The sequence below is a fragment of the Pezoporus flaviventris genome, unplaced genomic scaffold (assembly GCF_033815535.1).
Source record: "Pezoporus flaviventris isolate CSIRO_AGI_PZ_B2104156 unplaced genomic scaffold, CSIRO_AGI_Pfla_v1 ptg000008l, whole genome shotgun sequence".
NCBI classification, from domain to species: domain Eukaryota; kingdom Metazoa; phylum Chordata; class Aves; order Psittaciformes; family Psittacidae; genus Pezoporus; species Pezoporus flaviventris.
The window spans coordinates 3934600-3995897 of NW_026892556.1; the positions used below are offsets into that span (position 1 = coordinate 3934600).

A 61298-nucleotide genomic window follows, 5' to 3' on the forward strand; every position below is an offset into this window, starting at 1 on the left:
TAATGGATGCGTTTTGGAAGGCACACCAAAATGATGATGAACTTAAACCAGGAGGGAAACAGGCTGGGTTGAGGGGTAATATCCTGTTCTACCTATCTTGAGAGGAGGTGTCAATCCCTGCAAGAGGATGCCTTCTTGCCCCGATCCTTTCCAGCAACACATGCTGGAAGGGTGCTGGTGAGGAAACGGGAACAGCTCCCAGGTCCCACCTCTGGAACATGATTTGAGCTCTTCTGTATGGCTGAATCCTTTCATAGGGTAAATAAATCCCAATATAATGAAAGCCAAACAACACTAATGAGGAGAGGGGAAAACAAACAGGAGAATAGACCAGGGCAAAAAGAGTATGTCCCAACAGAAGGAAACACACAGGGGAAGATGCTTTGCTGCCTAAAACTCAAACCAGCCCATGGGAAGGAAGCAGCTGAATTTAAAGTGACCATTTTGGAGATAAAGAGGTTGCTAAAATTACTGTTGAACATTATCCAAAAAGGCAGATAATGCCCAGATTACATCCTCAAAGTTTTATCGCCTTAAGCTAAAGGAGAAAGAGAAGGGGGGGGGGGGGGCTGAGCCTCATAGGGAGAGAGATTTGGTTTCCTAGGACTGTCATGAGCCACATTGACTTGGACTCCAATCCCTGGGATGTTTAATATGTAGATTGACTTAGGCTTTCTCAGTGAGTAATTTAAGAAAACAGCATCTGGAAAGAAGTCTTAAGTAATTTAAACTCGCTGCAAGCAAAGGCAGCAGAAGGTCAGGTTCTTTAACATAGGCAAAAAGTGATGACATAGTATCTGGAAAGAGGCCAGGTTTGCGCAGTGGAAGAGGATTTCCTGCTTGTATTCCCATCCATCGTAACTCGCTGCTTCCCTTTAAAGCACATCTGCATGCGCCTGTGCAGATGCACATGCTTCCAGCTGCGAGAGTTCTGAGCCTCCAAGGTTTTCTCCTCCTCCCCGGACATCACTGACTGATTAAGAGGTACCCCAGGCTAAGAGCAGCAGCTACAAGAGAGGAAGGATCCCATCTAGCAAGACAGAAGCAAGGTAATAATTCAAGGAGATGGATTCTCATGGCTGCCTCTCCCAGGAGAAAATCACAATCTCTCCTTCATCCCTTCTTTGTCTGGCTTGTCTGCTCCAGGTCCAACCCAGTGAAGCAGTTAAGCGAATGCTTAACTCCCATTGATTCCAAGGGGATTACGCACCCAGCCTGAAATTAAGCGTGCTTTAAATGAACCAGGGCCTGAAAACTACGGTTTGCAGTGGGAGAGGAGAATAATGGGCCCCAAATGGAGACAGAAACTATTTGGGTACAAAACTTTTGAGGCTTTCCCCCTGCGGTGTGAGCCTTCTGTGGATGGGCTGAGCAAAGGGCTCCGTGATGCTCTCCTGGTCACAGGGACATGCAATTGCAAAGGTGGTGACAAAACCATGCTATTAAAGACTAGATAAAGTCAACTGAAATCGTGAGAGCAGAAGCCATTCCAGGTCCAGGTCGAGCTGTATATCCAAAACTATGTTTGGATTAGCTCAGAGCTGTGTCTGGGTGAGCTTTGAACCTTCTCTGAGGAGGAAAGCAGGAGATACAGCAGCTCTGGCACCAATACGGGCAGCTGGGAAGCCAAAGCCACAGTTATAAAACCAACCTCGAGTCTTCCCATCCAAAAGCCAAATCACAAGCCAGTGATGACCCATAACAGTGTTCTGATATCTAAACGTGGGCCACAAGAAAGCTCTAGAGGGGCTTTGGACAAGGGCCTGTAGGGACAGGCCAAGGGGAATGGCTTTAACCTGCCTGAGGGGAGACTGAGATGAGCCCAGGGTGCCCAGAGAAGCTGTGGCTGCCCCATCCCTGGCAGTGTTCAAGGCCAGGTTGGACACAGGGGCTTGGAGCAAGCTGCTCTAGTGGAAGGGGTCCCTGCCTGTGGCAGGGAGTTGGAACTGGATGAGCTTTAAGGTCCCTCCTAACCCAAACCATTCCATGATTCTATGACTCTGTGTTCACAGTGCAAGAACATGCAGAGCTCCCAAACACTCAGCTGAGCATCCTCAGAGCCTACTTTGACCAAATGTGAGTTGTTTGCCAAGGCACAACAAAAGGCACCTTCCTGACCTCCAAAATAGCTTCGCATGAGACACAGATTGGTTTTGCGAACTGAAGAGCATCAGGACATCAGGGTGGCCTGACTCATTTTAAGCTTTACTCTGCAAACTGAGCTGCTTTTCCTGGACATTTCCACCAGCTTCCAACCTGGAGTAAAAACTGAGCCTGGGACATTTCCTTCCAAAGATGAAACACTTGGCAAAATGATCAACAACTGAAATCAGAGCCTGGCCATGGGGACTACTACAGAGCTGCAAAGGGGGATGCTGCAAGTACCCACCGAACACAATCTCCTCTTCTACAGATTTCATTGTGATCAGTCGCTGGCGCTAAGTAACCACATTTTAGTATTAAAAACACAATTTGTTCCAAACGCAGTGGCTACAGGAATGCCACATCCTGTTCTTAACAACCCAATGATGAACTGACAGCAAGCCAAATCCTGTTCTCAATTACATGAGTGTAAATTCACAGCAACGCAGTACATAACCCTCTGCGAAGGGAATTAGCAAATGCTCCGAGCTTGTAGAAATCACATTGCAAGGATTTGCATACACAGAACTGGAAAAGCTGTCAATCAGAGCACGGGGACCGTGTAGAGCAGGCCCTTTCCGTCAGCTTGGCACTGGTGAAACCATCAGGAGTCACTGCCCGTGCTCTGGAGGGCACAGATTTGACAAAGAGAGCTCATCAGACAGCGTTCTTTTTCTCTTATGCTCCCACCCACATGCAAAGACACCATTTTACAGCAGCATAAATCCAGGAGGGAGAATCCAAGCTCTCAGTGCTGTCCCTGCCACCAGGCTGGGGCAAATCCCTTCCTGTCTGCATCCACAAGCCCTGAGCCATTGGCTGCTCCAGCTGGGCAACACACTGCTGAGCCCCAGCATCAAAAGCCAGAGACAGCAGAACAGAGCCCAGCTGCACTTGAAAGACAAAGTCCTTGGGAAAACAGCCCCCCCCCCCCCCCCCAAAGCATGGAGCACAGCCGAGCCCCCATGCAGCAGCAGCACTCGTCCTGCCAGAGACTTCAAATGGAGGCATCATCTCCCTTGCGTGACTCCCCCTTTCATGCGCCCGGATGCAGGCGAAACCTCTCGCCAGCGGGACGGTGCCTGGGTGAGGACGTGCTGGGGCTTTCCCGGCCGCCACAGAGCTCTCATTGTGGAGGGAATACAATGGAGTCACCACAGAGCACATGGGCAAGGCGAGGGCTTGGGGAGAGCAGCGGCTTTGATGTGCTGAGGAGGAGCTGCCTGTGGGGTCCGTTAACCCTTGGGGCTCTGCCCAGCGTTCGCTTCCTCCCTTGGTCCCCCTGCAAAAGGGGCCTTCAACTGATGTGGGAGAGCTGGGAACCAGGTGTCAGGATGCTTGGGGTCCCATTCAACCCTCCCCATCCTCCCCACCAGGTATTTTACAAGCTGCAGCATTTCTTTGCTGATTTCCCATCCCTCTCCTGAATGATTCAAACATTATATTTGAGAAAACCCCATTTTGTGAGCTCCCCTTATTTATCTTTACTGCCCAGTAGAAGATTGCTCTTGAGCTCCAGCCATTGCACCCTGCACCTACCCAATATCCAAAGCCCACTGCCCACCTGCTCCAGTACTGATCCCTCTCATACCATGTACAAGCCATAGACCTCTACTGAACCTCTCCAGCTACACGCAAAACATCCCATGATGTAAATGAGACCTTGTTAGCTCCATAGAGAAGGAATGTGGTACTGGGGGAGGAGCTGTTCCAGATGATGGAACTGCTGGAGCAAGCCCAGAGGAGGCCACGAGGATGCTCAGGGACTGGAGCACCTCCTGTATGAAGCCAGGCTGGGAACACTGAGGCTGTTCAGCCTGGAGAAGAGAAGCTGCGTGGAGACTTCAGAGCAGCTTCCAGTGTCTGAAGGGGGCTGCAAGGATGCTGGAGAGGGGCTCTTCATCAGGGACTGTAGATCTAGGACAGGGGGTGATGGGTTCAAACTGAAACAGGGGAAATTCAGGTTGGAGAAAAGGAAGAAGCTCTTTACTGTGAGGGTGCTGAGGCGCTGGCACAGGGTGCCCAGAGAAGCTGTGGCTGCCCCATCCCTGGCAGTGTTCAAGGCCAGGTTGGACACAGGGGCTTGGAGCAAGCTGCTCTAGTGGAAGGGGTGTCTGCCTGTGGTAGGGGTTGGAGCTGGAGGAGCTTTGAGGTCCCTTCCAACACAAATCAGTTTGTGATTCTATGGTTTTGAATTATAGAATATCAGGTGGGAGGGTCTATGATTTTTTCTTGTTGACCAGAGAAGGTTGCACAAGGGGGCATTTCTAGGAGAGGTACAAGGCAAGGCAGGATCTCATCACATTCATCCTCTCCTGATGTCAGCATCCTCCCTCACACGGTGCCTGCAGAGTGCACACCATTAGCTAGACCAATATAGTGTTTCTGAGGAAGGAAAATGCACCTGGACTGTGGTTCATCTGTCACTGACTCCAAAATGTATGAAAGCACCAAGAGACTGCGAGGAGCTGACAGACAGTTCCTTTGGGATTACAGGAGCAGACTCCAAAGCAAAGCCCTTTCCAAGGCTTGACATGCGAAAATGCAGTTTAGGGGCCTGATGCTCAGAGATATTTATTCCCCAGGATCCTGGCCAGCAATGAGAGGAACTGCACATGGGTGGCAGGGCTGAGCATCAGGCCCTGAAGCCAACTGTCTGGGAAGATGCATCTCATTCTGAGCATCTTTATTCCATGCCTGTGCCAGAGAGCACTTGTTAGTGTGGGTTAAATCCAGGCTTCACCCAACATAACCAGAAGCCCATCACTGCCATCCAAGTGAGCAGCATCTTTACTACTACATCTCTAGAGGAGCGAAGCAGACAGAAGCATCTTGCAAGTTAGTGTTTAAGACAAAGCAGGATCAGCCACGTCTCGCTTTATTCCTCTTGTTGTACAAGCATCTGCTGTTTTGGAAACATCTGAAACGAGGGCAATTCAACACAAGGCACCCACCCTATGCAAAGCATCCTCTGTCAAAGGCGGAAATCTCAGACACGTGTCTCAAAAGGACTTGAAAGCTTTTCGCTGTCGTGCTGCTGGTGGTAATTTTGTTTAAAGAGAAGGAAAGGAAGGGACTCCTGGTTTTTGAAGAACTCGCCCAGATGTTTGTGGTTTGGGATAATTTCTTTTCTTGAGAGCCTGGTTAGTCTCACGTCTATTGAAACCTGCCCTGCTCACACAGAATGAGGGGGCTCTGACAACGTTCAAAGGGATCTGGAGAGCAGCAGTTTATACAAAGCTTTGCTCTGCTTCCCTGCAAGGGAAGGAGGAGGGAGGGAATGGTGGGTAGGAGCTGTAAGGGTGGCTGCTGCAGTAGCTTTGTCTACAGAAACAAACTGCAGTGAAATGGAGCTTTACAGCAAGAAGTCCTACAGGCACACAGTCCTACAGGCTTTTCTCCATTACAATGCTCCCAAAGCCTTCAACAGGTTTCTGGGTGCAGATAGAAAATGCAGTCCATGTCCCAGCATGGAAGAGTAAAGACCTTCCCCATGTGTCCCATAAACATCAACTGACTCCTGCCTCCCATCAGCGCATGGTGTAGCTACCCCAGGTGTCATCTCGCTTATGTAAGCACTTACTATAGAGTTATACTTCATGTAAAGTGGAGAAGATCAAGGCTGAGGAGAACAGGGAGAAGAAGTCCAAGATGCCCATTGGGCATCAGGATGAAATACAGTGCACCTAAGAACAGTCATGATGCAATGGCAGGGGTAGGAGACTGGGAAGATGCAGGCTTACAAAGTACTTGAAGTCCCCTTCCAAAATTCATGGAACTCCGGACTTGCACATCCAAAAAAGCATCATTCATCTGACAGATTGAACCAACACAGAAACCTGGGTTTGCTGCCTTCTCATTGGGATGCCAGAAGGACTTGGTCACTGCTTGGGTGCCAACCATTACTTCCCAGCACAGTGACGCGAGGGCATGCACAGTCACCCAGCAGCCTTTAGCTCTCCAGTTCGAGCTAGTCTCTGTTTTCCACCCTGAAATACAGTTTGACCTGAAAGAGCATTTAATTGCAACGTTTTCCACCAAGCCAGGAGCTGTCAAATGGCAGATCAGAGCTGAGCACAAGCAGACACTGTGCAGTCACACAGTTCATTAACCCCAGATTACACCGACTGCAGGAACTGGTGCTGAGGGAGCTTAGCTACCAAGTGGGTTGGTGAATGCAGCTCTCTTGGCTCAGCAGTGTCAGCTCTGACCAGGGGAGCTATGCTGCTGCCCTCCCAACTTGCCCATCCCATTCATGTCCATCCATCTCATCCCATTCCATTCCATTCCAAAGAGAAATTGCATCCCAGAAAGGGTGCTCAGGCATTGGAACAGGCTGCCCAGGGCAGTGGTGGAGTCATCATCTCTGGAGGTATTTAAAAGACATGTAAATATGGCACCAAGTGCCATGCGTTAATGGTGGCCTTGGCAGTGCTGGGGAATGGTTGAACTGGTTTTTTCCAACCTCAATTATTCTGTGGTTGGATGGCATTGGCATTTCAGGATGCTGATCCAGACAGCCAAGCTCAGAGGGGGCTGGATGGCTCATAAACCTCCCAGGATCTCAGCAGGAGAAGATGCATAGCCTCTCAAAGGGAAATAAATAGTCTCTGGAACAGCATCCACTAGCAAGGAATATGCAAGGCTAGGGCTGGAGAGAGGGAGGAGAAAAGCTTTCCTGGTCTCTGCATCCATCACTATTAGACATACCTGAAATGGATCCAGGAGGAGAGATGTCACTAACTAGGTACATTTGTCACCCCTAACAAGGAGATGTTTTAAATCTGAGCAAGGAGACCTAAATAATTCAACCAACAAGACTGAGGCAGGTGAGAGGACTGAAGGGAGTTGAGCTCACCGCTCTGAGAAAGCCCAGCATTATCTAAACCATCCCGTGAGCTGGATTAAAATCACAGCTCAAAGCCTAGGTTTGGCAGCAATGGAGAGGGGATGGGATGCTCTAAATCCCTCTGTGGGAGCTGATTGCACAGGAGGGCTGTCATGGAGAACTTCCAGACCCCAAAAGACTCAGTGTGGGGTCCAACTGCAGGACTCCCCACCCTTCAGCCTCTCCTTTTAGCACCACTCTTCAGCTGCCACAGGCAAGAGCAAACGCTGTGATTCCTGATGCATGCTAGAGTGATGTCTCTATTAGATTTCCCTCCTTCGTTGAATGGGGGCTTGGTTGGAAATAATTCAATATTAATGTGGAGGGTTCAGCAAACTTTCCTATTTTCTGGCCTATTCAGTTAGGAAAATCTCTTTTTCTTTCCATTCCTCCCAGTAGCCTTTGAACTTGTCAATTAATTTCCAGCCAATTTTATCAAGGGAGAAAAGTTTCAGACCTCCAAACAATGTGAAAAGAGATGGCTGGGAGAGGGGATCCTGTTCGTGTCTCACTGGATGGCTGCAGGATGAATTTATCTGGGGTGTTAAGCAGCACTGAGCTACACTGAGAAGTGCTATTAGGAATGTACCCAACCTCGGGTGAAGTTTTGGTCCAAAAATGCATTTCAGAACAAGTGAAATAAACCAGAAATCAGGTATCCCAATCCCAGCTACTGGTGGGGCAGCGCATTTTAACCAGTGAAAACATTTCTCTCCTTCACTCTGAAGTTGCTTTAATAACTCGAGATCTCAAATGAAGGCAAGAAACATGTTTTCCAGTCATCATTAAACCAAGGAAGCATTACAACATCATGGAAATGATATCTTTGATGTTAGACTTCAGAAACGAGCTTTGATGGAGCATGGAATAAGGAATGGAGGTAGAAATCCCTAATGGGGACCCCCAACTTAAAGGGTAGGTGCGCATTTCACTGTCAGCACTACGTGATGGAGATTAAGTCACAAAACACCCTCTGAGGACTTGGATGCTGTGAACAAGGTGCTGCAAGGATCTCTTCTCCCTTTTACACACATGCCTTGTCAAAACAGCAGCGTCCAGCTCAGTAATATCATTTACCCAGCAGTTGCTTTTCTAGTGGCTATTAAGACAATTCCACTTGGCCGATTCCCCCCGACCTCCTATTCGCTGCCACAATAACCTGGCTGAGCCCAGTTTGGAAAACCACTTGTATTTCATGAGAGCTTAAATCTGGAATCATCCCCACAGGGCATCCTTTAACTGTTTTCATCATCTCCCCTTCCCCTACTCTGCCGACTTCCAACATGGGGGAATTTTCTCCAAGCCCAGGTTAACGTGCTGAGACGCCGTTATAAATCCAAAGCAAATAGGCCTGAGATGGTCCTTGTGGGCCTTTTATTCAGTGAAATGAGTCTGGCAGCACGGCAGTTACTTTGCAAACACACTGCAAAGCTTTGAGGTTTGCCTCAAATCATCAGCTGCCTGCCCCTTGGAGCTGGAGGAGGGATGGGAAGGTCACTGGATTGTGCCTGCTGGGAAAATGCTTTCTCCCAGGTGTTGGATAGGCCCCCTTAGAGGCTAAAATAAGGGTTTGCAGAACTAGGACCCCTTCTATATGTATAGGGTCAGCTCTTGGGGGGCATTTGGCACCACTCACTTGATGTGAACCTACTACGTCCATGAGAACGGATGGGAATCCCACAATCCCTGGTGTTGCCAGCTGCCTGCAGAAACCTGCCGCAGGTGATTGACCTAAGTATGAGCTGCTCTGTCAGGACATGCCTGTGAAAGCAGCTCTGCACCTTCCTGCCCTTGGTAGACTCAACAGGTTCTGCTACCCCACACATTGCATCACTCCCAGCAATGACTTGGTCAAGCCTTGGGAGCTCTGGAGTTCATCCCCACTGAGCATTTCAGTGCTTCCAGGGAGCAAGAAAGACCAAGAGAAACCCAACCATTAGGTGCAATGACCGACAGTGGGCAGAGCCAAGCCAAGACCCACGAGGGTTCATAGAGCTGTCAGACCAGTTTCTGAAGAACAGGAATGCCAAGGAGCACAGAGAGGTGCAAGCACAGAAGCTGCTCAGAAGCACACAGTTCCCTTTCCCTCCCTGGCAGTGTTCAAGGCCAGGTTGGACACAGGGGTTTGGAGCAAGCTGCTCTAGTGGAAGGGGTCCCTGCCCATGGCAGGGGGTTGGAACTGGATGAGCTTTAAGGCCCTTTCCAGCCATGCTCCCATGGGCTCTCCCTATGTGACATCCATCTTAGCCTGGGGTGCAGGGAAGGACCCAGAGCTGGATGATGCTGATGAATCTGTCCCTTTCTCAGTCCCTCATACTCTGGAGATTACAACTGCTGTAAGGCAAACACTGGCTCCACTCTAGAGATCATCTAGCTATTAGCTAAGCACGAATAACGTCTTTTGCATTTAGTCACTCCTAATGCAGACTAAATGGGAGGCACTTCTGGGTGCTCCTTCAGCTGCTCTTAGAGGTGGCTCCTCTCCATTCAATCAACTGCTGCTGTGTCAAATATCCCTGCCCCAGGAGATGCACGCAGTTGGTTCAGCCTCTGATGAAGGCAGATGAAACCCTCACTCAATTTCTGAGATTCAATCCTGCTAAGATCTATCAATTAACTGAAGACATCGGAGCTTGCTAATGTCAGACTAATTAAGACATGCTTCAAGCACTTCCTATTAGTTATTCTCATGGTTGTTAGGTGTGGAGGAGATGTATATAAATAGACAGGAGCTCTTTGCTAAAGCAAGAGAGACTGTTGCAAAAGCAAGCTCTGATGGGGTGCTCTGAAATGAAGTTTGAGCAATATTGTGACTTAGCAAAAGAGGGGTTTAACCTAATTATTAGACATATGACAGGAGCATCTTGAAACCTCTCAAGCTGTTAAATTAAACATGAGTTGGACCTGAGACTACAGGAATTGGTCTCTGCCCGAAGCACTGTCCATGCATGTGCTGAACCGAGGCTGGGAGATGAGAGCCTTTAAGACCATAGCACCCACTGAGTCTTCTCCCTGCTGGAAACAAGGATGATTGCATTATCACCTACTATTGCAGCCAGGTGTCCTGAGCTTGCAAACCTGCTGACTGACTTCAACACCATTTAAGATGGGGTAAGATGTCTCAGGGGAATAATTTCTTTACCAGTTTAGAGGAAATGCGTCATAAGAAAACGCAGAGGGAAAAGCTGCCCTATAGATTTAGCCTTTCTTAGACCCCTGACTATTCACGCACACGGAATAGGCTATTGAAGTGCCAGCCACAAGGAAATCTTCCTTCCTCTGGTTAGAGCAGAGGATTGATCCATGAGATCTCTAGGAAATGGATGTCTTTCTCTGTGCTCCTGCTGCTGTTTAGCACAGCTGAAATGCTCAGAGCTGCCTGGCAAGGCTGAAATTCTTGCTCCAGTAGAGCAGAGCAAAGCATCAGACATGGAGAGGTACCCAGAGACAACCTTTTCCATAAGGAGATCAGGCTGTGGTGATCAACTGATCCAGCCTCACATCTTTGCTGGGGCAGTTACACTGGTGGGGTTCTATGGCAGCAGAGCCCAAGGGAGGAGGGCCATGAGTTCCTTCTGATACACACCACCCAAGGGGTCACCAGCACCATGGGCTGGAGAAAACCAATGTTCCCCCTTCCCATGGCCCTGAGCCATTCAGCATCCAAGAGCTGCTCTTTAATCAGGCATCTGAAATATCAAATAGAAGAGTCATTTGGGGAAGGCTGCCCTAAAGTTAAAAAAGGAACTTATTATGGAGCCTGAAACTAAAGAGAGCCAGCCCATGAGCCTCCTCCTGCAAGTTTTCCTCTATCCAGCAAAAACCTCAAGGGATCAACTCCCACTAAATTACCCTTCTCTCTGCCAGCCAGAAACTTGTATGCATCACCTCCCACTAAATTACTCTCCTTTCTGGCCAGCCTGAAACCTCAGCGGCTCACTTCCCCTCCGCCAGCCACAGCTCCTCCTTCCAGCTGAATTTCCATCCTGAGGTTCTTCTCCAAGTGAAAGATCTGTGGGACTCGATGAAGGAAAACAAACCTGCAGGCTTCTAGAGGCGTCCCGAGGGGCCTTGAGCAGCAGGTTCCTACCAAAGCCAGGCATGAGCCCCCAGGCTTTGCTTATGCAGCTGCTTAAAAGCCCCCTCAAATGCAGCAAGAATCTAGAGTTTCCTCTTTTCTTCCTTTCACAGCTTCTCTGAACACCCTGTGCCAGCGCCTCACCACCCTCACAAAGAATTCCTTCCTTATATCTAATCTAAATCTCTGCTCTTTCAGTTAGTTTCTGCTCTGTCCTCTCCTCAGCTCCCCCAGGAAGGACAAAATCACATCCTAGCACAGTCTTTAAGATGTGCAAATTATGAGGAAGAAGCAGCTTTAAACATTTTGCTTCCCCTAAACTTCCCTATATCTTTGTAAAGTATTTACTCTGACAGCCCCTAATACATTTACCATGGGAGATAATCTTTCCCATTTGGGGCTAGTGATGAAGAAAACTGCCTGTTATCAGCTGCCCAGCTCATCCCAGCAGGAGATATCCTATCTTGGGCACATGAAGGCGGATTTCACTATTAAAGAAGCTGTTTGTTTGCCCTGATCTATGGAGGAAAGAACCCAAAAAGGCAATCTCTTTTGTTCCCCACAAGCAGCAAATCAGTGTTTCTGCTCTGTCTTCATTACCTGCTCGGTAATTGTGGCTGCTGAGTGCCTGGTGAGACACCATGAAGGACGCCAAAAGCTTTCCTTTCCCCTTTTTGCAGCACCATCTGCTTTTGTCTTCTCACAGGCTGATGGAGGCAAGGAAGCATCCACTGCATTAAAGGGGCGTAAATGAACCCTCTGGCTTTATTTTTAACGTGATAAATAGTAAATATCAAATGCCTGTTTGCCCTCGCCATCTGCTGCAGGAGTTGACTTACTGAGAGCAACATCCTTCAGCTGCAAAGGCGAGGAGTCACCCTGACACCTCAGCTCCCTGCCTCTCACCTTGCCCAAAATGAGCAAAACAAGGTGACATTTGAGGTGTTCCAGAGATGGTTGGGGATAGAGGTTGTGTTTGCAACATCCATTTTCCTCTTCATTCCAGGGGCTCCCCAAGCACATTTCTTGGCTCCTCCTCTAGCCACACATAGTCTTTACAGGGATGCAAATCGCACAGGGAAGGCAGATGCTGGATCATGTCTCATGATCCAGGGGTTTGGCCCAAGCTGCTCAAGACTCAGGGCTGGGAGAGATGCAACCAGGCACTGAAGGATGGTTCAAATGCCCTGAGGAGGAGTTGGTCACTTCCCTGATCAGACATTGTGCTTGTACCGCTATAACCTCTCAGGTGGCTTTTAGAAGGGACAACCCTTGACCATGTAGCATGGGTTACAAATGAAAACACACACAAACCATGAAAGCCTGGCAAGAGACTATTCCTCCTCTTTCCCCCATCAAACATCCAGGCTCGGAGGGGAGCCACTGTTTGTTCAGCCTCCCAACCAGTTTGTGCTCATTGGAACTCACGGTACAAAACGTTCCAGCGGATGCTTCCGGGCCTCTGGGAGCTCTTGAGGAGGCTGCAATAATGAAAAGTTATTAATTAGCCTATTATTAATTTATTATCATTATTAACTGCTGACATCCTGCTCAGCTCCAGCTGGTGGGGCTGCAGTTGCACATGGCAGGAGGCTGCCATGAGGAAAGAGGATCCTGTTATAGCCCTGCTCCAAGCCATGCACTGAGGTGACAATGAATGGGGGAAAGGAAAGGAGGTAGAGGGGCTCTTCAGATGCCTCCATTAGAAATAACACCCTAGGATTGCCATATGCATTAAGTTTCCTGCCCGAGCAGTATGACACAGTCTATGGTGTCTTACAGAAGAGGTGGCAGCACCATAGAGAACAGTTTAAGGATGTGAGTAGTGGTATTTCAGAGCAGAAGTAGAAAACCAGGGGAGATGGGAAGGTTGTGATTCCAAATCTCTTTGGTGGAGTAGACACAGAGCACGTTACCCCACACCAGCCAGGATGAGGGCTTTGTGTGCATGGCCACATTGATATGTGCTGCTCCATCTACCCAAACCATCCTCCAGCTTCCCACGTTAACCCACGGAGACCTTATAACATCAAGTTTCAGATGTCCCTTCCCAGGGCACCACTCTTCACACAAAACAGGCAAGAAGTGCGTAAAACCCAGCCTTCTTTTAAAGCTTTTTCAGGTTTGAGCTGTTGAACTCGTTGCCTTGAGTGGTTTTGGATTCAGAATGTTGGGCTATTACAGAGGGAAATGCCCTGGGGCATAGTAATATGGATTTAGACTGAAACTTGAGCCCCAGACTGGGCTCAAGACCGAATGTTTCTGAGCAGGAATTAACCCCTTACTGTTCACAGCTAGGAAGAAACTTTCAGCTGCAGTTCAGAGAGCAGCAGAAGGAGCCATTTCCATCCCCAGCCATAGGAGACAAATCACTGCCTGTGCCTCGGTTTCCCCAGTACGGAGCCAAGAGGAGACTAACAAAACAGTTTAGTCAAAAGAAGCCAAGAACTCGGGAGCCCTCCTGGTTCACACACCCTGATTTTGAGACCTTACCAGATAAACTCCTTGTTTTCCCCAGTCCCTCCTTTCCCCAGCCCATAGCAGCTCCTCAGGGACACTGCTGCTATCTGGAGAGCACCCCTGGGTGCCAGGGCACTTGTTATACCCTCTCCTGTGGCCCCACTGTGGAGACCTGCCACAGCCCTGGCTGATGAAAGCCTTGTCATTATCCATTTACTGTACAGTTGCTTTTAACTCCAGTCAAATTAAAGTAAAATGCAAATGAAGGTGTTAATTCCCAGCATCCAGAACCAAACAACTGAGCTAGGGATGTTTGTGGGAGACAGAGGTGAACCAAACACCAGAGCTAGGGATGTTTGTGGGAGACAGAGGTGAAGGAGTAAAGAGAAAAAGCACATTTCACATAGCCTCAACAAGTTCAAATCAGAGCAGCCTCCCTCTGTAACCCAGCCTCTGCTATAGACCTTTCCAGAAGAGATGCTGGAGAGAGTTCTCTGGCCTCAGAATGTCCCTTTTGTTGGCAGGGAGATGGTGGGGACACGTCTGTCACCCAGGGGATGCCACCCAAAGGGTCTTCAATCTGCCACCTCCACCCCAACTTTGCAGAGAAGGGGGCAGAGCTCCAACTCACCCTCCTCATCACATGCATGGAATGCAAAGCCACGATGCTGCTTGCCAGCAATGCCCTGCCTTATGTAGCAAATAGCCTGCAATTTAAGGCAACGATTTGCAGCTGTATGGATCATGTGCTTATAGAGACCACCTCTCGCACCCATTGAATGGGCTTCTGTCCTGGTATTTAAAGGAAAAGAGCTGAATAAAGAGCTGACATCCAGCTGGATGGGGTATGGTGGTTATGAGGCTCAGCCAACTCTTCCCAAGTATTTCCAGCTTGTGCAGCTTTGGTTTTTCAATGGAATGCTAATAATTGATGTGGGAGGATGCAAGCAGAATTACCCAGCAGTTCCTCTTGCCAGGTAAGTTTACTTAGACCAGACCTACAGAAGAGCTCCCCAACCTATGCTATAAGAGGATGATGATGATGATGTCTACCCTTGACACAATCCCTTCCCCAAAATTCAAGCTGTGGAAGATGAAGAGGCCCTCTGCAACTCAATGGGCCAAATGCGGCGAGAAATCCCATGTCAGGAAGCATTGTCCATGGTGGGAGTGTGGGGTTGCTTGTGTTTTCCTCTGGAAGTCGTTGACAGGGATGCAGTTTAGTCTGAGCTTTATCAGAACCAGCTGTTCTAATTCTCCATTTCCAATGACTTGGTGTTGATGAGAGTGGATTACAGGGAATAATGAGAAAGGCAGACTCAGATTGGAATGTTTGGATTTTATCTAAATGGAACGCTTAAATGGATTTAGCCTTTATTATTATTGTTTTGTTATAGGCAGTAGCACAGGGTCCCTATTATTTTTAATTGGCTTTGTTCCTCATTAGATTGAACACAGATTGTCAACCAGCAGAATTCCTCATTGAATACAAACGCAGGCACCAAATGTCCAGGCTCCAGCAGGCCTTTCTATAGAGGAGGGAAATATCCCACCAGGGAATTCTCTGGGCTCAGACATAGGATACGGGGCGAGTTGTCCTGTCCTCCCACCATGGGGATGGACACAGCCTCAGGAAAAACAGCCCCTGGTTTGCAGAGGGGAGGAAATACTTGTGAGCAGGGCTGGGAATAGGTGAGGGACATACGGAAATCCCAAAGGTGTGCTTAGCAGCACAAATGCCAATTGTCTTGTAGCAGGTAAATAATGGGAAATGTCTGACTGCTGTAGTAGCTGCTAATAATATCTGCTGATGCTCAGGAAATGCTGTCATGCAGAGCAGGAATGGGCTGCTCTTTGCCTCAAATCCTAGACAATAGACCAAAAATACTCGGAGGCAGCATTCTGGAGCCACTGGCGTCAGCCATGCCCAGATATCCATCACTCCCATCAGGCAGCCCTGTCTTGCAGACCAGGACAAGGAGTTTTATCCGGCTATTCTCTGTTAGGATTTTATCTGTTTGTATATACATTATTTTTTTTAAAGAGCTTCCTGTCGTTGGGAAGCAGGGAAAAGGGTCCAGGAGCTCCAAAAGATAGGGAGAAACACAGGGAGGATACTTAGGTGAGATGGAGTGTGTCTTCAGGACCTCAAAAGAGGTGGGAAAGGATGGCAATGAAGATGCGGAGATTATATACAGCAAGGCAGAGGGCTCCAAAATAGGACTTTGTGCATACAGAATGATGGACGAAAGGGAAGCAGGAGATGACCCACCATGTCCATGTACTGAGGTGGGAGCAGAGCAGCAGTTGCCTGCGCTCTGGGAGGAGGCAGAACAACCCATCACAGCCTTTAGCAAAGCTGCCTTGGGAGCAGTAAGTCAGCATTAGCCGCACGGTTGGTAAATGCTCTTTATATGGTGTAAGCAGAAAAGCTCATGAAGGATTTGTCCTGGTCACTGCTTGAATGATGGTGCCAGGTGAGGTCTGGCCATGGGGTACAGCCATAAAGGCATTTGAGCCTCACCTCATTCTTCAGTACCTGTTTAGGTGAATGTCTGGTCCTGGCAAATCCCATTCCTCCCTGCCCTGATTCCTTCCCAGCACACCCCAAGGCTCATGTAGGAGGTCTCCATTCAACATGCAAGCCCCTAGTAACATCCTTCATTGCACCCAAATATCCTGTAGCATTTGGGTACCATGGGGAGCCTGCTCAGGATCTGGGCACTGCTGGGACATTCATTATATGGCACGGTGTGGTGCCAACATCTCTGGAACCCAGAAGCTGATTCCATCCATCATTACAAACTGGTCTGGGTTGGAAGGGACCTTAAAGCTCATCCAGTTCCAACCCCTGCCATGGGCCTTCCACTAGAGCAGCTTGCTCCAAGCCCTGTCCAACTAGGTCTTGAACACTGCCAGGGATGGGGCATGGCCCAACGGCCTGATGCCATAGTGAGGGGCGCTCAGGAGCCTTGAACCTAATTCTAGGCTTCACCGGTAGGGTGCCTTCGAGCGGTGGCTGCCAAATGGGCTCTCCTTGAGCTGCCATAGCAGCCACGTCCTTGCAGCAGACGCATCCTGAGCTCCTGGGACAAGCTGCCTTCTCAAGGCTTTTGTATTGGATACTTGGATAGACCATGAAGAGTCCACTGATAATGGAGATATTTGGGTTTTTTTTACAGTACCTTCCCAGTTTACTGGGATCACTCGGAATTCCAGCCCTGTCCTTGGATGCACTCACTGTCCCTTCCAGTGAGGCATTGCCTGCAAATCTAATAATCATCTGTGTTAAGCCATCATTCAACTGTTAATGAAAACATTGAATAAACCTGCCCCAGGAGAGACCCTGTGTGGATGCCCGCTCAATCCATCTGTCTGTTTTGACAGTGAGCAGCTGACAACCACTCCCCTGGTACCTCACAAACAGGTTTCTCACCCTTCCTACAACAACTGCATGTAGATGAGGGTCCCCTGCGAGACAGTGACAAAACCTCACTGCCCTGGCCATGTCTGACACAGACAGGTCCTTGTCTGTGCACAGAGCAAAGTTCCGGGTCACAAAAGGACGTTAGATTGATTTGATGTATCAGTTCTTGACAAGTCCATCAAGTCTGATGTCCTTGTCATCTTCAGGGTGCTTACAAGCAGTGTGACTGTTTCTTCCAGTGTTTTCTAGGTTATAAACAAGCCTGGACCTCTCTTCCCTAAGCTTGGGTTAAGCTGTAGTCCTACTTTTACCTCTAAAGTGGGCATCTTTTGCAGTGCAGCTCTTTAGAGCATAGGCACACTGGTTTCTCTATCTGTTGGCTCTTGATGGCTTTGGGGACAGTTTATCCAAAGTAGCAGTGACAATTCTGTTTCCCTTCGTGCTCTTTTCAGCTCAGGGTTGGTATCTGAAGATCTTTCCCACTGGACACTCAAATGCGCATCATGGAGGTCCTCATGCAACTGCCTAAAAGCCATTTGTGAAGCAAGGAAGGGGCTAGTGCCTTTGGCCCACTCATTTGCAAGGAAAAACCTCAATTACAGTGTTGGTTTTGGACATTCTGCTCATGTCACAGAGATTTATGATGTCTGAGTCACAGGGAGCCCCTTTTGCTGCAAAATAAACCCAGCTTTGGACTATTTTGGGGTTCTCCTTCCAAATCCTAGGGGTCTGCAGCAGTGCTGTGGGAAGGGAACATTCCCATAACAGCCATTGCAGGGGTGGGGGTAATATACAAGACATGGGGATGGGGATATAATTAGAGGCTGTTCCAAGCCTTCAGCCTGAATACCAACACCTCAGTGCAAGCAGTTACTCACTTCACTTGTACCGGCAGCTGGCTGCGGCTGCTGCCAAGGGTGCAGGGGCTGAGGCTGCACAGTGAAATCATTATTGCTGGGGCTGGGGACAGCCTTGGAGACCTGAATGGGTGGCCCTGGTAAATGTGAGACACTTCTGGAGGCAGTGGGAGCTGCTGTGGGGAGCAGGCAGGGGATGCATAGGGACTGGGGGAGACTGGAGATGCCAGATACCTGGGGTGTGTTTTACCTGGCTCTGGGAGTCAATGGTTGGGGTGAAAGGGAGGTGATATTATAGAATCACAGAATCAACCAGGCTGGAAAATCCCTTTAAGCTCACCCAGTCCAACCATTCCCAGCACTGCCAAGGCCACCACTAACCCATGGCACTGAGGCCTCGTCTCCACGCTGTGTGAACACTTGCAGGGACGGTGACTGCAGCCCTGCCCTGGGCAGCCTGTTCCGATGCCTGAGCACCCTCTGGGGCAGGAATTGTTCCTCAGCTCCATCTAAACCTGCCCTGGGGCAGCTTGAGACCGTTTCCTCTTGTCCCATCCCTTGTTCCTTGGGAGCAGAGCCCAGCCCCTCCTGGCTCCATCCTCCTCTCAGGCAGTTGTAGGGAGCCATCAGGTCCCCCCGAGCCTTCTCTTCTCCAGACTGAACCCCCCAGGTCCCTCAGCCATTCCCTATCACACTTGTGCTCCAGATGTGGGGCTCTATCTGCTACCAAGATTCAATGAGGTATTTCTGAGCTGCCTGGCCTCAGAGAAAAAGTAAGGTTTGTCCAACGCATCCATCTGGGAACCTTGCTAAAGATTGAGTGTTGGGTTATATAGAACAGCAGTTTAACCATCTTTGTGCTGGATGAAGCACTTAGTGATGGGGCATGAGAACCTTCAGCCAGAGGCTTATAAGGGAAGCAGGGTCCAGGCTGGTAGTAAAAACCAGGAGCACTTCAAAAAACATAACCCCAAAGCCAAAGAAAGTGATGTTCCCTGAAACTCATGCCAGCAGTACAACAGCACTGGGGCTGGGAGCACATTTGGAGCATGGAGCACATCCAGCTCATGGGGCTGTTAACCTCCTGGGGCTTGGCATTTGCCCTTGGCTGAGGCTGACTCTCAAGACAGCACGAAGCCATACAAAACATGCCTTCTGCTGCAAGCTGGGATGCATCCATGGAGGTCTGGCCTCTGCAACACAGGAGCCGGTTAAACACATCCAAGTATCTCCTTGCGGAGGCCAAGAGCATCGCTGCCAAGTCTCTCACCACGTTCCCTTCCAGGAATCGCTTTGGAAAGGGGAACTGTGAGAACAGGACTCCAGGCCAAGAGCCCAGGCTGCTTCCACCTCCTGCCTGGGGAGGGGATGGTTCTCACAGCTCAGATATCTCCTCCCGCTTGCTGGTGACACTTGTAGGACATGGGGACACTGGCTTGGCCGGAATGCTCCATGCTGTTGGACACATCTGTATCACTTGCAGCATCCCTCCGCATCCCAACCTCCCCCGTGGTCCAGCACAGGCACAGTGGGGTGCACCGCGGTGGTCCCCGCTGCGCTGGCTCCTAAGCATCTCTGCAGAGTTGCCATGGAGACCATTAATTAACCATCATCCCTCGGTATCGAGCCCCGAGAACAAGTGAAACCTTTTCCCTTCACCTTCATTGCAGGCTGGCACAAGGAAAGCCGGGGCCAGGCAGGCTGCAGCAAGAAAGCAGGCAAAGCCCTGGGCAGACAATGTTTAAATGACTTTATTTTTATTCCTTTTCTCCTTTTATAAATGGGCACAGCACAGAAAGAATTAAAAAAAATAGACAGTACCATTAACAGTGCTCGATCCATTGGCAAAAGATTATTTTTAGAGTCTTTTCTTCTTATTATTATTTTTAAAGTTTTGGCCATTGAGTAAGAACAAAAACAATTGACAAACATTTTCTTTCCTTTTTGCTTTGTTTTGTTTTTAACAGACACTATGAAGCAGTTTCAGTACTAAACTCTAGGAGAGTTATGTACATACCAAAAATGTTCGGTTTAAGATATGTTTCCTATTAAAAATATTTACATGCATTGTTTTGTCACCCCCTCCCCTATTCCTTGAAAGGTAAAACGTTTGTGGTTTCTTCTCATGGGTGAGATTTGTTGTTCTTTTATTGGGAATTTAAATTAGCTCCGAAGAAACTGTGAATTGGGGCTCGCTTGTTGGGCTTTTCCTTTGATTTCCTGGAACCTTCTGGAAAGGGATATTTTTTTTTATTATTTATATCAATGGATTTTTCTTTTTTTGTGGTTTTTTTTTTTTTCTTTTTCAGATTTCTACAAGAACGTTTCATGGTTATTTACAGGAGAACCAATGGGTGGTGATTGATCCTGGTGGTGAGCGTTGAGAGAGAAGCATGTGATTTTAAAAAGGAGTTCTATCAAACTGCAATGGATATACATTTCCCTAAAGTCAGCAGTTCTGTCTGGTTTGATTGTCAGCTGTACTCTTATGATTTAGACCAGGGGGACCCAGAACAGGGGTAGCTTATGCACTTAAAGTCACTGGTACCCTTGAGGTCTTTGGAGATGCGGTGGATGAGTTGTCTGGAACATGGGGTGAAAAAAAACCCATCTGGGCATCACAGGAGCATCTCCAGGGGTGTCTTTTTCCCAGAAATAAAAATAAGAGTTAAAAAAAAAACCTCAAAAGGGAACCCAAAAAAGGTTTGTACACTCCAGACTGAGACTTCCCTATAGAGACTGGGAGTGGATATGTCCGTGGAGCTGCAGGCACAAGGTACGTGGGACAGACCAGAGCGAGCACGGAGGGGCTTTGGCTGCTTCACCAGTATCCAGCTCTGCTTCGGCTCTGGATGGGGATGCAGCCATTGGAAAAAGGCTCCATATCCCCAATCCTGGCACACCCCAACCCAGCGCCGAGGTGACCAGGGTCAGGCCACTGCTATGACAGGGCAAAGGATGGAGCCAACAGCATGGGTGCAAATCCTGCACCCCACAGCAGAGCGCAAGGGCTGCAACGTCCAGCACACGATGCCGGTGGGTAAACCCTCCTCCTCCTCAATAGGTGCAGTTTACATTGAACCTGTGCACGCGTGCGTGCTTTGCACACACACGTATATACATATATACATACATATTAATTACATACACATATATATACATACATACACAACACACCCATCCCTGTTGCCGCAGGCTCCAGCCCAGCCGAGCAAGCTGGCGAGGTGCCTGGTGAGACGGCAGTTACTCTAATAAACCTTTCAGTGCTGAAAGCTCAATGTCACTTCAGGAGCTGCCAGAGCCTTGCAGAAACCCTCGGAGCCCAGAAACGCTCATAAAAAGGGTGTTTGGGGGGGAGCTAAGGGGGGGAATAATAACGATGATAAAAGAAATCCATTCTTTTAGCTGATGGTTTTGTTCCCGTTAAAGCCTCCGTGCTGGTGACTCATGGCAGGGGTCGGGTAGCTCTGAGTTATGAGTCTGGGGAGCAGGAGCCAAGGTTCACAGGAAGCAAAGCAGCCCCTACCCAGGGATCTTTGGCACCCACCAGGCAAAATGGGGAGGGAATGGGAACTGTAGAGGTAAAGCAGCACACCGCAGCACACATCCAGCTCAGTGCCATCATCTGCCCTGCAGCAGGATCCCCCCCCCAGTACAGGGATCTGCTGCTTTAGTTTTGAAAGGTCCAAAATCAGAGGTTTTTGGAGAAAAAGATGCAGCTCCCTCCCAGCCCTGCAAAACCTGCGTGGGGCTGAGTCCTGCTGCAGGCTCGGGCCACCTCCATCCCTGCCCATCCCGTCCTCCCTCTTCCAGGTCCTCATTTGGGCTCTTATGCATGGTTTCTGGTCCTCCCTTCTCTTTGCCCCTCTCCTCCTTATTTATGCAGCCCAGGAGTCATTGATCACTTCATCATTCTTCTCCAAAGCATCAGCTGCTGCAAATCACAGCAGGGATAAACTGAAATCCAGCAGAGCCAGGAGAGGAACCGCTGCCACTTTCCACCCCTTGCAACTGCAGCTTCCCTAAGACTACAGAACTGGCATGGCAAAGAGGCTTCCTTCAGCTCTGGTGCATCACACACACGCAAGCATGCAGGAAAGGAATGGAAAAAGAAGTGGGAAAGCCTTGCTCTATGCCCATGTGGATGCTCATATCCTTGGATGCACAGTTGGAAGGATGAACACATCTGGGCATTACTGAAACTGGGAGACCACAGCTGTTCCTGGGGATATCACTACAAGGGATATGCACAGACTGAGTTTGTGCAGAGGGGGATGATGACAAATCCATCACGAGGGAACGATGTGGGAATTGCTACCATTGGAGTTGATTTTCCTAATAACTTGCTCTGTGGCCAAATTGACAGCTAAGAAAAGAGGCTTTTGCTCCTCCTCCCTGTGCTTTTTCACTTCTTCCCCATCCATCTTCACACCAGGAATCCCTCAAAAGCCCGAGAGATGTGTCTATGCAGAAGTGACTGCTGGAGGGAGCAGTTGTGCCCCACTGCTACCGGCTCGGGACCATGAGCTGCAACACCTCCTGTTCACGTGGGTACCATACACAGCCTCAGGGATGGCCACACTGCAGCCCACCACCACCACATCCCCGTTACAAACCCTGTCAGCATCTCTTAGCTGGAGTTCATTGGGTTTTTACCCATCCCCATTGCACTGGTAATAAAGAGCAGATGGTATTTGCAATTTGGTTTGGAGATAGGCTTCCCCTGAAAAGATCAGACCATGTTCAGCTTCATCTCACCGTCACCACTACAGGGAAGGCTCAAGATCAGCCATCCTCCAGTAAGACAAGGCTTTTGTTCTTCCAAGCATCAACTCCAACCACTATCCCAGTGCTCCTGGGGAGCTGAGCCAACAGGAAAGGCTCCATCAATTTATCAGCAGAAGAAGGTGGGTTCCAATAACGTAAGATCCAACTTGAGCTCCCATCCCCTCTCCAAGCACAGAGCAATACAGCAAATGTATCAGGTAAAGGATGAACTGAGACTTTGGACAATTCTGATCACCAGTTCAATTGCTTTCACCTTATTTGGCATGTGGTTGTCTTGTACTTCTAATTACTGCAAGACAAAGCGCTGCCCAGCCTCTTCTTGCCATCCCACTTCCAGCCTTCCTCACTTCTGAAACTGTGATGGATTTAAGTCCTGGGATTACAATTTAACACCAGCTGAGTGAGCCGAGGTTAAGCTTGAGTGAATAAAAAATTGTATTATGGAACGTCAGACTATTAAATGGGGGAAAAAATGGCATGAAGAAGATTAGGGAAGCAGCTAAGAAAAGCAGTATTTAAAAGATTAAGCTGGGAGGGTTTTCTTTAATGCAAGCTCAAAGATTAAGTCCACATTTTTCCAAAAAGATGGTGATTTTGGGTGGCCTCGATACTTGCCATGTCCAACTCATTATACCATGAAGAGGCTCAAGTTCTGCCATTCCCCAACAGCGAGGGCCCTTTGTGTAGTCCCCAAAAACTCCAAAACCATCAAATCCATGAATTCAAACTCTCCCCTTCAAGAAGGTTGGAGAAAGTGGCTCTTAGAGCCAGGTTGGCACCAGCCTTCTTCAGATGTGGGGTCCCCTCTTCACAGCATCCTCATCCTCCACATCCAGGATGGACCCAAGAAATGGGTACGCACACACTCACACACACATGCACACCATTTACCTTTCAGCATCACCATCCAAGGCATCCAACAGGACCATCTTTCCCAAACTAAAAGAACCAAAATGTTGACCATTTTGAGGCTGACATCTCTAAAATGGGGATTTCAGAGCTGGCCTGTACACACAGGGACTCTGCTCTTTACCCTGAAGTAAAACCAGGTCAGCATTTTGGGTTGCAGTCTCTGCGTTGGGCACCCCAAACGTGTAGCCCAAACCTCACATCTTCACAACCACAAAGTCCCATCCAGCCATTATAAGCAGTGCAATGAAAATTTACAGGGATTTCATTTCATATATATATATAACTGTGTATGTATGTGAGTATATATATATATATATATATATATCTAAAATATGTGTTTGGCCTCTCAAATTCCTAACATAAAGAAGCACTGCTGTCTTGTAGACTCCATCAGGGTCATAAATCCCTATATCCACTAACACCCTGAGGGGACAAAGTGTCACTGTGTCTGTGCAGGTTAATTCACGATGCAACGGAGTCAAAGCAACTGATTCTTCTCCATTTTCCTGTTTAAACTGCTCTAAGAGCAAAGCCAAGGTCTCCATGGGACACCCCTGAGATCCCAACCATCATGAAAACAAAGCTCCTTGACTGCATCACAAACAGTGCTTCAGCTAATTAAAAAGCCAGCTCATTGAAACAGCTAATTGACTTTTCTGTGCAGAGAGCTTGCTCCAAGAAAATCTAGCCTTTCTAGAAGGCACGGTTGGGCTTTGGATCAGGCCCTGCTGCTCTGCACCTTAGGTAGCCTCAGGGGGGGAAACCACTGCACTTGGGTGGTGATGGCTTCCAGGATCTATCGCTCTCAGGCTCCTGGGTGCCCTGTGGGTTATACTGGAATTTAAGCAACAACAAAAGAAACACAAACCATCAGTCCTGGGTCTTGTAAATGATATGTAGCAGCCAACCTGCCCTGGGGTGGACTGGTGGGAAGCCACCGCTTTGCCTCACCTTCCTCATCTTCTGGGTGCAAGTGGCCTGGCGGGGACCCTTGACAAACCCCAAAGGGGACACGGTATTGCCTTGGCTTTGCATTTGTTATGCTGTGTCTTACACCTTGCAGTGCTTCCTTATTCCCTCTGGAGTAACAGGGGAGAGGATTGAGCTTCTCCATTTCCAACTCCTCTCCCTGCCAGCTCCCCACCAAGCAACGTCCCGCTCTGTTGTAAAACCAGTGCTGTCGGTCGTACTGCGCAAGCTGAGTTTTATTGGTCACAGTGAAAACCCAGCAAAAGCAAGGTCCCTTCTCCACCAAACCCCTCAGCGGCTGGCGACACGCGGCTTCTATAGATTTAAGGTCTCTGGCTGTGCACAGCGATGCAGTGAAGCGAGGTGGTGGCAGGAGGAGAGCAGCAGGAGATGATACCCCAATGCACTGCTCCACAAACGCTCCAAAGAGTTGATCTAAAAAGATCATTTCCAGCGTACTGGCCACTTCTGTGTGTATTTTTGCCTTTCCTCACTCCAAGAGCAAACCCTGGGGCATCAGGTATTCCAGCCCCTTGTGCTTGTTTTCAAGGTTCGAAGCGTATTTGAGAGTCGTGTCCTCTCTTCAGACAGAAGCAGGGAGCAAGGAAATTCCTGCAAAGCAACCGACCCCGTTCAAAAAGAAAAGAAGAATTAAAAACAAGAGAGAGGGAAAGAAACCTCCCTCCTTTCCAAAGGGAAAAATAAAGGAAGATAAATCCAAACCAACCCCCCTGCGCCCCAGGGCTGGTAGAAGGTGTCTGGATCCCAGAGTCCGTTGTGTTGGTGGGAAAAGCCCAGTGACCTCCAGCCATTGTTGGCAGCCTGAACACACTGTCCCATGCTCACCAGGGTGCTCCCTGGACACGGGTTCCTTGGTGTTGGCTCCATGCCCCATGCCTCCCACTGTGAAAGGCCAGCGGTACTCGGTCTGAACTCAGCGATGCTCTGGGCACTTGGTTTTCCATCCTGCTGAAGATGTGTTTTCTCCTTTAGCTGTTGCAGGTTTTGCTTTTTAAATTCACAGTCTGATCCAAAGAAGAGAGAAAGAAAAAGAGAAAGAGAGAGACTGGATGAAGTAGAGGAGGAGGGAGAGTTTGGAGCGGGGAGGGAGGGAGCGTGAGGCACACCAGGCTCTCCTTCTACGCGTAAAACTCCTCCTGCTTGTCAGGCTTCTGGTACGTCACGTTGGCTTGCTTGGGTTCCTCCAGCGTGTAACTGCCTTCATCCTTCTTCTTCATCCGGTAGATGAGCAGCATGACAAGGAAGGCAGCGAAGAGAGCTCCCACCACGCCTCCCACGATCACCGCTGCAACACAGACAAGTAGCACATCCATCAGTGCTGGCTTTCAGAGCAAATAATAGGGGGGGAATCATTTTGGATTCCAGTTTGGTTTTGCGCTTTGCACCTTTCCTACTCAAATCTATGATTAAGAAAACTGAACATTAAAGTGAGGGGATGGTGCAATGATGTGGTTCAAGGAGCTTCAACAAGCTCCTCAAGTGCAGTGATGCTGAAGGGTGGGTAAGACCTGAAAGTGAATGACAAAGCAGCCCAGGCACAGTGAGAGGTCCCTTGTGCAAGGAGGGTCCAGAAAGTACCCCCAAAGAGCTGCTCATCTGGGAGCCTGCCAGCATCTGCCATGCTGAAGACCACCAGAACAGCAGCTTCTTTGCTCTGCCATTGCCTCCAGCTCTCTTTAGCTGGTGATGGGACACTGACCCTTGTGCCTCATCACTAACGTCCCTTGCAGTCAGAGGTGGCCAGCTGGTTTTCAGGCAGTCCCATAGCACACAGAATCATAGAACCATAGAATCATTTAGGTTGGAAAAGCCCTTTAAGCTCATCCAGTCCAACCATTCCCAGCACTGCAAAGGCCACCACTGAGGGCCTTGTCTACATGATGTGTGAACACTTGCCACCTCCTGACTCCATCCTCCTGTCAGGCAGTTGTAGGGAGAAATCTTTCCACTAACATCCTGTGTTTGCCCTGCAAAACCATCTTAACAAAAGCAAACTGTGCACAGCTCTGTACTCTCCTCACAAAGACATGAAGACCCTTGGGAACCCCGCAGCAGAGGCCCTGGAGTGCCTGTTGTGGGCTATCCCACATTTCACACTTCCTCCATGTCCTTCCAAAGCCCAACCCCAATCCTGGGGCATGGCCATCCCAGCTCTCTGCCCCATCCCTAAAGCCCCCAGCTCTTCCCCACGAGCTCTCACCTATCAACACTTCTTTCCTCTCCAGGATGTTCTTCTGGGGGAGCTGAGCAGCCGAGTTGCCCGAGTCTATCGTGTTGTCCATCAGCCCCGGCTCCGCGTTCTTGCCCAGCCCGGCTCCCGATGGGGGGGTCACCACAGCCATCACCTCGTTGCCGAGCTCGGGATGAGTAGTCTCTTCCTCCTCCCGGATCTCAAAGTCCCCGCTGGGGCCGCTGCTGACCGGGACCTCCAGCTCGTTGTCGAGGGCTGTCGTCACCTTCCCTGGCTCCATCTGGGAGAAAGGACAAGATGGAGCAAGGGGACAAGGACCAAGGAGTGGTTCCTGCCTTCAGCAGCAATGATGTGTCCAGAGGAAGGACATCACAGTGCTGATGACAGCAGGGAACATGGGGGATAACGCTGGGGTGTCCCTTCCCTGTGTCTCTGATGTGGACGATTACATTGCATCAAGTAATGCAACCCCACATCTTGATGGTCGCCAAAAGGCTGAGGCCACTGTGGCTGAGCTGGATCATTCTTATGTTTCCATCCCAGGTACCCCAAGCTGCACAAACTCTCACCTGCTCCCTGTAGCTCCCCCTGAAGAGAGCCCCACATCGCAGGCCCTCATTTGGGCTCTCTGTCCCCAGTGTGGATGGATGGATGGCTGAAACATCTCACAGATACCTCCTTGCTGGGCATGAAGTGATGGAACTTTTTGTGCTACAGCAACATAGCAAGTGTAAAGACTGGTGCCATCAGACTGGTCCCAGGGAGGTCCCTTCCTTCTCCTTTTTCTCCCTTCAACCTGCTTCTGTGGTTGCAGCCCTGTGGCACAGGGCACAACTGGGTAGCTGGGTCCAACTTTAGCCTAAGAGCTCATCTCAGTCTCCCCTCGGGCAGGTTAAAGCCATTCCCCTTGGCCTGTCCCTACATCCCTTGTCCCAAGCCCCTCTCCAGGTTTCCTGCAGCCCCTTCAGGCGCTGGAGCTGCTCTCAGGTCTCCCCTTCAGGAGCCTTCTCTTCTCCAGGCTGACCCAGCCCAGCTCTCTCAGCCTGGCTCCAGAGCAGAGCTGCTCCATCCCAACCGTGACCTATTCATTGCCTCCTGCTCATCCCCACATCTGCAGCTCACTCAGGGCCAAATCCCCCTTCACATTCCCCCTTGTCCCAGCAGCCTGACCCCCTGCATGTCCAGATGCTGCGCTGGACCACACTGAACATCCTTGAGCAAAACCTCCCTGGGATCCCTGCTTCCTGGAGCAAACAGCTCCCTCCACATCTGCCTTGGGATGTTACAAAGCCCAATGGGCAGAAGCTGGGGCAGGCAAGTAGGAGCCTTCTTCATATCACACTGCCCTGAACACATGGCTCAGTGCTTCCCGCAAGCAGGCGGTTTTGTGACAGGGATTAATTGAAGGTCAGCAAGAGCCCCGAGCTCTGTACGTACATCTACATGCAGAAAAGAGGGGCTGGTTTAGACAAATCACTCTGCCTTTCAGTCAAAGCAGTTTTGAAAGGGCCCCTGGGGGGTTCTGAATGAGAGATGGAGCAGCACATTAAACCCCCTGCTCAGGACACCCAATGGGTTGGAAACGCTCCGTCGAGCTGGAATTGGGAAGCATTTGGGCCTCCCAATGACAGGCTGCAAGGTGGGAAATGGTGCAATGAGCCCAAGCACCAAACCCAAAGCACCAAATCCAAAGCACCAAACCCTGGCAAGGCAGAGCTGGGGGCACCAGGAATGCATGGCGTACCCTGTGTGCTGCCCATCATCTCTTATGCCAGCCCCATCACCATGCTCTGCCTGTGCTAAATCCCCCCACCCTTTAGTCTCCCATCTCCAGCTCTCCAAATCTTCCAATCTGCAGGGATTGGAAGACCCCAACCTGGATTTGACCTCGTTCTAAGCAACGGGGTAAAGACAAATCAACACCAGAGGCTTCCCATCACCATTGCTTGGCTTCCAACACGGCCCACGAGCCCTTTAGCAGGTGAGAAGGGCTCCTGCCTCCTACCTGGGGGGCTTCTGTGGGTGGCAGCGTGGCAGGACTGGAAGGCAAGGCAGTGCTTTTGTCTGTGGGCTCTGCAGTCCTGGACGTGGTTGGTTTTGGCAGTGACCTGGGTTTGGCTGTGCTGGTGGGGACAAGCCGCGTCGTGGCCACCTCTGTTGGGGTGCTGGTTGCGAGGCTGGACGTGGTGGGGGTCTCCAGGGTGGTGGCCCGGGTGGTGGCTGCCTTGGTGACCAAGGGGAGCAGGAACCTCCTGATGGTGGTGGGCTTGGCAGCGGCCATGGTGGTGCTGGTGGTGGTGGTGGTGGTGGCCGCGGTGGTGGTGGTCGTGCTGGCTGTGGTCGTGGTGGTGGTGGTCATGGTGGTAGGAGAGATGCTGGCAGTGGTACTGGTGGTGCTTGCTTTCCAGCTGGGGATAACCGGTGTCTCTGTCATCCTGGGGATGTACAGGACGCTGGTGGTCTGCTCGGGGGTGGTGTCCTCAGCAGGGAAGGGCTCAAAGGGGGTAGCCACGGGCTGCACCATGGTGATGGGCAGCACGGCCGCCGTGGTGGGCAGAGCGATGGATGTGTCCGTGGGGAGGCTCACGGCCGTCTCGAGCCCCGACTCCCTCTCGAAATCTGAAACAGGGGGAGAAGAATGAAGGGTGAAACATTTCCAAGGGCTGGAATGTGCCTGGAATGTGCCTCACCCCCCAGCAATGAGAGCAGGGACTGGTTCCAGGCTCAGCTGAAACCAAGCACATCCACAGCATTCCACTATCTGAAATGGTGCTGAAGAGGGACCCTTCATCAGGGACTCTAGCGATAGGACAAGGGGTGATGGGTTTAAGCTTAAACAGGGGAGATTTAGGTTAGATCTAAGGCTGAAGTTCTTCCCTGTGAGGGTGCTGAGGCGCTGGCACAGGGTGCCCAGAGAAGCTGTGGCTGCCCCATCCCTGGCAGTGCTCAAAGCCAGGTTGGACACAGGGGCTTGGGAACATGGTCTAGTGTGAGGTGTCCCCGCCTGTGGCAGTGGGATGGAGCTGGATGAGCTTTAAGGTCCCTTCCAACCCAACCCAGGCTGTGGTTCTGTGATTCTATGAAATTCCCACGTGCTGGTCAAAGCCCCTCCTCGGGGGTCAATGAAACCTCTATAACATGGCATGTGCCGTTGTGCCAGAGAAAGACTAATCCTGCCCCATAGCACCAGAGACTAAAATGGGAAATGGAATCACCTGAGCCCAGCTTTGGGACAGTTCCCTTTGCTTTTGCCTAGGAAGGAGCAGAAGGGCAGCTGCAGAGGTGGATAAGGGCAATCCCTCCCTCACATCCCATCACAAGCCCCTCTCCAGTCCCACCGAGGACCCTTCCCCACAGCTACTTACACCCTGAGCCTGAGCCCGAGTAGACGTCGTCCAGTTCATCATCCCCAAAGGGGTCATCGTCCCCAGAGCCCTCCAGGTCCACGGGCCTCTCGTAGTTCTCATTGCGCCAGCGCTGAGCCTGCAGCCAAATGGGGACACGCGTGAGCAGGTCCAGCCCCACCAGTGCTTGCACCGACACCCCCAGACAGCCCTCGAGGGATAACGCAGGGATTCAACAGGCCAGGGAAGAGCCAGACCACAGGAGCAGAGGCAGCTGAAACACCCAAATCGTGTGGGTTTGCCCCCAAAACAATTCACTGCTGTCAATCCTGCAGACAAGCAGACATGTGGGGAGCTCTCATTGATGCCAATGGTATTTCCCATGGAAACAAGCCCTCTGGAAAAGGGGAGGAGAAAATCCAACAACTGCTGTTGGAAACTAATGGGGAAATAATCAGTTTCTCCAGCTCATTATTGTTGGGTTTAGGTGATATTTGTGTGATTCCTGGCACAGATGTGACAGTAACACACGCTTCCCAGCTGCCGCGGCTTAGGAAGTCTCCATATGAAACAATATCAGACTTCACATATTCCACTGCTTTACAGTGCTAAAACTTGAAGAGCCCTTGCTAGTAGGGCTCTTAAACATCTTGTTTTGCAGATCAAAGTGTCTCCTGGTTGTGTTGCAAGGAAACAGTTTGACACTTCATTACAAGCCAAACAAGGAGTCTTTGATCTGCAAGATAGCATCAGATGTTCCAAGATGTAAGGAGGCAGGTTAGTGCTTAAATTGGAAATGAAGGGGTTGAAGGGTCCCCATCACCTCTTGGAGCGTTTTACCTCTTGACAGAAGCTTGGGGTTTCTTTGTTTTCATTCCACATTGGAACAAAAAGCAATCTTGAGGAGTCAGAAGGGCCCATGACATAGAAAATTGGCTCTTAACTCGCATCATGTCCCCACATCTCTCCTCCGGGGGTCCAGCAGCTCGCAAGGGGGAGAAAACACTTGGCTGGAGCAAGATGCACTGGGGCTAGAAGACACTTCCCAGGGGCTGTGAGGTGATCCCAGCCCTGGTGCCCAAGCCAAGGAGAGTCACTGGGTACTGCAGATGTGCCCCTGTGTCATCCAAAGCCCCTCTCCAGGCTTCCCGCAGCCCCTTCAGGCACTGGAGCTGCTCTAAGGTCTCCCGTTAAGGAGCCTTCTCTTCCCCAGGCTGGGAAGTCTCCAGGCTCCAACCTGTAGCACTCAGCTCCCACACAGGACGCAGATGTTTGGAGCTGGGAGCCTTTCCTCTGCGTCAACCCCAAACCTGCCCTATGCGAACCCCATCACCCCCTCCAGGCTGAGGGAGCAGGATCCATGCCCCAGCCCGGCAGGGATCCATCCCCTGGAGGCACTGACTGCAGCGGGGAACAACTTCACAGCAATAAAACACCTTGCAGGGCCAAAACCGGCTCTGTGGAGACAACTCCCCTGATGTGAGAGACGTCTCTCCCACGCCTGCCCCTCACACGCCAGCCTGCAGCAGAGCAGAGAGATTCTCAGCCAGGTTTTGTCCTAAGTGGATTCCCGAGGATCCGCATCAATCTGTGCTGTTCATACCCAGAGCACTGCCAGGGATGGGGCAGCCACTGCTTCTCTGGGCACCCTGTGCCAGCGCCTCAACACATGTTCACGAAGCTGCGGCGTTCCTGCTGCTCAGGAGAGGTGAAACGGGACCTAATGTGGGATGGCAGAGAGTTTCCCTTCTCTTCCTTGTCTGCAAGTCTCTGGGGGCTGCTCCTGAGCTGCTCCTGCGTGCAGGGGGAGCTGGTGATACAAAACCATGGCAAGCAGCAACGGATGCTGGGCAATCCCTTACTCCAGCATCCTCCACCCTACCCCTAAAGAACCACACAGCCAGGACCAGGAGTGGGGCACCCCCTGACTGCAGCAAGCAGAGCCCCGGCTCATCCAGCTTCACAAAGATTTACTGGTAAAGCCTTGTGAGGCTTCAACAGGCATTCCCAGGGCAGAATGGGGGTGTCTGGGACACGGCTGCTCCCAAAACAAGCCCCCATGTGGTACTGACATAACCCTCCTCCCAGCCAGGCTGCCCCAGCTGCAGCCCCGATGGTATTAGGTCAGGCTCATGCAATAAATCATGGGAACAGTCGGTGTTTATTTGGATTTACTGCTGCTTAGATCCCTGATGCTCCGCATGCCCCCAGCCCCACACAGCCCCCCTGCGAGGAGGGGGCTGCTCCCCCTTTGCAGCATGGGATGAAGGGGAGAGGAGCGGTGCTTTTGCCAGCCCAGGAAATCACAAATCACACAGGACGGCAGCTCCCAGCCTGCAGCTGCCTCCCACCCCTCAGCCCCCATCGCATCAAAGGCGCAGCTGGCTGGATGGGTCCCAACAGTGAAACCCCATCCAGACCTTATCCCAGACCCTGCAGGCTCCGGGTCGGAGCGAGGTTGGAGGGAGCCTGCCGGCAGGATCCCTGCGTGTGCTGGATCCATCCCTTGCTGCCCCTGCTCCCTGGGATAGGCTCACAGAATCAATCGGGTTGGAAAAGCCCTTTAAGCTCACCCAGTCCAACCATTCCCAGCAGTGCCAAGGCCACCACTAACCCATGGCACTGAGGCCTCGTCTCCACGCTGTGTGAACACTTGCAGGGACGGTGACTGCAGCCCTGCCCTGGGCAGCCTGTTCCAATGCCTGAGCACCCTCTGGGGCAGGAATTGTTCCTCAGCTCCATCTAAACCTGCCCTGGTGCAGCTTGAGGCCGGTTCCTCTTGTCCCATCCCTTGTTCCCTTGGGGGACTGTGTCAAGGACTGCCCTGACCCCGTTGCATGTTGGTGCTGCTGCCCCAACGAACACTGCAAGCACTAAAGGAGGGTTTTCCATGGATTTCCTGCCTGCCTAGGATGGGAGTGACACAAGTCACATCCACCCCTTGCCCATGGTTGGGATAGGGGTGACGTAGTCGCAGGACTCCCACATCCTCTGTGTAGCCCTTTCTGGGTGCCCAATGCAAAGCTGGGCCAGGCAGAGAGAGGCTCCTTGGGGCAAGGAGGAAACCCCAGCATAGGGAGACCAAAGCATGAGGAGACCCCAGTGCGATGTTGATCCTGGCCCCAGTGCTCCTTGCCCCACACCACCCCCAGCTCAAGCCAAGGGACAGCAGCTCCATCCCTGCAGTTACAGCCTCCCAGTCAATGGCTGTTGGCAGCGGGGCACCCAACAGCTCAGTGCTGCTTGCCCCGGCCAGGCTTCATTAGGGAAATTAAACCAGTCAAGGCAAAGCTGCTGGAGGCACTGGATCCCAAGACACCAGCCGGGCCTGGGGGTTGCATCACCTTTGGCAATGTTTAAATCCATGGGAGGCAAAAAGGAGTGGGAAGGTTAAAATAGCCCTGCGAGGTGCTGGCCCTTCACCAGGCCATGCTCAGGACTGTCCTGCAGAAAGGAACTGCTCCATGTGGCTCTGTTCCTCCCAGAAAGGGAGCCACATCCCTGTGGCTCAGCCCATGCCAGCCATGGAGACAGCCTGGGCCCGGATCCAGCTCTGGCATCCTCCAGACCCCAATCACTTGCCCTTTTTCCAGGCCTCCAACATCCAGAAAGGTCACAGATCTGCTATAAAAGGAAGTCCTGGTGCAAAGCGGTCTCCATAGACCAGGCAGTCAGATTTCAATAAACATCCCTCCAGTGCTCTAAATGTCACAAAATAAGTGCCAGACCCCGAGGATGCTCTGGAGATGACATGGCCACTACATCAAGCTTGGATGACAAAAACATCCTCCACTTGATCCCAAAGGACCCTTCTGGTCCCATAGCCTCCATGAGGCTGAGCAAGATGAGCAGGAGATGATGCCCACGCAGCCTCTTTGATGCCTCTGTTCTGCAGCTTGGCTGGACCGGGCAGGAACAGCAGCCAAGAGGCTGGAGCAGCACAAATCACACCCATATCTCATGCTAAGAGCCTTGGAGAGCAAGTGAGAGCTCTGACCCTTTGGCCTGGGACTGCTGGAGCTGAGCAAGGGAGATTAAAGAAGCTTCAGTCCCTCTCCATCCTCTATGCCCATCTCACCCACGCAGCACAGCCCCTTAAAGCTCCTCCAGCTCCAACCCCTGCCACGGGCAGGGACCCCTTCCACTAGAGCAGCTTGCTCCAAGCCCCTGTGTCCAACCTGGCCTTGAACACTGCCAGGGATGGGGCAGCCACAGCTTCTCTGGGCACCCTGTGCCAGCGCCTCAGCACCCTCACAGGGAAGAGCTTCTGCCTAAGAGCTCATCTCAGTCTCCCCTCGGGCAGGTTAAAGCCATTCCCCTTGGCCTGTCCCTGCAGGCCCTTTTCCAAAGCCCCTCTCCAGGTTTCCTGCAGCCCCTTTAGACACTGGAGCTGCTCTAAGGTCCCCCCTTAAGGGGCCTTCTCTCCCTAGGCTGAACAAGCCCAGCTCTCTCAGCCTGACCCAGAGCAGAGCTGCTCCAGCCCTCACAGCATCATTAGGCTGTTACATTTTTTAGGGTGTTTCCCCTCCATGGCAGGGCTAAAACCCTAAACCTGCCCTAAACATCAAACCCCAAATGTGCTGCCATTGCAAAAGCAATATTCACTGCTGAGTGTCTGGGTTTCACACCAGGAGGAACAGAACCTTATAAATCAATTAATCTTTAACCACGGGGAGAGGCTGGTTGGTGAACCTCTCTGGGATGCTCTCAGGCCCTTCACCAGTAGCCATCAGCATAGCAACGGTCGCCATGGAAACCGCCTCCTCCATGGCGACGCATCCATGTCTGGTGCGGGGCGATGGGTGGTGTCCCCCAGCGCATCCACAGGATCCGGGTCTGGGGTCTGTTCCCTGCTGGGGGTCATGGGGAAGGAGGAATTGAATGACCTGATGGGGTGGGCAGCAGGGGGGGGGGAAGTTGCCTCCAGCTCCTGGGGAGTGGTCGTGGTGGGGCAGAGAAATCCTAATTCAATTCCCAGCATCCACTGCCTGTGAGACTTGCAAGGGGTCAGAGCATCACCCCACACAGCAGCAGCCCTGGTTGGGATGTTCTCTGACCCAGTCTGTGTGTGATTGAAGGCTGTGGATGTTTCTAACTCTCCTGGCTGTGAGAAGCAAGTTTTCCCTGAGGGAATCAGAAAGGACATAAAAAGAGCTGGAATTTGGTGGTTTCTAAGGCATTTGGGATGCAGGCTTGGTTCATGTCTGGAGGTTAGGCGGGTGGTGATGGGGGACAAAGCGAGGTGGCACAGTCCCCTCCCTTGGCTCGTGGGCGATGTGCATGGAGAGCAGAGCTGAGCAATTCTAGAGGCAAAGGGAACCCCAGGAAAGCATCGGAGCCTGAGGAGCCCATGTGCATCCTCCCATCAGTCCAACTGCAGTCCCCAGCACCACACGTGGGGTTTGGAATGAGAAGGCTCCTGCTGTGGGGAGAGCTGGCATGGCAAGCTGGGGATGAAGGTGATTTTATCCAATGGTATGGGTGTCCATGGCCACCCAGAGGCCTCCAGCACAACTCTAGGGCATGAGATGGGGCCAAGGCAGGGGGAAAGGATGCATGTGGAGAGCATCAGCAGGAATGCAGGGATCAGCCTGTTCCACATCCCAACAAGCGGGCAAAGAGGAGAAGGAAGATTGAACCAGTGTGAAGGCAGCCTAGAGAACAGGACAGGGCTGTAAAGGGAAGCACAAGGACTGGCTTGCATCCCATCCTTCCCTATCCCCTGGTGCCAAGCACAGGTTCTTGCCTCTACACCCAATCCCCTGCCTACCCTGCTTGCAAAGCAAAGAGCAAAACCAGAAAGGCAAAGTCTCAACGTTCTGTTTGCATTTCAACCCATTGAGACAGCCTTGGGAATCCCAAACCCCCTGGTCCCAGCAGCAGACCCACTGCCCTGCATGCTGCAAGGGCAAGAGGAGAGGACAAGGTGGGCAGGGACTGACTTTGGCCAGGATGGAGAGATGCAAACAGCAATGGGAATGCTGGGCTGTGTCATTCACCAGAGATGCTGACTCTGGCTGTGTTGGAGAGCTCGGAAGAACGCAGCCAGGGTCAGTAATCCATCGGGGGCTGAAAACCATTTTGTCCAGGAAAAACTGAGACCATATTGCAGGAAAAGCGTCGATTATTTCTTTGCTATTTTCCGCAGGATATTTTCAATTAATCACCCTTGGAAAGCGCTTTTCTGGTGTTTTATATAGCCAACCTCAATAGCTCGTCACAACATGTGATTTAGTGATACTATAAACAGTTGAAATAATATCCACTTGCACATAAAGCTGGAATGAAAACATTGTTTCTGAGCCTTAAAGACTCCACAATTCTTTTCCCACTACAGACCAAAAAAAAAAACCCAAAATCACTGAATTTCCACTCTTGGATCCAAGGCTGCGAGTTAAAAATAAACCTGTTGGAAAGCTGCTCCAGACGGCATCTCAGTGGCACAGGGACCTGCTGCTTTGGGAAAAGACCTCCATGTCCCAGCATGGGCAGCCCCCAGCCAACATTTTTGCTCATGGATTGATGCTGGAGACCACCAAAGCTGCTTGAGATGGAGATGCCCATGGAAAAGCCTGGGCTAGGAGGCAGTTTGGGGTGCAGGATGCTGATGGGAAGCAGGGAGGGGGTGATGCTCACAGCCAACTTACGAACCACGGTGTGAGCTCGCACAAGCAGCAGCCAGGTCGTTTGTGTAACTTCATTCTTTCTCTGATTAATGAAGCCCCTGCACAACAGCTGCCTAAACCCCAGCGCATTCTGATTTAATAAGCCTGTTATTTTATGCAAGTAAAACAATCATTAACATTTAGCAAGGAGCAGCAATTATTCTGGCTTTGTATCGATTCTCCACTGCCAACGCAGGCAACGCTGCGAGGAGCCAGGCTGGGAGCAGCCACATCCCAAAACCTGCCTTCGGACACACACACTTGTGAGTGTTTAATCATCACATAATGAACTGCCAAGCCTAGGTACCCTAAACCAGGCTCAGCTCTTCCTGTCCTCCTTGGGATCATCTGTCTCCACTGTCATTCTTTATCCCAGTTCTTCAATGGATTAGTGCCAGATCCTACCCATTACAGAGTAAATATCCCCGAGCCAGGGCTGGCATGAAAAACAGCAATCCTCCCTCCCGACAAGGTGGGCTGCTGCTGACACCTCATCTCCCAGCACGCTGGGCTCTTACCTCTGGGGACATGGAGGAGAAAACAAAGCCAAGCACAAAGCACAAGTCCCCACCTCCTGCTGCATGTAAATCCCTGGGGAAGAGGCACAAAGGAGCCACACATCAGCTGGGATTGCATCAGGCAACGAGATGGCTTCTTGGGGTCCCCCCAAGCACCCCTGGGATCACCTGTTTGGTTCCTGCTGCATCCTCAGTGGGTCGAAGTGTGGCCTTTCGCCCCACAGCCGTGGGTTTGGCCAGAGCTGATGGAGCACTTGGCTGGGAATGATGCTGTCAGCAGATGCAGGAGGGGAGCAGGAGGTTCCCCAAGCCTGGATGAGCCAGCATAGGGAAAAGCCAAAGCCAGGCCCTGCAGACCCCTGGAGAGGGGAGAGTGCCATGCCACAGCCTGAAGCATCGTGATACCCACTCACTCACATCCCAAACCGATGGTGCCATCCATCCTTATACTCGGAGCATCCTGCTAACGTGGGGGGGGAAACAGAGACCACCTGCATGGGATGGAGCAGAACCAGGCCAGGCTGGAGGGCAGGGATGGTCTTGGGCAGCCGGGGTGCCTGCAGCCCCAGCTCTGCCTCCTCCACCTCCCACTGTGCCTGGCCAGGCTGATCCCTTTTCCACACCGAAGGATCCATGGTGTGCTCCAGACTCATTAATTCCCATGGGATTGCACATTGCCATGGTGACGCAGGCAGCCCCGGGAATACCCACAGCCCCCAGACCACCATCCATGGATGCTCATGGTGGGCTCCATCCACCTTTTCCCTCCCCGGGGCTGGGGAGCTGCAGGCATCAGCAGGAATTCCTCCCAGTCATTACAGAATTGATTTAATTTGCTCTGCTCCATAATCCTATTGCAGCTTAACATGCAAAACTGTCTGGAGCTTTTCTCACCTTCCACAAAGGCTCCTTTCCTCTTAGACTCGGTGATGAGGAGCTGTGGGGATACATGGGTGGGGATGTACTGGGTGCTGCACCTTGCTGGAGAGCAGCCTCCTCTCTGAATTACTCTCCTAATTACACCTGAGAGGCTTTTGGTGGGGACCTGAACTAATTATTCCCACTTAACACCTTCATGGCCTTCCTGGCTATTGCCCATCAAGGGTAAGTGAAAATGAATGTCTCTGAAAATAACTGATGAAAATGAGGTTATTTCAGCCTCATAAGGGGCCTTCTCCATTCCCAAGGACTGTCCTGTTCCTTTTGGGGGCTCACTAGAGAGTCAAAGCCCCCATAAGCCCTGGCCACAGCTGAGCATGAGCCCTGCTGAGAGCTGGGGGGGTGGGTTGGCAACAGCTTGAGCTCCTCCACACACCCAAATCTCCTCAGCCAGATGGTTGGGTTGATTACACGCTTCCCAGGTCACCCGAGGGCAGCACCAGCATCTCCACAGGCCCCCCAGCCCCGAGTGAGGAGCCTCAGACAGGGAAAGAGCTTTTCTCCCCCTTTCCACCCTATTTGCTGCCAGTGGGAGCCCATTCGCTTCACTTCTTCATGCCCAGGGAAGGGCAGACACAGCACAGAGGGAAAAGCAACCACCACGCACCCGATGACACGAGCCTCATGGAGTGTTTGGGCATCACCAGGTTCAGTTTTAATCCACAGCAAGCAGAGAGGGTGGAATCAAATAGGTGTGGGGATGGTTGGATGCACAGCACCTCAGACACTGGCCTCCTTGTTCTCCACCAGCCATGCTGCATGGCTGGAGCAGGGGAAACCTAATCCCTGCTCCCTCCCTGCTCGGGTTTCTCAGCTCTTTCGTGTTAAAGCACTGGGGAGGCAGCAGCAGCGCTAACAAAACACGATGGTGGCGCCAGCCCTTGAGACACAAGAATTTAATGCCCAGCGCGTTACAAGCAAGGCTGGGATGGAGCAAGGTTTGCATGCACTGCGCTCCTGACTCCTCCATTTACTCCAAGCCCCTAAACCAGAATAGACCCTGGCAATGGGGGGGGTTAATCCTTGTCAAGACCATCCACGAGGACAAGACCCCCAAGCAAAACTCAGAAGGGATGGGGCAAGAGCACATGGATTAACTGAGGTACAGGGATAACACTGGGGCCATCAGGTTCTTAGTGAGGTGCAGTGATTTCCTAGGACTGATGTGCCACTGTCACTGGGGGAATGCACCTGAATTTGGGGGTGTTGAGAGAGTTAATCCACCAGCACTTGAAAGACATGCAAGTACCGAGTGTTTCTTGCTTGACACTTAAATACTCACATTTTTTTGCACCTTAAAAATAGATCAATGCATGATTAGATTCAGAGCGACCAGGTATTAGCACTGCAAAAGGCATGTGAAAACTCCTTGCAAACAGTGAGTGGTTCCCAGTGCACGTGGAAGAGCTTCTCACCACCAAGAGTAACCCAGTTCCTGCTGTCTTGTCTCATCACTCAGCTCTCCTATGAGAATTAGAGCAGGATGGGGAGCTCACACTGGACTCCCTGCCCTCGCTGCCCATGCCCAGGGAGGAGAGGTGATATGACAAAGCAGGGAAAGGCCAATAGCCAGTCTGGGGCTGCATCCTGGCTCTATCCAGCCCCTCTGGGCAAGACAGCAACCATCCAATTCACTTCATTTTCCAGCTGCAGAATGAGCCTCTCTCCCTCCAGAAGTGCTCAGGAGCAGGTTGACATTTCCCACACGCAGCAGATCACCACTGGAGCAACTCAATTGAGGGAGAAAAAAGGTATTTCCTCTTTCTAATCCACACACAAAGAGCCCTCAACCTATATTTATCCACCCTGAACTTTATCTGCTGCAGTTATTCGGCTGGAAATGTAATCAATCTCCCAACAGCACCAGCCCCTTCAGCTCAGTGGCTGCGCATCCTCTGCATCCAGAGGCGCTCAGCAATGAAACCTGGTGTGTGACAAAGACAATAAATACACAGCTTTGAAAGCACAGCTTTCGCTGCACAGGAGAGCACCTGCATCTGTTCAAACCCTGCTTTGTGCAAAGGCAGGAGACGCGGTCCCAAAGGACCCACTGGCTGCAGGAGCAATGGGACAGGCCGCAGCAATGCGGTCACCCCAAAAGCAGCCACCTCCAGGACACCAGGACCTGGCTCCCGATGTGTCCCATCTGGAATAGCTTAGGCTCTGCACCGTGCCACTGAAGGTAAGGTTTCCAAATGAAAGCAAATGCTTCAGATCTGCTGGAAACCAGAACCTTGACCTCAGCGTTGCCCATCTCTGGTTACTGGTCCTTGCTCAGGAAACACTGCAGGGCTCAGCTTACCAAGAAAATAAAAGAGCTGGAGGTTTCAAGCCTTATAAATGAGCAAAGCTCCTGCCAATGGACAAAACCACTCCCGTGTTCTCGCTGTCCTTAAGCTGGGAATGGGGGATGTGAAGGCTTTTTGTATGCGGTGGGAAGCGTTTCAAGGTATCCTGCCTGCACGTGATGGGTGGATGTGTGAAAGGGGGCTGGAAGGAGTTGTTCAAATATTTATACAGCCCGAGCCTCCTTGTTTCCTGCCCCCAGATGAAGTCCTCCTAATGCAATGTAACTAAACAAGCCTTTTCCATGCGGCCTTTCCAAGGATAATTGTGGCTGATACAGTGAGTGGGACAGCAGTGTTTCAGCATCCCCATGGGGATGAAAACCAGTGGCCTTAAGGCAACAGCTACCGAGCACCCCAGCACTTGCAAAAACCCAGGGTAACACCATGCCACCAGCAGAGAGGACAGGCTGGGTCCTGGGTACCGTGCCCTATAGGTGATGGGTGCTGTGCCCAGGGTGCACCAGCAAGGACGGACACCCAGCGTCAATTCCCTTCTCTTTAGAAGAGGAAATGTTGTGTTTGCCAAGGGCAGGAGATCTCCAGCAGCTGGAAGCTGATGTCCACCATGGATGGAGGAATCCTGGGAATGGCTGAAGGTAAATCCCTGGTGCCTACAGAGCAAAGCATCCCCAGCCTGGGCATCTTGAAGCATCTCACCTGCAGGGTCCGAGTGGGGATGCAATGACCCAGGGGACAATCACTGTTGTGCACTTATGACAGGCCCATGCTGGAGTGGGGACAGACCCCACAGCCCAGCTGGAGGCTTCTGCATCACCCCTCAAGAGGATTAGCAGAGCAGAAGGAGCCATGCAAGGGGACCACTCTTCATCCTATGGATACAGCAGCATCCTGGTGTGACACAGACCTCTGCGACTGTAAGCTGTAGGGCCAGCATCATCTCTGCCATTCAGGTGGGGAAACTGAGTCACAAAGCAACTGGGCAGCATCTCGCAAGCGTGGGAGAGGACCAAGGAGTCCTGGCCTCCATCTCACACAACTTCATCCTCAGGGGATGTAGAAAGCCAAAACCTGCTGTGTCTGGAGGTGCTGGGGCCATGACCTGGTCCAGCAGTGTTCCCGATGCACTCACAACACTGTCCAGTCCTGCTGCAGTCATGGGGCTCCCCAGGAAGCAAAAAAAAAGGGAGAAAAAACCACCAGAAAAGAAAAGCTATTTCCAGCTCTCCAGCCTTTTTCTTTTCCCTTTTTTTTTTTTATCCAGATCTAAAATTGATTAAAATAAACCCAGTGATCTGACTGAGCTGTTTCTATTTAGGACCTGAATAAAGACTCGCGAGCGCAAAAGCTTATCTGCTTTGGAGCTTTTTTTCCCCCAACCATATCAGTTGCTCTAATAAAAGCTTCGGCCTCTCCCCGCCAGCCTCCTCGCACTCACATCCCTTCCACTGTCACACTTCCACCCTTCCAACTACCACTTCCATTGAGTCCTCCTCTGACCGGAGCAAGCGGCCAGGTCCCCCACTGCTACTGCTCAGCAGAGCAGTGACAAGGTTACGACTCACCCGGCTGCTGCTAAGTCCACCACAAAACCCTTCAAAAGGCAAGGATTTCGGTTAAAAACCCTGCTGCCCTCTCCCTGTTTGTTTTCATGGCTGCTGGTGTTCTTCCCACCACATTCTCAGCCCTGCACAGGGCTCAAGGCCTGGGTGCCCACCCAGCACCAGAAATGATGCTCCAACCACGGGACATGGTTTGCACACAAAGGAAGCAGCCAGGCATGGGTGCAAGCAAGGTGGGAAAGCGAGGCCAGAGCCTTGGATGAAGGCAGCTGCCTGGCTGTGTTCAGGTCCTCATGGATATTTAGCTGCAGATGGGAAGAGCAGGAGCCCCAGCTCAGTGCTGAGAGCACGTCTGGATGCTCAGACTGGGGATGGGGCACTGTAGCGACAGGACAGGCTGGATAGGGCTTGGAGCAAGCTGCTCTAGTGGAAGGTGTCCCTGCCCATGGCAGGGGTTGGAGCTGGAGGAGCTTTAAGGTCCCTTCCAACCCAAACCATTCCATGGTTCTATGAAACACTGGGGTGCAGCACAGGGGATGGACAGAGGAATACGTTCCCACTCACCTTGCTGCAACACAACCCCAGCAGCAGGTTTGATCATGGCACCACCCTCACCCAGCACTTGGAAGCAAACCCAGGCTCGCCCCGTGCTGCCTTCCTCTGCCCCATGGCCGGTTCAGCGAGGGACAGGGTGAGGATTAAGGATGCGATAGCGAAGGGATTACCCGGAGCCCTCGCTGGGCACTCAGATCCTGAGGGATTGCTGGTGCCCTGGGGGGAGGGCAGCATAAAACCTTTGCATCTGATGGGTTTTTGTGGGGTAATAAAATGAAGGATTTCCCTAGGGGGGCCTCAATGCTAAAGTGACAGCAGGGAGGTGGCAGAAGCAAGCAGCATCCATTGCAGCGCTGCGATGGGTGAGCAACCCTTGTCTGGCCAAAGGGGTCAGGAATTTCTATCCCCCTGCCAGTCTTATCCAGGCACCTGTACCCCCTTCTTACCCAAAGGGAAACTGAGTCAGAGAGCAGAACCCCAGCATGGCTGGAAGTCACCGCTCCATCAAGCTCACACCATAACCTCTGAGATGTGCAGGAATCACCCTTGCTCTTCCTTACAGCCACAAACACCAGCACCCCAAAGAGCACCCCAATGCCCACATTGCCCCCAGCAGCCTGGAGCTCCCGCTCATCCCGGTTCCACTTCTGCCTTTCCTCGTGCCTGCTTCCCAAAAGGCACATGGACACGCGGCTGTAGATAAAAAGCCCTATTTTTAGTACTTGGTATCATGAACCTCTGGGACTCGCTACTACGTGCTGGCATCCCCAAGGACAAGGTTTCAGTCTGAGGCATCAAACCCAGGGATGGGGAAGACGCATTGCCATCAGCCAGAACGAAAACCAGGGGATACATCTGAACGTGGCTGGTGTGAAGAGGGTGTCCCCTCCTCTCCCCATAGGAAATGAAGAGGTTAACACCTTCCAGCTGCACTCACAATGTGGGTTTGGGGTCACATCCAACCCTGGATGTGGGAAGGGGCAATGGCTCTGCTCTCCCTGGCCCCCAAACCCCACCAGGACCAAGCTGAGCCTGTTGGGCTGGACACTGAACCCCCCAAAACCCCACCACCTCCCTTTGTCCCTCCTGTCCCTGTGGCTTTATCCCCATAAGCCGATTGCCGGCGCTGCTGCCGGTGCGGGGCCGCCTGTGGTGAAGGTCCGTGGTGCAGGTGAAGCGGCGGCAGGAGCCTGTCTGTGAGGATTAAAGGGAATTACAGCCACTGCTTAACCAGCCAGAGCAAGGCAGGAGTCAAGGTGCACCCTGAGAGCCGTCCCCAACCAAGAGCATCCTCCCCGGGGCTCCCTGCTGGGAGATGGGTCCCGTCATTCTCCATCCTGCTCCTAACCTTGGTAGGTCTGGTCCAAACCTTCCCTAAGCACAGGTAGGAGATGCCCACGGGGCGTCTTCCCTCATAAGAAGGATGTGGAGCTGTTGGAACAAACCTGAAGGAGCTGTATAAACCCTTCTGACTTGATTACATGGTCCTTTCTAGGCTTAAAACCTACCAACCAAGGTATATCCATTTTATATATGCAAAACCTACCAACCAAGGTATATCCATTTTATATATACAAAACCTACCAACCAAGGTATATCCATTATATATATGCAAAACCTACCAACTAAGGTATATCCTAAGGTATATCCATTATATATATAGAAAATCTACCAATCAAGGTATTATATATATAGAAAATCTACCAACCAAGGTATATCCCAAGGTATACCCATTATATATATGCAAAACCTACCAACCAAGGTATATCCATCGTATATATGCAAAACCTACCAAGGTATATCCCAAGGTATATCCATTATATATATACAAAACCTACCAACCAAGGTATATCCATTATATATAGAGAAAATCTACCAACCAAGGTATATCCCAAGGTATATCCCAAGGTATATCCCAAGATATATCCATTATACATATACAAAACCTACCAACCAAGGTATATCCATTATATACATACAAAACCTACCAACCAAGGTATATCCGAAGATATATCCATTATATATATACAAAACCTACCAACCAAGGTATATCCATTATATATATGCAAAACCTACCAAGGTATATCCCAAGGTATATCCATTATACATATACAAAACCTACCAACCAAGGTATATCCATTATACATATACAAAACCTACCAACCAAGGTATATCCACGCCTCGGGATGGTGCAGGGGAGATGGAAGCTGCTGGAATGGGTGGGAGGCAGCGGGGCCAGATCCAGGCCCTCTCCTGCTACATGTCCCACCATGGATTAAAAAAATCCCTTTTTTCCTCTCCCTAATTATAGCCAGGGAAGGTTTCCACACAGTCTCTGTGTTCCAGCTCCAATTACGATGCAGAGTGTGCAAAATACAGGTCACCCGGCGCTATTATTACACACCTGGATGGTTTCCATTAATTAAGGAGGGGGAAAAGGGAACCTGTGGAGGGAGATGTGCAACACGGGAGCCTGGGGCGATGGAGGTAAAAATACCCCGCACGGGTGACTCATGGGCACTTGGCAAAGCCCAGCCAGCACCAGGACACCGAACAGATGGGCTCCAAAGATGCCTTAATGGCACGTCCCCATCTGTGCTGGCTCCATGGGTGATGCCACAGGACTCCCAGATGGGAATAATGGGGTATTTGGGGTGCCTTTGTGTATAGAGGAGGAGAAGCACATGGTGAGCAGTGGGTGCTGTGCTGAAGTGGGTGGGTGAGATGCTCTCCTCAGCAGCACATAAATACCCATCGGCTGGAGCAGAGGGAGCCTCTGCTCCCACCCAGCATCACTTAGGGAGTTAATCATAGGCTTCATAGTGCAACACCAGGACCCTTCAGAACCCTCTTTGTGCGCCCAGATGGGCTCCCAGGAGCAGCATCTGGGTTCGCAGGAGCCTCTTTACACCCTTCCCAAGCAATACAAGGCCAGCTCCGGCTCTCACTTTGGTCTGGGTCATAGCTCAAGTGAAGAAACGGCTCGAACAAATATCGAGCTCAAATAAAGAAATGGGGCTATTATTTCTTTGTGCCCCAATTCTCAGCCCTGAAGCCTCATTTCAGTCGGGTTGAAAGGCTCCCTCCAGCCAAGCGGCAGCTTGTTCCCTGCCTGCTCAGATAACAGCCCTTTGCTAACAATGAAAAGGCAAGGAAAAGAGCAATTACCCTTTTCAAAAGCCAGCCAAGCGCAGCCCCAGCCCTCCCGCCCATCCACCAGGCTGGGCTGGTCCTAGCACTGAGAGGTAGGCAGGGACCAGCAGCACAGATTTGGTTCCTATGACCTGTAGATCCCCTTCTTTACCAGGGAAAAACCCTTCCCTGCAGACGGAGAAAGGCTTTGGGATGCTTGCGGAGCCGCATTGATGGCGAGAAGGGGACCACAGTGTTTTAGCTCATGTCCTCTCCTTAACTTTCAGTGGAATAGGGAGGACAATGCTCAATTGTGCTACGGGAGGAAGAAAATGATCTCAGAGCTGCTTGTGGAAGGAAAGGTTTGGTCTAGAAACGTCTCTGTGCCAAGAGAAATCACCCACAGACAGAGGCGGGACACGGGAACCGGGCACACCACACCTCAAATCTCTTTTCCATGAGGTTTCCCATGGGGAGCACCGGGCTCAGCCCTCCCCAGGAGCAGCAGAGGTGGGATGAGCTCAGCACGGTTATTTGGGGACATGGGGATAGGGCACAGGACCGTGATCCAGGCTGGAAACCTCTTCTGCCTTAGAGCACATGATGCTCTGTCGCAGCCAGAGTGATTCAGGAGGCAGAAATCCCCCTTATCCGAGGCCAGCATCGTGTTAGTCCCTCCATGGAGAGCACCGTGGAGTGACTCGTGCCACTTGTAGGTGACACTGGCACAGGTCAGATGCACCGCAACCATTTTCTCCCATCGCTAAAGAGATAAAGGAGAAACGTGGACTCCCCCAAACAGCCCCCTGGGGAGCATGGGATGGCTTTGGTGAGCCAGGGTGCTGTCTCCGTGCCAGGGGATGCTCCACTGAAACCACAGGAGAGGCAGCTGCAGGAGGAAAAAGCCTTTTAATGACCACAAAAAGCAATTGTGGGAGGTTTTTTTAACCTTATTTTGTGTTTTAAATGCCTCTTCATTTCCCAGGATTGGTTTAATTGTGGTCATTAAGGTGGTGAGGGGAACACTTAGCCTCTGAGGATGGGCTGGGGTGAGAAGAGGATGGCTATAGGGGCAGACCTCAGCCCCTTTGCTCTTAAAAGGAGGCTTCTCCAGCCCTACAAACCATTCTCTTTTTCCCACCTCCTCTCCCTCCCATTCGCTGCCTCAGTTTCCCTATTCTCAGCATCATTTTAGGGATGCTGGAAGCATCCATGGAAAGGGCAATAAATGCATGAAAACACAGGGAGGTTGTGGGGATGCTTCATTCCTGCCGTGTTTAGGTGGCACGGGAAGGAGAAAAGCTATCCCTACCCTGCTGCCACGAAACCCATCACCTACCTGCCCCTACAAGCACTGCAGTTCAGTTCCTGGAACCCTGTTGCCCCTCCCAATCCCTTCTCATGCTGAGCCACAGCTAACGAACCTCCTAATAATGATTAATTGGGAATAGATTAAAGCCTCTTGCAGGCAGCTGGAGATTAATATCGACTCCTCTTCGCCCCCCAAACCACTGATGAGGAAAGGAAGGACCCCTTTTCCCACGCAGCCCTTTTCCTTATGGCATTTAATAGGGAATAATGCATGGAGGGGGGATGCGTGGCTGACCGCTAGGCTGGGGTGGTTGCAAGCTGGTGTGTGCTGGGTGGAGGGAGTCGCTGCCCACCTTCCCTGGAGTTGTCATGGAAATTGGAATGGATGTTGATTAAGATGCTGCGCTTGCCAAATGCAAACGTGCCGCAATCTCCAGAGGGACTCCAGCCTGGAGGAGTAATCCAGAGCCTGGTTAAAGGGGAAGCACTGGAGGGACACCCAGCCCCTTGATGGGGATGGAGAGGGAAGAGAGATGCCCCATCTCGTCCCAGACAAGCTTCATGCTTCACAAATGCAGCTTCAATGCCTTGTCATTAAAAGGAACTAAAACCCCCCAAAACATTGGGAAGAAGGGAGCTGGTTTGGGATCCTGCAGTCACTGCTGCTCAAGTGCCCGCTGCAGGCAGGGCTGGAGCTCAGCATCCCTCCCAGGAGCAGGGGGATGTGCCGATTGGAGCGGGAGGCAATCCCAAAGCTTCATCCCTAAACTGCAGACCCACGAGCATCCGCTGTTCACTCCAGAGGCAGAAACAGGACCGGACACAGGCACAGGGCCCCAGCACCACTGGGATGTGCCCGATGGAGGGAGAGAGGTTGCTCGGAGCCGCCTGAGCCCCCAGTCATGCAAGCAACCAGAAATAGACCCTATTTCCATATGTAGGACGGAGCCCGCAACGCCAGCGTGGCCACGACCTACTTTCCCGCATCCCGGTGGGATGTGGGTGCATTCCATGGCTGCGGCAGGCTTGGCTCAGCACAGCCCCCACCCTGAGCAGCCCACCCCCCCCTCGGGGGGAGCAGAAATAGGCTGGGAGTCCCGCTTTTGACGCAAACTCCCAGTTTCACACCCAAACCAGCAGCTCCTGGGGGATGCGATGGTTGCCGGCGCCTCCAGAGCGCTGCCGGCAGCAGGATCTATATGGGAAGGGGTTGATGGGCTCGGAGCTGCTGGTGGGTTTCATCACAGACTCACTGCAACTTGCTTTGGACCCTGAGCAGGCTCGGGCCCTGCTTCCCACACACGTCACATGCTGGGGCGCAGCTCCTCACATCTCCATCTCCTGCTCCTCGCTGCCATTCCAGAGCCCACCAGCTCTTCCAGCACCGAGCACATGGTACAGAGACCCCACGCACCCTGCACATGCTATTTTTGAGTTTATAAGCCTTTTTGCACCACTGAACATAACACAAGCAGCTTTTACCGGTGCCTCTGGGATGCTCCTTCCCTTAAGGACTGCACAAACTAATTGGTTTCTGTAAAAACACGGCCTTTTCCATCAAGTTAACACAAGAAAACCCAAACATAATCCATTGCTGCTGAGCATCTCCCCTCTCACAGGGTTTGCCTGCAGCTTGGAATCGAGGATGGCAACCGGGAGTTCCCAAGGGGAGGCATGCCGATACTTATTTCACAGCCTGTTGTTGCCCCCAGCCTGGGCAGCGCTCAGCAAATATCCAGACAGGAAGGAGGGTTCTGCTCCATGTTTCCTATAGTAGTAAAGATTAAAAGCAGCTTTAGCTTTCGGGTGGAAATAGCCCTTCCTGACACGTCCTATTTGCTCAGAGCTATTCAGGGCTTCCAGTCTCTGCCGCTGGAGAATGACTTAGTATTGTAGAGTGAAAATGAACCCCACCTCAACCAGCTCTCGGATATAGTCCTGGAAGCAGGTGAGGAACAACCTCACTCAGTGATTAGTCAATGCACTGTCAAATATACCGGGATCCCCAGAGCAGGATGGTCAAAAGCACCAGCATCCCTGCACGGGGACGGGTACCAGCATCCCTGCGCGGGGACGGGTACCAGCATCCCTGCGCGGGGACGGGTACCAGCATCCCTGCGCGGGGACGGGTACCAGCATCCCTGCACGGGGACGGGTACCAGCGTCCCTGGGTGGGACTGTCAAACATACCAGCATCCCACAGCTAACCACCCAATGACACCCAGGACCCAGCGTCACCCTTTCAAACCCTGCAGCTTCTCACCCACAACCCAAAAGCCATCAGACCAGGAGGCAAAATAAAGCAGGGAGAGCTCCATCCCAGAGGATTTCAGCAGGAGAAGCCATGAGGATTGTTTCACCCCATGCCCAGCTTCTCCCTTATGGAGATATTTCTGGCCTCTGTACAGAGCAAGGAAGAACCTCCCCACACAGTGACCACCTCCAGCCACACACCATGTTTTCCTCCAAGCCTCAGCTCCGCAAGTCAAGGGATTCCTTGTGCTTGCAAAAGCATTTCCAGCCTTAAATAAGCAGGAAAGCTGGAAAACGAGACCCTGAGAAGCTCTCACAGCCCGGGGGGGAAGGAAACAGACCCAAAGTTTCGGTTTCACTGAAGAGGAAGATGTTTCGTCCTAGGTTTCGCTGCTGGGGTGATGGCATTGGAAAGGCACATCCCTGCTAAAGCAACCAGAAAATCAAGCTGTTTGTCAGCCTGAAACACCAACTGACCCTTGGGTTCCAGGTCAAGCCAGGCCAGCTGCTCACAACAGGTTCTGTTATCCCACTTTCCTACACGCAGTGGAACCATCAGCTCCAGGAAAAGGAGGTTTTCTGCAGCAGAGCCCACTGTGCCCCAGAACCATCTTGCCCAGGTCACCCAGACCTGCTCTTCCTCCTCAATTCCCCCTCCTGGGCTTTTCCTTCCTCTTTCTCATGAAGCTTCAAGCCATGCTGTGCCCAGAGCCACCCATCCGGGGTGGGCAAACCCTGGGAGCACCACGACCACAGTGGGCCCTCAACCTCCATCTTCCTGCCTCAAAGCAGCAGCTCTGGTGCTCAGCCAGGTTAAAGCCTCGGCAGAAGGAAAGGAGGAGCCATGAAAAGCCACCAAAGCACTGCTCTGTAAGCAAGGAAGTGCAAGGCTTGAGCAAAGGAGCTTGACCCTGCTGCCCGCTGGGGAAATGGGGATCATTTTCCCCTGGAAAGCACTGGGTCAAGCAAAGTACCTTCGAAATTCCCCTTATGGCAGGATTTGGCCTGTTCCTGGGGGAGCAGCTGTTTTCCCTCACCTCCTGCCCCATCCTCACCCCGGGAAGGGGTCATTCACACACCATAAATCCCTCTGCACTCAGAGCTTCCCTAATTAACAACATCCAGAGACATTCAGGCAGCACCAACCCTGCTCCAGCACCACTGCAACCACCAGAAACAAGAAGGAACCCAATTAACTTCGTGGTGCCATTTAAGTCAAGGCTCTGGACAAGGGCCTGTAGGGACAGGCCAAGGGGAATGGCTTTAACCTGCCCGAGGGGAGATGAGATGAGCTCTTAGGCAGAAGCTCTTCCCTGTGAGGGTGCTGAGGCGCTGGCACAGGGTGCCCAGAGAAGCTGTGGCTGCCCCATCCCTGGCAGTGTTCAAGGGCAGGTTGGACACAGGGGCTTGGAGCAAGCTGCTCCAGTGGAAGGGGTTGGAGCTGGATGAATTTGGGTTATGGGAGGGGGGGTAGAGCTTGTCCCATCCTCCGGAGCCATGGTGGTGGCAGAGGAGGAGGCACAGAGCCTCCAGCCCCAGCTGAGGATGGGGAGCACTCGGAAAAGAGCTGGAATAACACAAAGCACGTTGCTGGGTTGGTGATCTCGTTTTCCCCTCTAATTGCTCCGCTGTTTTAACAGACAGACATTTCCTTGGCAGTTTTCAAGGGCTATAAATGTTTTATGTTCCTTTCCTCTGCGCTCAGACAGCAATTTCGACTGATGCAAGACCCAGAGCGGAGCAACTCGGTGCTGCCAGGGAGCAAAAGGACCAGGACACTGGCCTCAGGGGGAGGATCCAGCCCCGCATCCACATGGAAAGTCATCATCCTCCCCCATGGTGTCATCTCCTTCCCCCCCACTGCTAGAAGGGGATCCCACCACCCATGTAAGATAAGATGTCTTTCCACTGCAGACAACTATAGATAGTGTCTAAACCCTTTTAAGATATTTATAGCTGGAGGCAAACTGATTGCACTCACTGGTGGCAGCTGGAATTGCACCGGGAGAGGGGGGATCCAGCCCATGCCTGATGCAGGGGAGTGGGTGCTGGGTGAGCATCCAATCGGCCCCAAAACCACTGGTTCCTTGCACTGCTGTGGGAGAGATGATGCAGGATGCTCAACTGCTGGAGAGAGATTTAGAATCATTGAATCCCAGCCTGGTTTGGGTTGGAAGGGACCTTAAAGCTCCTCCAGCTCCAACCCCTGCCACGGGCAGGGACCCCTTCCACTGGAGCAGCTTGCTCCAAGCCCCTGTGTCCAACCTGGCCTTGAACACTGCCAGGGATGGGGCAGCCACAGCTTCTCTGGGCACCCTGTGCCAGCGCCTCAGCACCCTCACAGGGAAGAGCTTCTGCCTAAGAGCTCATCTCAGTCTCCCCTCTGGCAGGTTGAAGCCATTCCCCTTGGCCTGTCCCTACAGCTCCTGATGCAGGGTCCCTCTATACCATCCAATCTGGAGCAAAGAGGACACAGAGCTGAGAGGCTCCCATCCAAACACCCAGGGGCTGAGCCCAACCCGTTTCACCAACAGCATTTCCCATGGGAAGGGGAACTCACCCCACGCTGCCCCTCACCTGCTCTGAGCATCCAAAGCGGAGCAGGAGGGAGGAAATGGCCCCTTCTCCCCAAAGCCTGGCCCCAGCCCCGCTCCTCTCACACTGCTGGGGGAGGGCCCAGCCTAATTGCTGGCAGCTTGTCCTGACTTTAATACAGCCCATCAGGCTGAATGCTCCGGCAGGAGGGGGGAAAGGAAGGGACAAGGATGGGGAGGGGGATGCAGCCACCATTTCCTGAGCCAGGGATGCAAAACCCCACCGGCATGAGGATGGGATGAGGGGCAGGCTGGGAGCATGGGGGCTTTGCCCCCTAATCCTGCCCCTTGGAAAGCAACTGATCCCCTCCTTGTCCCAGCATCGTGAAGCTGCCCGGCATGGATTCGGTCCTGCTTTTCCTGCAGGGGTTACAGCGCTGGGATGCACAGCCCTCGGGAATTGCTGCAGATGCATTCTTTGCTCCCACTGGAGCTGGCAAGAGAAACAGGGAATCTGGAGCTGGGTCACAAGGAAAAGCCCACATTTGGGTCGCTGGGACCCTCTCCTGTACCAGTGGGTGCTTTACAGCCAGGAGGGCTCCAGCCGCATCCTCAGCATCACACCAGGCTGGTGGCACCAGCAGGAAAAAGCTCCTTGGAAAGAAACCAACACACAACCGAGCCACAAACACTCTTTGTACCAAACACTTGTCAGTCACAGGAGGACCCCATGGGGTTCATCCCCCCTAGTCCCTATCCTGCTGCTTTTAGCTCAGCACAAAACCCAAGTGCACAAAGGCTGGAAGGGAGCACCCTGAGGAGACAGCCCCAAAAAGCCACTGTTTAGACCCAAACCCTCTCTCAGCTCTGGTGGGAGGGAGGCAGGACACAAAGCTATTGCTTCCTTCAGACCCTGCCTGTTGCCTTCTCTTTACAGCTGGTATCATTCCAATTTCCTCTCAGACTGGGGCTCATTTGAAGCTGGGCTGCTGCATGCAGAGCCTGGCCAGGCTGCTTCTTCCTCTTCTCCTCATACCAGTGGAAATCCCCACATTGCAGCCTGTTTGTGGGTCTTGTTTCGGCTGCGACAGACACAGCTTGAGGTTGGTTGTCTGCAAAGTGAGCCCAAACTCTGGTGAACAGAAACAACCCATCACAGATGCTGGGAGCTGCATCCAGGCGGCTCCACTCACCAGAGCATCCCAGCCCAGGGCAGCTCCAGCATCTCCAGTGGGTACCCAGGGAGCCCAGTGGGATGATGATGCCCCGCAGACACTAAACCCAGCACAGGACCCTGTTTCATCCCAGCTCATCCCGCTTGATGCCTCTGATGCCCAGGTCCTCATTCAACACCCTGATTAGCAAATACATATCAGCACACTCTCTAATTAACAGCAGGCTAATTAACACCAGGATCTCCCACGTGCTCTAGTGGAAGGTGTCCCTGCCCATGGCGGGGGGTTAGGACTGGCTGAGCTTTATGGTCCTTCCCAAGCCAAACCAGGCTGGGATTCTGTGATTTATCCTGGAGGAGATGGGCCCAAAGGGAGCCGTGATGCCAGCTGAGGACCAAAGCACCCCAAAGCCATTGATGGGGACACGCAGATGTGTCCCAGCACCTCCTAAAAAGGGAAACTCTCAATTGGAGCAGCTCCCAACCAGAGCTGCATGAAAACCATCCCAGTTCATCAACAAATACCTGGCAGCTCCGGGTTTTTCCACTGGGCCAGAGCCAGGGCTTGGGGAGGTTGAAGTGCCCGTCCCTTCCTCCTCCCCATGCTCCCCAGAAGCACCTCCTCCTGTGACACTCAGCTCTGGCTCTTAAACACTGTCACCAACAGGAGGAGATTCCCAGGACACCCTCACCTCGCATGGAGCAAACACACATGGAATCGTGCATGGAGAAGGAGCAGTAAAGGCTGCATGATGCTACTTGACAAAACTGGGAGGCAAAATGCATTATTCCAGCTTCCTCCGATTCATCTTCATGCAGAGGTTTCCCAGTGGCAGCACTGGACACGACAGACATCCCCAGGACAGAAAACACCTGGAAAAGTTATTAGGAGCCCACTGGACCCAAAATTGCCTTAAATGAACTGGAAATGGTGGACTTGACGCCTAGGCTGGGGTAGTAAAGCCCTTTGCATGCTCTGTGCCAGCACCACTCGCTGCCTCTGCAGGGAAAACCGCTCTAGGGTGGGAGAGGAACACAGGAGCTTCTGTTCAGCTCCAGCTTCCCTTGCAGAAAATATGAACTAAATCAGATTTTTATCAAAAAAAAAAAGAGCTCATTTTGGACCCAACTCCCACTCCCCCCAAAACACAGCCCATGGATGGGCTTTGGACACCACTAACACGAGCATCACTTCCACAGCGTGCCAAGCCCGTGCTTGGGACCACACACCCTTGCTCAGCAGCTATTGAGCCTGACCAATGCAGCTCATGGAGCAGCTTCATTCCCCTCCTCCTCCTCCTCTGGAAAACAGCATTTTTTGGCAAATGAACTGTTTTGCCAACAATTGTGCTCCTGCGAGGGGACGCTTCCCCCCAGCCCCAGCCTCTTCTGCCCCAATGGGCCCCACATGGAGGCTGCAGCCATGGGCACACGTGCCTGTCCCTATATAGAGTTGTTTTGCCCCCTTCTCGCTCCAGCAGCCCCTGTTTCGCCTCTGGCCGAGCCCAAGCAGCAGCCCTGAGGTTGTTGCTGTTATTTTTATCTTGAAATGAATAGTTTGAGCCACGGCCAAGCTGCTCCGAGGGAGGGAGATGCTTTGCATCGTGGCCACAGAGATGTAAACACACGCCTGGGCAGGAGCAGAACAAACAGAGGCAGGCCCAAGGGAGCTGAAATCGCCTGTTCTGGGATGGAAAGGTGGAAAAGGGGGGGGTGAGGATCAAGAAGCATCACTCCCAGGGTAGGGAGAGCAGTGGTACCCATCACGGCTCACCCCCAGATCAATGCCATCCCCTCCCATCTGCTCAATACATCGCATGCGCTGCCCCAGAGGGGCTCAGTGCTGGTTTAGGCAGGACCAGAATGAACTTTTGGAGTCATTTTTAGCAAGAAGCCTTGGAAAAACCAGCTCTAAAGATGCCTTCACCTTCCCAGAGGAACCGGGAGCATCCCTGTATCACCCGCACCACACCAGGCTCCATCCCATTCCTTCCCAACTGCAACAAGGCCCAAACAAGCACGCTTTGGGGAGGGCAGATGCTGCAGCCAGGCTCAGCTCCTCTGCCTCCTGGATCTCCCCACATCCACCCCCCTGCCATGACTTCCAGCAGCTCCCATCCTGCCCCGCGGGGCTGGGCACAAAGAGGGGCCTTTGCCCTGTGCTTTGCTTGTGAAGGTCATGGAATGCTTTGCACAAGAAACCTGGCATAAATAAGTGAGTTAACTGGGAAGGAAGCCACAAAAGCTCCCTGCTCCCTCCTTGCCACCTCTGCTTGTGAAAGGCCCAGGGAGGAGAAGGATCGCTGGGTGCTTCCCAAGGGAATTATTGCCCCCATCTTAAAGCATTGCATCAAGGGAACGTGGAAAAGCACAAAGTGAGGATGGAAAAGCTGGGAAATCCTCCCCATCAGCCGCTGCTCCTCCCTCCACGCACACGTGTTGTGTCTCCAGGGACATGGATGGGGAGGGACGAGCATCTTCCAGTGAGGCTGGGGTGGAAACCAGCAGCACGGCCCCTTTCTGCCCATGGGAGGCTCAATGGCATCGCCCGTTCCGCAGGATCAATCCTTCTGCAGCAGCTCCTGAGCCAAAGGAGCCTTGTGCAGGCGTTAACCAGAGCAGGGAGGGTGCTGAGGGCCACAGCTCCAGCGAAGGTACCCCCCTGCACACAGGGGATGCCAAGCCATGGGCTGAAGGGGGTTTTGCTCCCCATCTCCTGAGCACCGAGGCTGGGTTTGCAGAGGTGCTGAGTGACGGGTTCACACATCAGGGAGCAGGAGCAAAGCAAAGAGCACACCCAGAGCCACACAGGGAGTGAGGATGCGCTCGGAGCTGGCATCCCTGCCTTGCTCCAAGCACCGGGAAGGCTCAGCGGGGTGAGGACCCCAGAGCTAACACCCTGACCTAAAACTCCTCTAAAGCCTTCTGAAGGCTCGGGAAGGGAACGGCTCCCATCTCCCAGAGCACAGCCCTGCACTGGGAGGCCCCGTTTTGTACCCGGCTCACGTTGTGCCGGGACGGGCATTCCCCCGGCCTGGCTGCTGTATCCCAGGGCTGCCGCGCGTCTCCCGGATGCTCTTCCAAGGGGGAAAAGGAGCTTTAGGGACACTTGGGGATTTAACCTCCCCTTTACCCGCATCAGCGGCAAGAGGACCCTGCACCCTTTGAGATGCTCTGGGACCGCTCACTGCTTGCTTGTAAGGGGAAGGAGGTGGTGCTGAGCACGGCTGGATGGGGAGAGCAGGGATGTGCCGACACACGGGGCTGGGTCATTACATCCAACCACGTCGGGAGCCAGGCTGAGTGCTGGCAAGCTCATTACACAGCACGTGATGCAGCAGCAGCCCCCAAAGCACTGGGATGCTGAAACCTCAACTCCACCCCAAACCTCGGCGGCACCATGGGGCATCTGTGGGTCCCGCATTCCCCTTCATCCCAATGGATTGAGCCAAGGGTGGGTTTTGAGGGACTGCAAGGAGCAGGAGATGTCAGACCACATCCGCCCTCACCCCATGGAAAGAAACCCAGGACTGCATCAGAATCACCTCTCAGCTCCTTAACAAGAGGGGAAGGATGAGACTGGGCAAAGCCCCAGCAGGGACAGGGACAACAGGGATGTGAGCAGCCAGGAACCATGGACAGGTTACAGCTAATCGATGCTCTCAGTAATTAAGGTGATGAGTTGATCCCTAATTAAGGTCACGGCTAGGCCAGCAGCCAGATCTAAGGCGATGTGTCCATGCCCAGCATCCCAAGGGATGCAGCCACTCCCCTGGCACCTCACCATAGCCCAGTGCATGGGCCTCTCTCCAGGGTTAAAGCTCATCAGCCCCCTGCACTTAATGAATAAGCACCTAATTAACATGGGCAGCGCTGCCTGCTCTGCCTGTGCTGGCCCCAGATGGATCCCGGACACCACTTGCCCACCAGCATCCCCACCAAGGCCCTGCATGAAGGAGGAGGAAGAGGAGGAGGAAGGAGTGACCCTGCTGGCCTGTGCCAGCTGCACAGAACACTGCCCGCTCTTGGATTCTCAGGTGTCTAATAACGGGTTGAGCTCACCCCCCCAACCCATGAGAACAACTGATGCAGGGGCTCCTCGCCACCAAGCTGCCTGCAGCCCCGAACAGGACCAGACCTCATCCTCTCAGAGTGGTCCACAGCTGGCTCCAAAGCGATGAGGCAGGAGATGGGGACAGCAGGGATGGGCAGGGCGAGCTCCTTGTTGTTGCCACACAAAACCGATCCCACGTGTCCAGGACACTGTTGGGAAAACCCACTGCTAGGAGCGGGAGAGGCGGCTCCTGTCCCACGGAACACCCAAGGGTTAAAGGGAACCATTCCCGTGGGACCAATCCCAGCTTCCCCAAACCAAGGCCAAGAGGGATCGCAGCCATCAGAGATGAAAGGGAAGCGCTGAGTTCCCGGAGACTCGTTCCCAAACACTCCAGCAATCCCGGTCCCTGCACCGAGGCCGGGAACACAGTGTCCAGTCCCTGCAGTGCAAAGAGCGATCCTCCGGGTGCTGCTCCAGAGAAGGGCTCCCTGGCAGGACCAGGGTGTGCGTTACCCAGGTACAGCTGCTCCAGGGGGTCCTCAAATCCATCCCCTATCCCATTTGGGCATTCCCATAACACAGCAGCCAGCTGGGATGCACCAGATCGGTGCCAAGTCGCTGCTTCCCACCCAGGTGGCCGCAGGGAGAAGCCAAAACTGTGTCCAATGAGACCAAGTGATCTAAAAGCTCCAGTGAAGAGGAGGGGAGAGGCCTCGGTCCCCTCCGGATGAGGATGCCCAATGTCCCAGCATCCCTCCTGGGAGAAAGCAGCCTCTCCTCTCCCTCAGGTCCCTGTGGTCCCCAGGAGCATCCCACCACCTCCCACCCTGGCATTTAACAAGCCCATAACCTTTCCTGCCTAATAATCCTGAACAAGTGCCTCTGACTGTGGCACCATCCACCAACCAGCAGCTAGAATTCCTCAAATAGGGAAGGGGGGAAACGGGGGGAGCGAGCATCGACACAGCCCACCCCATGCCCACCATGGGTGCTGGGGACACCGGCACGGCCCCACTGATCTCTCACCCAGGGATGCGGCATAGCTGCCAACGGAGTTGGTGCTTCCCTGGATCGATAGTAAGGAGGAACATTGGAATACTGGGCTGCATAAACCACCCTGCGTGAGCGGCATCACCGGGAGCCCCGGTATCCACCACTGCTCAGGCGAGTGATTCACACACCTCATGTTCCACAGCACCTCAGCAGCACCCTCGGAAGCACCGAAGCTGCATCTGCCTCTTTGGGAAGGGACTTTGGCTGCCGGGAAAGCCGGGATCACCCCGCAGGTACCAACCCATAGCACCCCCAAACCAGACCTCCAGGAGGGCGAGGAAGAGCTTTGGGTCATTGGGTGCAGCAGGTCACTGGTGAGCAGCCAGGCCCTGGGGTCTTCTCCTCCTCTTGAAGAGCAGAGGAGGGGGCAGCCAGCCTCTCCCCACCCCGAGCTCTCCCATTCCCTTCTGGTTGCATGGTGAAGGCATCATCTTTTCCTCCTCCTATGGGATCCTTCCCATAGAGCATCACCCAAGCACCCTGAAAAGCCACCCTGGGTACCACAAAGGCTTCCGTGAAGAGGGCAGGCAGGGTGCAGGAAGGGTGCAGGCAGGGTGCAGGCAGGGTGCTCCCATGGAGGGTTTCCCCATTGTGCCTGCAATGGGGAGCAACAGTTTTGGAAGCGCCACGGGAAGCTGCAGACGTTTTCCTCCTGGAGACACGGGAATCCTCATCCGTGAGCAGGGCAGGGAAAACCGGGAAGAGCCCGGGCAGAGGAGCAGCAAACGCTGCGTGGGCAAAGGGAGCCGCAGCAGGGCTGGCGCCGACCCCTGCCCATCCCGACAGGGGCTGGAGCTGGGAGAGAGATTCCGAAGACAGGAATTGGGGGGGGGGGGGGCGTGGTGGAAGCGCCCTTCCCAAGTTTCTTGTTCAGGAGCGGGATGTTCCCTCTCTCCCTTCTCTCTTAAGGCGCATCCCTACGACCTTCACACGGACCCCGCCTGCCCCTTGCGCCCCTGCCCCACTGCTGGGGGGGGGGAATTGGGGAGGTCTCAGGGAAGGGGATGGGGGGGGGAAGCGGTTTTGGGGGTGCTCTGCGGGCAGCAGCGTGCGGGGCGGGGGGGTCCTGAGCCCCCTCGGGCACACAACGCGGTGGCGGCTCCGGGATCTCCCCCCCCCCTCACTTCCTCCCAGCGCCGGGTGCGGGTCCCAGCTCAGGGCTCCCCCCCCCCTCCCCGCACGTTGCCGCTGCCGGACCCCGCCGGGTCCACGCACGTCACCGATACCGGCCCCAGCACCAGCGCCCAGCCCCGCTCCCGCTCCCGCTCCCGGTCCCACCGCCCCTAACCCGGTACCGATCCCTTCAGACCCCCCCCCCCCCCCTCTCACGGTGCCTGTGCGAGCCGCATCCCTCCTCCCGCTACCGGTACCTCCATACCCCCTTCCGGGGCGAGCCCCCGCACGGCACCGCTGCCGATCCCCCCCCCCCCCCTCACCCCGCTTCCTCAGCGCACCCTCCCCGGTACCGGTTGCAGCGCGATCGCGTTGCGGTGCCCGGTGCCGCTGCCGATCCCACCCTCCCCGGTGCCCCCCGCACTCACCCTGGCGGCGCGGGCGCTCAGCACCACCAGCACCAGCAGCAGCAGCACCGCGGGGCTCCGCAGTCCCCGGGGCGCCGGCGGCGGCTCCTCCGCGGGCATCTTCGTGCCGCAAGGACGCTGCCGGCGGCTGCAGCGGCGGGAGCGGCGGGGGGCGGGGACGAGCCTTTGTTGCCGCCGCCCGCGGGAGGCGGGGGGGTTGAAGGGGGTGGGGGGGGGTGGGGGGGGGGGGTGTGGGACGCGCTCCTCCCCCCCGCCACCCCCACCCCCCCCCCCCCCCCCCGAAGCAGGAAGCGCCGGGACTGGAAGCAAATGGGGGGGGGGGGGGGGGGAAGGAGGGGATAGGATGGGGGGGAGCTCGGGCAGATGGGGGGGGTCAGGGATAGGAGTGGATGGGGGACACCCTGGGGGCAGAGGACTGGGGGAGCCAGGAGGAGATAGGAGAAGGAGTGGATGGGGGGAACCTGGGGTGGATGGGATGCACGGAGTGGAGGGGACTGGGGCAGACTGGAGGGAGCTGGGGTAGAGGGGGGGGTCGGGGGTGAATGGCAATGGGGGGGGGTCAGGGATAGGAGTGGATGGGGGACACCCTGGGGGCAGAGAGGGGAGGATTGGGGGAGCCAGGAGGAGATAGGAGAAGGAGTGGATGAGGGGAACCTGGGGTGGATGGGATGCACGGAGTGGAGGGGACTGGGGCAGACTGGAGGGAGCTGGGGTAGAGGGGGGGTTCCAGGGGTGGATGGGGTGGTGCTGAGGCAACGAGGGGACTCAGGGGCAGTTGGGGGGCTCAGGAGTAAGTGTTGGGGAGTATGGGGTACATAAAAGGGGGGATCTAGGGAGTATTGGGGGACCCAGTGTTAGGTGGGATGCACTGGGGGAAGTAAAAGAGGGGACTGGGGCAGGCTGGTGGGGTCCAGAGGTAGATGGGGTGATGCTGAGGCAATGTGGGGGATGCGGGAGGATTTGGGGGGCTCAACAGGCAGATGGGGGTATGGGGGGCATCACCCCAGGGCAGATGGGGGAGAGGAACCCTCTGGATGCAGCTCCGTGATGGGACCCCCCCTGCCCTGCTCCATGGCCCCTCGGTCGCCCCTCGCTGGGGCTAGAGTCACCCCTGGGGTACCACAGATACCCAGGGACCCCCTGCCTCCATTTCCCCTTCCAGAACTAGAGGGAAAGCAGTGGGATCAGAGTGCAGGACAGTGACTTCCATGGGGTGACCCTGGGGTGATCGTGGCCTTCAGCAACCCCGATGGGTCCAGGAGTGAGCTGGGAGCAGGCGGGATGGGATGGGATCGAGTCGCTTCTCACCATGGAATTGCTCCTGAGGGCGGTCACGCACTCGCTGTGAAAGCCTAAAACTGCACTGGGATTGTCCTAAAACCCCTCATCTGAATGGAAAAGATACCCCGGGGGGGAGCAGGGCCCCACAGGGCCCGGTTAGGAGGGGACATCAGCCGAATGCCCTGTGAGGGTGCTGAGGAGCTCCAGAGAAGCTGTGGCTGCCCCATCCCTGGCAGTGTTCAAGGCCAGGTTGGACACAGGGGCTTGGAGCAAGCTGCTCTAGTGGAAGGGGTCCCTGCCCGTGGCAGGGGTTGGAGCTGGAGGAGCTTTAGGGTCCCTT

General features: G+C 53.0%; 1 protein-coding gene and 1 long non-coding RNA gene across 2 annotated transcripts; one reads left to right on the top strand and one right to left on the bottom strand.

Annotated features, from left to right (window-relative positions):
- The first annotated feature begins 14399 nt into the window (after positions 1 to 14399).
- On the top strand, positions 14400 to 17695 carry LOC133267464 (uncharacterized). The gene is made up of 2 exons (XR_009742771.1): positions 14400 to 14545; positions 17448 to 17695. It is a non-coding gene; the product is annotated as an uncharacterized LOC133267464 (long non-coding RNA).
- Positions 17696 to 24739: 7044 nt separating this feature from the next.
- On the bottom strand, positions 24740 to 59842 carry SDC3 (syndecan 3). Its single transcript, XM_061449999.1, has 5 exons — positions 59678 to 59842; positions 30099 to 30216; positions 28739 to 29352; positions 26743 to 27013; positions 24740 to 25827 (listed from the first exon to the last, which is right to left on the bottom strand). Exons 1-5 carry the CDS (start codon positions 59774 to 59776, stop codon positions 25661 to 25663), a joined length of 1269 nt encoding a protein of 422 aa, XP_061305983.1. The 5' UTR covers positions 59777 to 59842; the 3' UTR covers positions 24740 to 25660.
- Between the last annotated feature and the right edge of the window lie 1456 nt (positions 59843 to 61298).

What these genes read in the sequence shown, in the direction of transcription:
- SDC3 (XM_061449999.1), bottom strand. Translation starts at nt 59,776, where the DNA reads ATGCCCGCGGAGGAGCCGCCGCCGGCGCCCCGGGGACTGCGGAGCCCC. An exon ending in CACCCACAGAAGCCCCCCAG is followed by an intron (nt 27,014 to 28,738) that starts GTAGGAGGCAGG and finishes CCTTTCTCCCAG; the next exon opens with ATGGAGCCAGGGAAGGTGAC. An exon ending in GAGGAAAGAAGTGTTGATAG is followed by an intron (nt 25,828 to 26,742) that starts GTGAGAGCTCGT and finishes TCTGTGTTGCAG; the next exon opens with CGGTGATCGTGGGAGGCGTG.